Raw genomic sequence first — 72,089 nt, 5'->3', positions numbered from 1 at the left:
TACTAGATTTTTCGCATAAACTGAAGTTTTTGATGTTTTTTTTATTCATAATCTGCACTCTAGTTTTAATCCAGTCTAAGCGATAAAGAGCTTGTTTGGCCTTGTCAGGATTTTCTATCGTGGCGTACACTCGCCTTCTTGTAGAATTTTTTCAGCATTGTCACAGATATTAGATAAATAACCGTTTTTTCCGCAAGCGGGAATACTTGCTGATATCTACATACACAGATTTATCCAGAGTTATCAAATGTAGGTGCTAAGCAGCCAATATTTTCCATTGAAATTGGAATTTAAGGGAATGTAGACCTAATTCATATCTTAGCCTTGAGATTGATAAAGACTGCAGCAGGGACAAGATTTTTTTTCTAAAATCGACCTTCATATAGATCCCATTTGATGTCCCGAGCATAGGGAGTACATTCCATCCCGTATAGAAATGATGGAACAATTTTCCTGTTATAATATTTTATAAGTGGTAGCAAATCAAATCTGCAGTAGGTCCATATGAGTTTCTTTAACTGACACATATATTGTTGTGTTTTACTCTCAAGTTCAGTTGTTAAATCTTGAAATTAATGATTCGTTTTGAGAGTCAGACCTAGATATTTTACTTTTTTAAATAATGGTGGGATTTGCCCTGCTTCCCTACATTGGTGTTTACAGAGTTTATTGGTAGATTTCCCAAACATAATTATGATTGATTTTAAAGAGTTAATTAGTAAATCATTTTCTTTGGCCTATAAATCCATTGCAGATATAAGATGTTTTAGCCCCAGTAGAGAGTTATCAATAAGGGCAATATCATCTGCATAGGCCAATAAATGTATCTTAGTATTTCCAATTGATAGAAATGCAAAAGTGAAATTCTTTAAGAATGGATCCAAGTCTGCAAGGTATAAGTTAAAAAGTAAAGCGGCAAGGATGCATCCTTGCCTGACACAATTATCTGTAGATATTCCTGTTGAAAGGTCACCTTGTAAGTTTATTCTTACTCTGATTGATGTTTTATCATGTAGGACAATGATTATTTGTAGCAGACCGCCAGGGATTTGCCATCATTTTAACCTATGCCATAGTTTTGACCTATCAACTAGGTCGAAGGCCTTTGATGAGTCAATGAGTGTGATATATGTTGGCAATGATTGCTTTGTCTGGCTTTGAGCCTGTAAGATGTTAAGAGCGAAATAGGATTTTGTGACTGCAGACCCATTTTTGTAAGTCTTGGAAAACAATACAGGAAATTATTTTGCTTTCACAATCCATCGAGGCGATCGGGCGATAGTTGACTGGGTCTAATCTATCGCCTTTTTTAAAAATGGCATTGTAATTGCCTGTCTCCAGGAGGGTGGAATTGCTTTGCACAGCACGATCTTCTCAAAGAGTTGTGACAAAACATTAGATCATGTGGCAGGATCTAAATGGAACATTTGATCAGTTAGTCCATTTGGGCCGGCAGCTCGAGTTTTAGAAGCTGAGATAATTAAATTCAAAATCTCTTCCTCAGCGATGTATAAAGTCCATCTAATATTGTTGTCTATCAAGGATGAGGATGGACTTTGCATTACAATTTGTTCAGTATAATAATGATCCCAACTGGATGCAGGTAATATACACACTTTATGGCTGCTTTGAGATGAAGATAGATTATTTATTAAATCCCAAAGGTTTTGACTGTGATCAGGTAATAATGAGTTTAACATATTGTGCCCATCATTTATGTGTGGTGAATGGCAATGCCCACGTGACCAATGTCTATAAGTGTTTTTTAATTTGATTTTTTCTCGCAAATGGGTATAAAAATTGATATTTTGTGCCTTAAGATCATAAGATTTTTATTGAGTTGTTCCCTATATTTATGGGTGCTCTGATCAAAGGTATGTGTATGAGTTTTCTTTTGAGACGTTTGTTTAGTTTGTGGAGGATTCAGGTCCCATATAATCCATATAAATTCAACAAATAAACCAGGTGCACTTAACAATTCAATTTCATCTCTAGAGCCATTCAAAACCAAATTACGCAATTTTGTGTTCAGTTTTAAGCCTCTATTTGTAAAGCCAACACTATGATTCCCATGTGGATTTACTTGCAACTTGGGAGCATAGATATCATTGCTTACAGAATATCCTAATGAAAAAGCAGCCTGTAGTGCACTGTGATCGCTTTGAGTCCAAGGCATTACTCTAAAGCATTTGCACTGCTCAAATAACTCAGGGGATACTACTAAGTAGTCTATATGGAAGAGCTGTTCCCGTTTGACCATGTAGGAGCAAATTGACAGCCAGAATCAATATTTCCATTTACAATATTCGGATTCCAGTTTGTAAACAACTGTTTCCACAATGCACCTGTAATGTTGTTGTTAGTAGATTTGGATGAAGGTGTTGCCATTGATGAACAACAGGCATTAAAGTCTCCACATATAATTAACAAATCATTTGGGAATCGTATATTTAGCTCAGCCAAATTTAGGGATAAATCTTCTAAAAATATTGGCAAAGATATTAGCACAGGATTCCAATAAACATTTATCACCTGCACTGCTTTCGATAATGTACCCCATCTTATTGTGCCATGTATGGCAAGAATATCTATAATATTCTCAGCTATACATTGAATGCCATGGCACATTATGTTACGAATTGCAATCAATAAACCGCCAGATGGGTGCCCCATATTAGAACTGGTTGCATATTGAGAGATTGTAGTGAAACCACCCAAGTATATATCGTAACAAGATCAAACTCTGTGAATATAGATTAAGAAATGTCCATGTACTGGAATGAGGAAGGTCCTCTAGTTTTCCAATATAAAAGCTTGATTAGATAATTAGTCTAGAGAGTAACATCAGAAACATTCAACCATTGAAAGACTTGTAACATAATTTCAGGAAGAATAGACAGTTTTCTTTTCCAGTATGTACTGCACTAATTCCATTCGATCGAATTGTTTCCAGTTCCAGTATTTGTTGATCACATACAGCAGATCTCACAAGAGTAAGGGCAGAGTCTGTTTGTGCTTCAGGGGTGGATGGATTTCTCAGCAGAGCAATTGTTGTATGGACTTCAACTCCTATATTTTTGAGGTCAGTGGAACAAGCAATCAATGCTTCAGCACCTTCATTTGTTCTCAGAATTAGTTCTGCAATGTTGGTTAATTTGTCATATGGAAAAGATAGTCTATCTATATCATTAGATGAAAATAGATAAAGGTCCAGCATTCTTTTTGTGTACAAAAGAATATTACTGCAATTCAGTGATTTCTTGTCTTTGTTTTGTTTGTTTCAACCGCAGTTTTGGAGCGGCAAAGGGTTTATTAGTTGGAAAGGTTGCACGAGTATTGTCTATGTTGATCTCAGACCTTACTGAAGATGTTATCTTTCCATTTATTTCCTCAAGCTTTTTAAGTTTAGATATTTGACTGTCGCCAGAGTTGGACTGTGTACTGGTATCCATTGGTTTTGTATTGCTTTTTTGGAAAATAATTTGAGCCATTTTCAGTACTTTAGCTAATGACATATCATTTTGTGCACTAGGATTGAGCTGTATGCTGGTGCTTGTTGAATTCTTAATGTTTGCCTTGAAGAAAATTGCAGCTCATTTCAGAACTTTTGGCTGTGTTTTTTTTCAAATTGCATAAGCTTGTCAGTTTGTGACCCCACATCTGTCTTTTTTGATGTTCCCATGAGCGATGATAATTCAAGGACAGTAAGTGGAATATTTGGAGTAGAGCAGTAACTTTTCCAGAGTCAGATTTGGCTCCTTTGGAGGACTTATTTATTTTCGGATTTACTTTGGTTACATTTTCTAGCACCTTAAAAAAGTTCCTTTTACTAGTTTTCTTTTGTTTCCTATTTTGTTAATTTTTTAAAGAATAATGTAGGTCAGCGGCCTCATTGATTTTTAATTGGGGGTTCTTTTTTCATTTTCTCCTAGATTTGTTTACTTTTATTGGTGTTTTATCACACTCATCTGCTTCGTCCAATGGAATAGGTATAACTATAATGTTGTCTTCTTGCACTTGCAGATTATTATTTGCGATTGGTATATTGATCTCAGTGTTTAAAGAGATACTTCCTGGACATGCTAGTTGGTACAGATTTGGATCTACTTCATCTGCAATTTGGGCCAATCTCATGTATTCCTCTAGTGTTGATGCAGACAGTGTCATCACTTGCGTATTTTTCTTTAATAGCTGAACTCAGTTGTTCTGTATGAAGGTAATCCACTGCTTTTTGTGCATCGAGAATCGTTTTAATATCAGACCACATCAGCTCTTGATTATTTTTGAGCATACACAATTCTTCATTGAGGATTTTAGTGGAGTTTGGGTTTTTTCATTCTGTGACATCTGGCCTACAAACTCTTCAAAGTAAGCGTGCATTGCATTATTTACTCCAGTTAATGTAGAATTGCAGCTACTCACTTCTTTGGTGATCTCCATGATGATACCTGCGTAGGTATGTTCATCTTATTTCAAAGATTTGAAGACTTTGACTAATGAGTTTAATACAAAACTCAATGTGGATAAAGTCGAATCTTGGGCTCTCAAGGAGCTCATATTTGGGGGATTCTCGTTAGGGGTATTATTCACAGCATAAGCATACAATGGTCTCAATAACATGACTTATTTTGGTTGAGGACTTGTTAAGATCGTTACTGGTAATACAGCAAGCTCCTTATTTTTCTGTACATGTCTTCTATCATTTTCATTAAAATCAAATGATTGGACAAGGTTATTATAAGATATATTGTTGGAAATTTTGCATATAAGTGGAACGTTTGAATCTTTATTTCTTTTGTGGTTAGAACAGACATGACTTTCCGCCCATGAAATAGTTTCTGGATTGCTCAAGCTACGAGATCTGGTCTGTTTCTTTTGTACTGTCTTGTTTATGTGACGTTTCATTGTTGTAGTTAGAAACAGTAAAGTCCAAGTTGTGGGTTAAAATATCTTTCACCAAATGAAGAGTGGAGTTAGATGGCATAGTTTGATCTATGCTGAGTAGTACTTTTAGAGATTCAGTCAGGACATTCGTCATCAGATTGTCGTCCATTATAATAGTCTCTATTTGATTACATGTTGCTCCATTTTCTAGATTGTCACCTTTCATGGAAATTGGAGAACTGTGGTTCACTATTAGTTGGTGATTCGCTTCCGTTGCCCTTAAATCATCCTTAAAGATTGAGCTTCTGAGATCAGACATTTTATGACTAGATGAGGCTATACTCTGTTTTTCGTATCAGCATTTATAAGGATTCACTCTAATTTGTGAACAACACAGAGTCTGGATTTATTTAATCGATCACACAAATCTGTGTCATAGGAGGCCAATAGTATAAAGGCCAATTGCTGCACAATTGTACACACTGGGTTCAAAGGCAATAAAAGCCCACAATCACCTGAGTGATGTATTGTGGATGTAGTAGTACGAGAGGCTGCAGCTCAAATATAGCTCTCTGGGTTCAAAGGCCATGAAAGCCCACAGTCACCTCAGCGATATTTTATGGGTGTTCTAGTACGAGAGTTCAGCAGCACAAAAGTGTAGCTAAAAGGTTTTTTTTTAAAATTATTATTAACAAGAGGTTCAGAGACATTCAATTTAACTCAATATAACACTGGGCAATGAAAGCCCACAGTCGCATGGGTGATATACAATAATATACTGTCCGTTTTTTCCCCACACTTGTGCAAAATCGGATGTGATTCGATGTAAAACAGCGTCACGATGTAATCAATATTTCTTGGCAGGTATCTTTGCGATTTATTCTAAATGTCTGAGCATTCAAGAAATTAACATTCCGCTGCTTGCATTTGCAGTTGCGTTGTTTGCTGATGTTACACTCTTAAAATGAAGACACAGGAAACACAAGAACAAGATAATCCAAGGACCGCTTTTTTTCCCCCGCGTTTCTTAATCTCGTGAACACACTATAAATATACGAGTGCAACAGTCTGCAACATTACGACTCTAAAAATGAACACGTGAACACGTAGATGATGCGGTCCACAGTTATTGAAGAAATGAAAAAAAAAAAGTATTTTCCTTATGCCGTCTGGATTCGTAAGCGTCGGAAAGATCTACAGTATTATTGTTTGTAATATTGTTGACCGCTGGTAAAGAAGAGGAACGTGAACATACAAATCCGATTACAGGGTGATTATAAGAACAAAAGATTCAGTTACATTTTTCTTTCTGGTTGTGATTATGCACTATAATATGAAAGCTTTTTATTTGTATATTACCCGCACTTTAGCTTTGGCTTCATAAGCATATAGATCACATTAAGATTATAAATTAAAGTGAGAGAAACTCACTACGACTTACTTCTAGTGCAGGCTTCCTCTGCCGCTCTCTGCAGAACATACCAGAACACTTTCAAAACGCTTCGCGGTGGGAAGTGGCTTTTGTTGTAGGCGCCCCTCTCTTGAAAGATCATGGCCTGATAACCCGTTCGGTGTTTTTTTTTTCCCACATTGAGAGTCCGCAGCCATCGCTTTTTATTTTTTTAAAACTTTGTGACGGTTACAGCATATCAAAACATTGTACATATAATTGTATGCATGGCAGAGGATTACATAACGATGACGCTGACCTGTAGTCGGTTAATGCATATCATACAGGCGTGTCCGGTTCTAGCTCCACCCCCGCTACCTCGTGGGTGTCGTTAGGTTGCGGTGGAGTGGGGCCCGTATGTCCTTTGGCCTACACGTGGAAGACACTCTGTTAACATAACTCTCTTCACATTTGTACACGAATACCACGTCCTTAAGCCACGCCTGAGGTGTGGGGGCCACCCACTGTTTCCAGCACCTAAGTATGTTCCGTTTGGCCACTGCGCCTGCCACTGCGAAGAGTCTGCATGACTTAACTGATACTTTTCCTATATCTCCGAGCAGATACTTCAGTTAGGTAGCCGGGAAGTGCATATCAAGTATGTTACTGAGGATGGTGGCCACCTCCCCCCAGAAGTGCCGGATTGGGGGGCACTCCCAGTACATATGTCTAGAGTTATCCTCTGCGGTGTTACATTTAGGGCAGAGTGCTGGCTTGGAGTGGTCAAATATGGCCAACTTACTGGGGGTTATGTGTAGGTGATTCAACGTTTTGAACTGTACCAGCCTAAAGTTATCGCAGCTAGAGATAGATTTGATGTAGTGGCAGTATTTAGCCCATTGCAAATCTTCTATAGTTATGTTCAAGTCCCTTTCCCATTTTACTTTCATTGTGTTTTGGGAGGGAGTGTGTGATTGTATCGTGTCATATATCGTGGAGATGCTGCCTTAGAATCCCTCCTGTGACATGATGCTAATCAGGAATGGGTGTGGGAATGATGGCCATTTGTTTCCACATGCTGCTCTCAGGCGATGGTATTCTAGTATTGTAGTGACACGAACCCCGACCTTCCCCTGAACCTCCTCTAGCCGTATAAACTTCCCATCATGGAAATAGGTTCCCCCAGTCGCATTTCCTTCTGTGCGTCCCAGCCTTTTTGTAGCATCGTGTTCAATGTAGGTGGTAAGTCAGGGTGGTGCCAGAGGGGGGAGGAGGGCCAATATGGTTCTGTGCATCATACTCTGCGAAATAATGCTTCCCAGCCATCGCTTTTTGCTCACTGAACTTTTCACAAAGGAGGAATATCCATTTGCAAATCAGTCTTTGTCCCGCCCACAAGGGCAGTGCAGAACCGAAATGCCAGGCAAACCTCCTTTGAACAAGAGTACCAACAGCAACCCCAGACACGTGTTTCAGCCTTGTTGGGCCTCATCAGTGAGGTGGATCTGTGCCTGAGCACAGGGGGCAAGGCATCCACGTCTGGGTTCCCCCATGTAACTTAGGGTGACTCTCAAAGTGGGAAAAACCCACAGAATAGGTTATCATGCCATGTTCTTTCTAGAGAGGCGTGCCTGCTACCTTTTTTGTATTTCTTTAAGGAACTTGGGGTTGGTCACCCTAGGTTACCTGTGGGACCCCAGAAATGGACCCCTTCCTCACTATGCTCAGAGAGGTACAGCTCCACCTCACTGATGATGCCCAATAAGGCTGAAACACGTGCCTGAGGTTGCTGTTGGTACTGTTTTCCAAAGGAGGCTTGCCTGGCATTTTGGTGCTAGACTGTCCTTTGTGGGCGGAACAAAGACTGATATGCAAATGGATATTCCTCCTTGTTACAAGTACAGTGAGCAAAAAGAATGGCTGCGGACTCTCAAGGTTGGAAAAAAACCACAGAACAGGTAATCATGCCATGTTCTTTCTAGAGAGGTGTGCATGCTACCTTTTTGTCTTTCTTCCTCATCTTGTACAGACTTACAAGCATCTTCCTTCCTTTTGCTCTCTTCTGGACTGTCATCACTAATTTAAGCAGGGAGTTCATATGTTGTGTTACGATACCCTGCCGCTGCTTTTAATTACTTTAAAGGATACACTCCTATCTCTTCTGTATCTACGCTCTTAATTTTGGGGAAAGTAAGAGGAGCTGAGGGCTCAATGCCCTCCCATTTATGCTGTTTAAGAATACACTCCTTTGGTGGTGGGCCCTCCTTCTCCTCTTGGTACATTTTCCAAAGTTCTAAAACTGCCAGTCTTTTCTCTCATTTCTTTCCTGTGTATGGCGCGTGCACATATTTAGTCATGTGTTATAATACTGCTTTCAACAATTATCGCCCTTGTGGCCATGGCATGAACATTTGATCTGATGTGCCCTTTACACATTCTGCGCTGTAATCTTTGAGCTTGGGTGCATGTAGTTTGGGAGTGTTTTGCAAATGTGCGTAAGAGGGGTGTCCTCCATAATGACAATTCACAATTGACTGTCGATACTTAGCAGATCGTTACTAAACTCTCAAATCTTAAGGCTTAGTCATCCAACACTTTTAATTTCAAAACAACATATGTGAACAAGCATCATCAATTGCTGCTCAATCCTCTATTGTTTCAGCAATTTTCTCTTCTGATTGGCGCCAAATCGTTTACTACACCTTTACTTCAAACAACCTTCACAACTTATTATCTCTCAAAACTTCACACAACAAATAATGCTCAGAATAATGCCAAAATACACATTAAGAACCCCCATGATCACGTTACCTTCTTTTATAACTGTTTATAATAAGAGGTATAATTCCCACGCCCTCTAATCGTATTACCATATACAGAGTTTAAGATGTCACCTTTCACAGTCCCGTTCGTATTCTCTCTCTTAATATTCCAATTGGAATTTGAGACGTCTTCTTCTATCTCCCTTGAATTAGGATTATTTAGGCGTTCCTTTATCTTCCCAAAATGTTGTGTTACTTAAAAATGTCACAATCCCGCCACTTTATATTGCCATTTCCCTTAGTCTACTTATATCCGTTAATCAACTTGAGGGCTTCAGTATCGGCACCTCCTCAAATCCGACCGCTTCGCCTTCCGTCCGCAGAGTTCCTGTGGAAACTGAGCAGGAAGTTCTTCAAAGAGGGACCTGCCCACCATCTCGATTCTTCTTGGAAGTGTATTTCTATCGGCCACTCTCCACAGGAAACTCCACGATCTTCCAGCTAATGGCAGAGGATGCCTGATCATCTGAAACTCTGCAGCCAAACTCGTTTGGATCTGAAACCATCCACACTGCTACCACGTGAGCTTATGGCCCTTTGGAACATGCATATGGCAATGGTTGGTATTACACCAGAATAATTCTGAGTCCAAATAACTGGACAAAATCAAGAAGATGGCAATTAGTGTTTTATAAAATAATTGGCTAAAAGAGGGAGGTTACAACAAACATCAACGGAAGCACGGTGAGTCTCTCAATGATCTCCACAATAAATACAATTCTTATACTCAAATATGTGTCTGAGTGATGTCATACTATGTGGCAATAATGAAAAACCTGTCAAGGGTCGGGATTGGTTAATGGAAACATCTAGATATACATTTATTTAAGAGCTAGGATTGTTATTGGCTTTCCAATATCAGGTAGACAACGTATGCCTACCTTTCAAAACATGTAATTTCGGAAACATTAGATATACAGTTTCTCATTGGTCTTACAAGCTAGAAGGTCCTTTGCTATACAGACTGATACAATTGGTTGGCATGCTTATGCCATGTCTGGAACATTCAATTCAGTTAACAGCATGTAAGCCCAGACACTGGTGCACGGATAAAGGGTATGAAGCTACCTCACCAACCAATTAGCATAACATCTCTCATAACCGATGCCTTCTGCCATGAAATTGTCTTTGTACTTGGCCTTGCAGAGTATTCTTGTCTATGGGGATGCATGGGAGTGAGGGCACTCTGTTTTGTGTCTGGAACTCCAAGTTCAAACTCTATTTCAATCATTTGGTCAAGTGACAGGAGAGCACAATTTAGTCCGTATTGCAGTTTTTAAATTCTCTAAATGTATTAAAACTTGGCATTCTTTGTGTTATTTCTTGCACCTTAATGTTAGAAGATTCATCCTCCGCACACTCGTTCTTCTTCAGAGTACATAGCTTACCTCAATTTCTAGGATCTTGAATTTAAGCCAGACAGTTTTCCACACAGCTCCATGGCCCTATAATTCTGCTGCGACACAGTTCTTCCATTCCTACTTCATGGTTTCAGGCTTAGTTAATTCATGATGCCAATGTCCAGTTTCTGCACGATGGTGGCTTCACCTGTATTCTATTCACTACTCATAGCTAGCTTCTATGATGAGTTTATCTACCTTGCGTTTCAGCGTCTGTACATTCATTGAACATTTGCTTTCTGCAGCACTTTGTTAACATGTAATCTTCTTCTTTTACACGTGAGAGTTCATTAGATCCCTTACTTCGTCATTTGTGTTTTAGGATCCATATATTGTCATCAGTCAGTATTTCAGGACGTTGTGCAGAGTTTCTTCTGACATCATCAGTTCATTTACTTAGTTCCTTCTCATATTTATACTTCCTGCAGGTTGTCATCACTTCCGGGGTACATTCGATAAGGTTGTCTCCATGGTTATCTCCTTCCAAACACTTGTTCTGGTATTGGTACGATAGCTGGTGTCAAGCAAGGCACGGTCTCATGTCTCCAATACGGGGGAGATAAGGGGGCGGGATCTCCTGCCGATGTATACAGCTGCTCCTCCAGTACAAAAAAAGAATATATTTTAGGAAAACCTGTCAATGGAGGCTACACTGGTACAGGCCAGTACACCCACATAATAACATGTATCATCTTGGATACTTCCATAATAGCTTTACCAAAATTCAATGATACTGTAGGAAAACATATCCATGCTGCCTAAACCAACTCGTAGCAGTGGCCTTCCTTTTGAAAGCATTCATCATGTTTATTTTGATGATATTGCTAATAAACAAAATATCACTTTAAGAAAGCCTGACCATACTGGCTGCAACATGTAGGCTTGTATGGCCAACTAGTTACAATCATCATGTTGTCCTTGCCTATAAATCCAGTGAAAATTGCAATGATATTGCAAAATAAAAATATTTCCTGGCTGTGCAAGTGTAAACCAGTATGCATAATGGCTGCATGTAGGCTGGTATAACCATGTAAAAACACTCAAGTTTGTTTTGACCATAATGTCAGCTAATAATAAATTGCACTGTAAAAAATCACATCAATACTTGGTGCACCAATCTAGGCCTCTATCCCGCTCATAAGCATACTCATGTTTAATGGCAGTCAAACAATGCTACTGCAAGAAAACCTTTATATACTGGCTGCACCATTGTAGGCCAATATGGCCATGTGAGAACACTCATCATGTTGGCTTTGCCCATCATGGCAGTAAAAAATACAATGCTGCTGCATGAAACAAATCCATACTTGCTACTCCAATGTAGACCAGTATTGCTATATAAACCCACTCATTCTTTTGGCTTCGACAATGGTGCCAGTAAGAAATGCAATGCTACTATAATAAAATGTGTCCATGCTGGCTGCACCAATGTAGGCCATTATCCACTCTCATAATAGCACTCATCATGTTCCCTGTGCCCATAATGCCAGATAAACAAAGAGCATGCATCTGTGGGAAAACCTTTTGATACTGGTAGCACCAATGTAGGCCAGTAGGGGCACATACAGCACATGTGTATTACCCTGCAATGTCAGTAAAGAATGCCATGCCACTGTATGAAACCTCATCCATACTGCCTGGATAAATATAGGCCATCTGTAAGTAAGAACAGTCATTATGTTGGATTTGGCTTTAACACCAGTAACAATGTTAAGCCTACTGTGATAAACCATGTCCATGATGGTTGCAGCAATTTTGAACCCTCTCACCCCTATACGAGAACACTTGTCATGTTGGTTTTGCCCATAATGTCAGTAAAAAGTAAAAATAGGCCACTCTAAAAAATGCAATGTCCATGCTGGTTGCTGATGCACTAATGCAGCCCCCACGCCCCCCTTCTGAGGTTTGATCCCTGGTTGGTCTGCATATATGCACCTACACACCAAAACATTCCCACATCTTAACATGCTCACTCCCATACAACGTGCACTCTATCTCTTTCACATGCACACCCATACAACAAACACTACCTCCCATTCACATGTGGACTACTCTCTCCTTCACACTCTCAGCCAACCATACACACTGACAGCTCATTCACACACTCATCCATACATTATAACATACACATTGACTTCCCTCTCATTCACATGCCAACATACACACATACAGACATACATATACAAAGTGTTTTCTTACCTGCTGTAGCTCTGGACTTCAAACACTGCCTCACAATGGAATGGCCCATGGATCCTAGGCACCATGTGAACAGGAACCAGGGAAGAGAGGCTCACCATTTCCAGAGGCCTGGTTCTATCAAGGCTTGACTACTGCAACAGCCTCTTTTTCTACCTCCCTGCCTCTGCTCTGCGCCCTCCGCAACTCATCCAGAACAGAACCGCAAGACCCTAAAACCCAGGGACCTCATCTCTCCTGCACTGAAATAGCTCCAATGGCTCCATATGGCTGCAAGGATCAAGTTCAAGACCCTCTACATTGTCCACAAGGCTTTCTAGGACCTGGGACTCACCTATCTTCACCGATGCCTGCCAAAATACTGTCCCTCTCAAACCCTCTGCTCATCTACCTCCAGCCTTCTGCGAGTGAGCCAGTTCTCTAAGTAGATATTTGGAGGAAGATCTTTATACTCAGCAGGGGCCTCCCTCTGGAATAGCCTCCCTGCCATCCTCTGTCTTGAGCCTGATCTCCTTAAGCTCCAGAAGCTCATTAAGACATTCCTTTTCTCCTCTTCTTTCTCTCTCCTCCTACCCTGCTAACCTCTCTCTTCTGCTCTATCCTTCTCTCCTTCCTGTTCCGCACAACATGCCGACTGGCCCCCGGGAGTACCTCAGAGTTTCACAGGTCCCCGACACCCTCGCCAATCCCCGAGAACTTGCCTCACGGCCTGCACTTACCTCATCTCTACTGCACACAGTCAATTACCCATTGGGAATGGCATCTCTCAGCACTTATCCAGTTTCTGACCATCTGGGGCATCTTACCCCCCCCCCCTGTGCTTTCACTCCTCCCCCTCCCCTCTCCTATACTGTCGCTGCACTTGCACAATCTGAACATACCATGCCCTGAAGATCATCTATCTTTTTCCCTGTCTCCCCCTCTGCATGGTGGCGCCTGTATGCTCTTAAAAAAGTGCAGAATCATTGTCAGACCTATTTGTAGTTATCTACACTTTCAACTGTATTACATGCAGTAAATCTGCCTGGGCATACATATACAAAGGGCAGATTGGTTATCATTCAGACACTCAAGGGCTCTGAGTGACTATTGTTTTTTCTCCCCCGTTCTCTCCCTCCTTGAGCCCCTTGAAACACTTGCCTTGTGTATAGGAGCTTTACAAATACACATTGCCATACCACACCAGGGAGAATTTACTGTTTCCAGAAATATGTGGTGGAGCCATCGCTCAACCATCCAATTCTCTGTGTCCCTCAGAATGTGCTGGAATATGCAGGAGTAATCCCTATGCTCATTTGTCCATGCAGCATCTCAGCCTGCATCCCCAATGAGCCAGAAAAGGCTGGGGAATAAAGGCCCCACATGTGGACTGCCCATTGGACATGCACACTGGGGTACTATAATGTCAAATGGGAACAATATGTCCCTACACAGTGAAAGCTGTCTGAGAGTGCATCCTCAGCTTCTTAGCACAGGTGAGGAAGTGTGCAGTGTTTTTTTGTTTTTTTTTAATTGGGGTGGCCTTGCTCCTCCAAAATGGGTGGCACATCAGTGGATGAGCCACCTGTGAGTGTAACTGAATGTCAGTGAGTTTCGATGTCTGTGAAATCCTACCTAATTTACCTAATTATCTTGCAGGATCAGTCCCAGTAGTCTGAGGGTTCTGAGCTATGAATATTCATGTGCTAGCATATCAGAACGTGTATTCAATTAACAAAGCTCTTGTACTATATAAGAAATGCATAAGGTTTTTTTTGTGAAAAGTGATGTCTTCGGACTCTGCCTACTCAAATGAAAATGTAGCAAATCATTTGGTATCTTTTTGGACAGTATGCTTGAGAGCTCTAGTATCAATATGTAAATAGCTACTATGCTATCATCAAAAAGTGTTGTATTTGTGATTAAGCCTGCATTTCTTGTGCCCATTATTTCTTAATGATACATTGACAGTGGTACAGTCTGTCAAAAATAGGTTGACCCACATTAGCACCCCTACCCCTTTTTAGACAACTGTTTTCTACTGTTGATGAAAAGGTGAATGGCTGTTTCTTGCAAAAGTTGCAATTCAGCATCTAAAACTTTGTTTGTAAGACAATCCAAATTCCACTTCCCAACTCGTAACCACTTTTTTCTATTCGCGATTGATATATCAGAGTACATGTAAATGAATGTGCTGATGTGTTGTGGTCTGAATGATTTCCGTTAGAACTTTTAGCTTTAGATATATGGTGTCTGGGGTGCTTTCTCTTATTTAAAGGGTTGTCAAAAGGAGTCTCAAGAGGAACTGCCAGGATTTTCCTGACTTAAATATGTACTATTCTTATAGGCATCACAAGGTTTCACTCAGGTACTATATAAGTGTCATGTCTTGGTTGATGATGCAGGGTGAGGTCATTGTAATCTTGTAACTATTTCGACATGTGGTGAATGCATTTATGCGAACATCTAAAGCTGCAACATGCAGTTATGTCTACAAATAATTCTTGCCAAACTGTGACAAAATAGGGACATGCTGACCTCAAACAACTGAGCATCCGCACCATTTCTCTATGTCCCTTGAAAGATCAGATTCATTTTCCATGCTCATGGTATGGCCTTGATGTAAATTTGAAGCTGCCTCGCCAAAGGGTAAATTCCCCATAATTCTGTTTACTCTATTGCTTACATCTCTCCTTTTTGTACACCGTTAAATACCTTTTTAATACTTATAATTCTATCTCTCTTAAACACCTCTTTGTTACTTATAACGTTGGAAAGTGTGTTATTTGTTATTTGCATCAGTGTCTATGTATTCAAAGAAAACAATATAAGGAAAATAGTGATATCATCTCTGAATTTTATATGAAAATGACTCTGTACCAATGTGTCAACTCGTGTTTCGACTCCTAGCGTTTTTCGAGCAATATTATTTCCTTATTAACCAAGGGAGGAGTCATTATTGCAGGATAATGACCCACTACCAAGTTATTGCCCAAGACAAAGCCGAGGGCCATAAATTCGGGAAGACTTATTATCCCAAGAAATAAGGACTCCTCCCGAAGTCATTAAGGCTATTAGCACATTGTGGTATTCATAATACATGTTTCGTAGTTTTGGTGATGAAGTCAAACATTACTATCATAGTAGGTAAAGTAAATAGAAAAAACAGAGTTAGTAAATTAAATGTGTCTTTTGTAGTGTTTAAATAACAATGGTTTCTCTATAACCTTTCATTTGCAAACTTGTTTATGCTGGTGTCGGTATAGCATGAGCAATCATTAGGTGTCATTTTAAAGTAAACGGTTTATTTATAAGAAAGTGAAAGAATAGTCCCACGTTTTAGCTTACTATCTGTTGTGTCTAATAGAATATTGCCAGAGGCAAAACATCTTCCCAGAGAGAAAGTTGTTGTTGAAAGAAAACTTGGTTGTAAATTGCATTGTGCTTTCCCTATCTGCATTTGAATTCAGAACGTTCAGAATGCAGTCAATACCAGTAGTTATTGACTGCTCTATGAACATTCTGATTGGCTGAGAGGAGGTCAATAACAATCTCCATGGGCTAATATTCAATTGATCATAGAATTTGTTATTACTGATAAAATCATTGTCCAGCCTATGAATTTATTTTACAAATTGTTGCATTGCATGCAAACTTTATTAAAAAAAAACCTCTTATCTAATGTTATAAATCAGGTACATGTTACATGTTGTAATTGCTTGCGCCCCTTAATCGTTCTTACTCTAGTGGTTCTCATTTACCATTAGTTCATTCGAAGGGGTTAAATATGAACATTTGTGTAATTCTTGATTAATATATTCATGTTTGTTTTTTTTTTTTATCCAAGCATTATTGTGCCATTAATCTTCAAAAATGTATGGTTACGCCTCGAACAGTGAGGTATTCAATTCCATGAGTTTTAGTTCAGTTCCATGTTTTCTCGATATTTGTGATGTTTTACATCCATTATGTGACCATCTAGAAAGGTCTCCATAATTTTTACTACTTCGTCACTGACCAGAGAATTTATAATTGACATGAACATCAGGTATATAGTCAGGTGAGTGTGCTAATGAAATTCAGGGTCACCAATTATTTGCCGTTCCTTCTGAGAATGATTTGGCCACAGTCCTGGTGTCCTGTTCCTGTGAGGGTGGCTGTTATGCTCGCCTGGTCTCTGCAGAGGCATTGGGGCATGGTTGCAGCCCTCCCTGAACTTGAATCACCCCTTTCAGGCCTCTCCCTCAGTAGAAAAGCTGTGAGCGGTGGTACGTGGTGATACTGCTCCTGCGTGGAGATAACAGTGTGCGAGTGTGCCCATCTGTGATTGTTGTACCTCTCAAATCCTTCACCTCAAAGTACGGTTTCTGTGAGCATATGCCGGCCTATAAAGCTCACCTGTGAATTATGGACGATAAGCTCTCCGTCCTGCTACTTCTGGCAGGGGTGCGTCGAAAGGGATCTAGTTCCTTCACTGATCCCTGATAAGGATTAGTTCAGTTCAGCTGTGACTATGCTTCTCCTTATGATTGGTAAGTCTTTCTTGAGCTCTTGTGATGCTGTTCATTCTGTTTAATGTCTTTATATGTTGCTCCTATTTGTGCCCGCAATAATGTCTCTCTTCTGTTTTCTTCCATTAGATCGAAATGCGGCCTCAATGCAGCTGTGAGACGCGAGACGCGGCCGGATGGAAGATGGATGCTACCCAATGTTCGACAGCAGGTAAGTGATGGTTTAAGGAAAGCGCAAACGATGGCGAAGGGCAACCTTAAACTGACTGTTTCTTCGATGTCTAACCTTGTCTTCTGTTTTTCCTTGCAGGCGCTGCTGTCGACGAGCATGTTGTGTTGCAGTGCCAAGATGAAGATTTCAGCATTTCGGAAAGTGTAAAGATGAATACTTGGTTCGCCGAAGAGATGTACAGGTAAGAACAGATTCCCCCTGTTGGTAAGTATGCTGGCAGGAAGCAGGAGGTCTAGGAAGCAGGATCTTCAAAGGTAAGTCCGACCTCAGGCGTCGGTGAGCGTTACGCTGCTTGCAAGTGCAGAATAACGCAAAGCGTCTGTCTTGAGGATCGGGGCAGCTTATATAGCTGAGATCGTGGGCACACCCATTAGGGCCGGCTTACCAGCCACACCCTGCCACTCCTAGAGAGTGAGCATGTGTAAAGGTAATCCATTAGCAGCCATGTCCAAGAATACACTTGGGGCTGCTTAATGGATGGAATGTTCAAGGTTAATGCATCCTGCTTATTGGATGGAATGTTCAAGGTTAATGCATCTGAAGTGTTATGTTTGGTGTTTAATGGATGTTCTTTACTTTTGTTCATGAGCCTGTTGCCAAAGGTAAAAAAGAGAGAGCAATCCGATAGGGATAGCCGCGTCCCCTGCACACTGTCTAGCAGGCCGAATGGCCTAATGGAGTTAATAATCCGAAGATTATTTTGAATGTTTATGAATTTCTTTATATTCAAAATACAGAAGATTTAGGAAAAACACATTCAATAGACAATTAGTGATCATCAACAGTAAATTCTGTTATTTATTTGTGTTTTCAAGTGCCCAACGCGTTTCGAGTCGAAAAAACTCTTCATCAGGGGCGACATATTCATCAAAAAATTTCTATAAAAGGAAAATTATATACAATATATTAGTGCTTTAGATAGACTTAATAGTGAACAAAATATAACAACAAAATCACATTTGTTATGAAGACAGTAATTAGCTAAACATTTTTGCTGTATTGGTGGGTAACACATTCTATTGAAAAAAAGCCCAACATTACCCCAGTCTTTCCACATTCACCAAGTTAGTGTGATTATGCCACATGTGTGTCTATATAAATTGTGGGTAGCTGACCCTATATACTTGGGGCTGCTTAATGGATGGAATGTTCAAGGTTAATGCATCTGAAGTGTTATGTTTGGTGTTTAATGGATGTTCTTTACTTTTGTTCATGAGCCTGTTGCCAAAGGTGCCAGGACAGTGTCCACCCAGGTCTCCTGTGCATGCGACTCCTGCATGCTTGTGCCCCTGTCTTCATGACTATGACAGTGGCACAACATCTGGATGAACACCAGGGTTCTCCTTGACTCTAAGTAATCTTCAATTCAAATGAATAATTTGTATTCAAATACATTCATTAATCATATAGACAATATAACACATAGAAATAAGACACATATAAAATTGAATAGCAGATTATGATAGGACATAATAAAAACATGGGCATACATTCGTTCATGAGATTAATTTCAACAGCATTTTCCTTGTTATTGGTTAAGCAGCTATTATGTATCACTCAAGGCTTCCACAAATAGCATAATTGAATCAACACTACTGGGCATTGCTCAAATCTATGCACTATTAAGGAAAACATGATATACTTAGTTCTAGGAGGTAACCAGTAACAAAAGGTGTTTCTTCTCTTTTCAACAATACCTCATATGTTGTCATCCTGAGACTGTAAAGTTTTAATGTTCAACCACGCCACAGATTGAGCTTTAGACAGATCAATATACACAAAGACTGAATTTGACTCTAACCAGATGGACTAAAATGTTCTGGAACCGTAAGCATACCTTCTCGGATCCTCATCACCATGTCCTGTGGTGACATCATCATCATTGTTTTTTAATGAAATGGTACAGCATATGTTTGTATATTTTACACATCTTTGAAGTCATACTTCTCAAGAAATGAGTGGTTATGACCAGTCTAGGCTTTTGAATGTTTTAATTGAAAGAGGATAAATGTTTGGCTCGAATATGCATGAGCGACCAAGCACATCAAGGCATTCTAAACCTACCAGGGGGGTCCATGGGGTTCCTCCGCTCAGAAAACTCAAAATATAATGTTTTGAAATGATGCATATCCAAGCACACTTTTTGTGAAAAATTTGGTAAAAAGCCACAAAGTTTGAAATCAGTTTAGGATGGTAGCATGTGAGAAAATGTAATCAATGCAAATCACCAACAGTGGGCAGGAGCTTTTTCCAAAACATTTTCATCATGGCTTTGCCCACAATATACGCAGTACAAAAAACATTATCATGCTTTCTGTGCCCATGCATATCCAAGCAGACTGCGCCTATATGTGCAATTGTTACCAAATACAAAGGGACTCCTCTTGGCTTTGCCAAATATAAAATGACACAGTAAGTCTGGCTTCCCCAATGAAAAACACTCTAACAATGCAATAACATGCATTATGTTTGTGTTACCCTTCATTACCAGGAAAAACCATGCCACATACAAAGTTCAGCTAGATTGGCTGAACCAAAGTAGGGCACTACATACTAGCAATCATTGTGCACGTGTTATCCTTGATGCCCAGTATAAATGCCATGCCACAGTAAGAACAGTATACCTATACTGGCTTCACACAAGTATGCCAGTCTATCTACATGAAATCATTCATGTTTGCTTTACCCTTGATGCCTAAAAAAAGATGATGTCATAGAAAGCACATATTGCTCAACTCGATGCACAAAGGTATGCTTGTATAGCACTTATCATGTTTGTTTTACCATTGATCCCCAATAAAAAATGTCATCTCACATAAGAAAGGATAGCTAGACTGGATGCACCAAAGCATGCCAGTCTAGCTATGTTATACCATCCATCGTGTTTGCTTTACCTTTGATGCCCAGTATGAATGCCATGACAGCACTTGCACCCAACCCAAATTAGAGACCCGCCACCCCTCATACACTCAGCAGAGGGCAGGCACACAACATGCAATCTCATTCACCTGATGATTCTTACATTCAGACAGCATACACTCACTTATTGACTTGCACATTCCTACAACACTTCAAAAACCCCTTGCATGCACACATATATAAAAACAAAGATTTACACATTCACAAATAGACACATTCCCAAACATGCATACATAAAAACACATTACACAAAATAAAAAGATGCATACACAGACATGATATTCTCCGTGAATGTGAGGATTTCACCAGAGGTGACCAGTTAAATGCTGATTTTCACAGCATAGAAAAAAATCAGCGCATGCGGCACACGCTACGGACTGGAAGGAAAAGCCACACAGGACTAATTCCTATGGTAATTTGCGTGTGCCCTAACAAGTAATAAACACTTCCATTTCAAGTTAAAGACACTGGATTTGTCAGGCATCCGATGTAATTCCTCCATTTTTCCTGTGATTAATGGGAAGTTTTAATCAGCGCTCTGCTGTGGAAAAAAAAGGATGAAATCGAAATTGTTTTTTAATACAATATAACCAACGCCAGAAAAAGCAGTTCTTGTGGGCTCTTGCTGGGTGGCTGTGGTACAAACAGCCTCCGGATGCTCGTGCCAGAAGCAGTCTGTTAATTTCAATTTTAGTTTCTGCGGCTGAACATTATTTGGCCTGAATGTGAACAACCGACTGCAATGGTGCAATAATTTGCTTCACTTTAATCAGCGGATTTCTTTTAAAATAAATCCCAGCCGAGGCACTGTGGAGTGCTTCTCACATATAATTATGCATGTTCAACTGACGCGGGGAGCTTTTCTCTGACATGGCTGCCGAAGATTGCATGCATTCGCATGGGTGTGTTTATAAAAATGTGAGGCAGAAAATGTCAAACTGGATGTGCTGGAATAAAGCCTCGAGGAACGCCGTCCAACTGGGTTGATTTTAATCAAAGGTCAAGGACAGTGTGACCTCTCAGATTTCCTTCTAGATGGAAATGCCACAGCCACAGGCAGCAACATGAGACTTGTACATTGAGCTGTTTAATGATTATGCGGGAGTTGCAATACACATTCTTACTAGTAATTAATTGAACTGGAGATAATTCCACTTGCTAGTCCGCCACAATTAGTGAATGCAGCTCATTTGTCAGATATTAAAATGCAGCCATCTCACTTGTTTGTGTTACTGCAGATTGTGCTATAGCTGAAATGTATTTTTATCACAAATGTTTGAACAATAATAACAGTTTACAAAAGCTCAGGGTGCAAAATGCCAAAAGGTGCACCCTCAAAACATGTCGGCCGCTGCATCTTCTATTACCATGGCTTCTATTGACACGGCTGCTGTGTATGGCTTCTGTAGGAAAGGAATAAGTAAAAACTCCCCTTTCTGAAGGCTGTTACATCCTGCTGTGCCATTACGGCGGATGATTATGGAATTCATAATCAAGTGGTTTGACATCGGGGCAGGTGCATGTGGCAGTTTCTCTGGCATGTATTTCACTTTTTCCAGTTTTCGTATTCTGTGATATGAGAGGGAACATATTTTATTGAATTCAATATTATTATATATTTTTTATTATTTACAAAATGTTGACTTTTGCAAGAAGTAAGTTCGTAAGATAAAGGAGAGAAGAAAACGAAGCGAAATAAAAGAAATGAAGAAGAAGAAGCAGAAAACAGATGCAAAGGATCGTAACATTTCTAAAAATAGATCTCTATCAGTTAATACTGGCTGGATTTGCAGTCTCTGTTGCCAATTTCAATGCGGCTTCTAGTATCTTAACTGCCGCCGTTGACCATTTTGTTTTTTCACCGGCCACCAGACGGCACCACCAGGTGTCCTCCTCACGAAGTGTGGCATCATACATTAAGGGTACCAAGAAAGCTTGCCTCAAGTGAGCTGTTTTAGCACAATTCAATAGTAAATGTCTTACGGTTTCCACCGATTCAGCCTCTGCACATAGCCTGCAGATTTTTGGAGGTACTTCAGAGCGGATAGCTCTGATTTCTTGAATTGGCATTTGATTTAATCTCATTTTCATAACAGTTTTTTGCAGTCTCTTATTAGGGAATTTTATGCAATAATTCAGTGGTAGTCTCAACTTATTTGTCGTTGGTGGTAAATGGCATAGTAGTTTGTTGGCCGTTGCTATTTCACATGTTTGAATCCAATCTTCTTGAGCTATTTTGCTTTTTATCTTTTCAGGATTTTGCAATAGATCGTCAAGCGTGCAGGCCAAATCTGTAAGCTTCTTTATGAGCTTCTGTTCCCACCTGTTCAAAGCTTCACATCGTCCTTGGCTGAGTTCCACCTGGATCATTTTGTAGATCGACAGTGTGTCGGGCGCGATGATTTTCTGAATTAAATATAAAATGCTGATCCTTGGGGACAGTGCAGGGGGTACAATATGGACTCATGTGGGCCATAGACAACATGCACTCATAGTTTGGTAGCTTTCAACTATAGTGTATATTCCAAGTCATAGGCGAGAAAACTCGAGCTTCCCTCTCATTGTTTAGCTGTCGCTCAGATACGTAGCAGAGAGCTATCTATAATTCAATATGTTAGGCTACAGTAAAAAATATTCAGACATATAACAAAATGGTGGATTTTTTTATCGAAATGTATTAGTTGCTTGGGTATATGCTTACCAGACTGAGGGAGTGAGGCACAGGCAGGAGGAACAGTGTAGATGTGGTGCCAGACGGAAAAAAGAGACTGGCAATGTAATTACTAGGCTGTGTTCCGTTGTGATTTGTTCTTTCTGGTTCCTAGGAGTTCAGCGAAAAACAATCACAGTTATACATTTTTTTAAACTGTTCAGTTTCTTATATGTTCAAATATAGGCCTATGGTAACACACGTTTAAGACGTGTGAACTGCATCTCCAAGTTGATGCTCCATCGGATAGTTACATTTTACAACTAAAGTGCATGGTATCTGTGACCAATTGGATTCTGTTCTGCAGGAGCACAATGATGATTAGGGGCGAAATTACCACTCAACCCTCATAGTTTTGCAAAAGTAAAACAGACCCTGATAACAGATATACCTTTTGTGGTAACGTGGGCCGAGGGAAAGCAAAGCTCTTAGCAACCCAAACAGCAAAGAATAATGGTCCAAAATACAGGGAATGTCCAAACAAGGTTGTATATAAACAGATATATTGTAATAACACACACCATCTGCAAAATAACCAAATAGAAACAGACTACACAAAACTCACCCCTCTGGAAAGAACAGAGAATAAGCAAAGGTAGTACAATCCAGCACTCTAATGAATCAGAGGCATAAGGCAAGTAAAATCCACAATGTTCTTTTAAAAGGATATGCTTCTTGGATGCAAACATGTAATTAGTGGCCGAACCAGTCTCTAGGATCCAGAACTGAACCAAGGGGCAGTTAATTGTCAAAAGTACCTTTTTGCAGTTCTTGGCAGTTCGACGGGGTGGATCCTGGCTTTGAGCAGTGATGTGAGTGGATCACGCTCACTTCGGGTACGTTGGATTGTTTGTGCCCAAGCAACAAGCAGGCGTTGAGCATGTTCAAATGTGGTAGCTCTGCATGGTCCCTAGGCAGTGTTTGGCGAAGCAGGTCGGGTGCTCACCAGGACCTGTTTGAAGAAGAGCCAAGTCGAGTCGAGTTGAAATCACTGGGAAGGGTCGACGTGTGATGCTCCAGGGGTTTGAGTCAGTGGACAGCCATGATTTGAATAAATGATACTGTTGCTCCATCCAGTTTGCGGTTTGGCGAATTGCAGTTCAAAGGCGAGTCAGGCCAAGTCGTGCTGTAACCCCTGGTTCGGGCATGCAAGTGACTCTCCAGCGGTACGTATTGGGTCTCGCGTTGGTCAGTCAAATCAAACCCAGCATGTGACAGGCTTAGCAAGGGCACAATGCAGCGTCAAGCTGGTTTGAGATGCAGGCAATGCAGTTCAAATGGTCAGAGGCATGCCACAGGAAGCACTGCCGGGGTCCCTCTGTTTTGGTGAGCGACAAATGTGGTTTGACAACATTTTGACCAGTTTGGTCCAGCAGAACATGGATCCTTAGCTGATCTGGTCTCCAGATGCCGTGAGACCCATTCCATTCCATGGGCTCTAGGACATTATGAGTCCTTCCGGGGTGTGCTCTCCCAGACCTAGGAGATTTTGGTGCAGAATGGCAGGTCATGGTCGACAGCAAGTGTCACCCCCAATGGGAGTGGGTCCAGGGCAGCACTCTCCTCTGCCTTGGACTGTTCCTATTCCCCCTCAGTGGTTGAGGACTTTGGAAAGTACAACTCTCCCAAAAAAGGTCCAGTGAATACTTCTCAGGTGTTGTTCCAGAGTGAATCAAACAATTGGTATTGGGACCTTATTTTAAAGTTAGACGTTCAGAGGTGACTGGACTAACGCTAGCTGGCCTTAGTGGTCCAGTCCCTGTTCTTAAAAGAACAGACATCACACACACAGTGCTTTGCTCAAGATGATGTGTAGGGGACAGGAAGGAAAGAGAAAAGCCAAATGGTGGAAGTCTTCTTCCACTGTACAGAGCCCACATCACTACCTTAACCCCTCCCCTTCCTTTCTCACTGAGATCAAATGCCTTTAGAATTGCAGAATCCTGGTGTGAGACAACTATCTTTGAATGGGTGATTTCGAGGGCATCCAAGTGTTTTGGCAGTTGGCAGGTCACTTTGCTCCGTTGCTCTCAACTTTGTGAAGCATGACTTTACAAGAGATCCTTGTAATTCACTGAGCATATTCAGCCACAACCGACTAGGCTCACCTGGGAGCTCTTCACTTGGCTACCTCAGTCTAACCTGCTCTGACCCACATAACCAATCCTGCTGGGTGATAGCGCGTGCCAATTTGAGTGCAACCAAGAGTTTTGGCATTTGGGCAGTTTGGCGGTAAGGCGGCCTTTGACTATACTACCTTTTGCAACGACAAGTAAATACAGTACTAAGTATAAAGTGACTATCCTCCAACGTAGACATACTTATATTTGCAATTTGAATTGCTATCTATAGGCATTTTCGTTTACATGGAGGACCGTCAAAGTGGCAAAGGGATGCTGCTGCATCTGTTGATAAACTTGGACCCCATTTCTGATTATGAAATGCTTCAGGCTATTTGTCTTCCCCTCCCTCCTTATCTGGGGGACAACCCTTTGCAAGACCAATTGTCACTAATGCTCTCACCTCTGCTCCATTCACTGGGAGAAGAAACGTCCCCAATTTATGATACATTTGGAGATTTGATATCCTGCAACAAAGCCCATCACCCGCCCTTACTAACATCAAGAAATAGAAATATTATGGATTACTACTCTGTGTTCTCTCAATTTTAAGAACTGAGTTAGTTTCCGCTAATCACGAGGCAGTTCTGTTCAGAGAAACTTTCCAAGTTGAACCACATTCCCATGAACTATTAGAGCTCCCAGTCGAGGTCCACATGCATATTGAACAAAGCAAAGCCAGCTTTACAATGGACACCCCACCGGATTTATCTTCCAAGCAGCCTTTGAATGTTGATTCCTCCTTTCTCTCAACTCCAGAACAGCACTTACAGCTAATAATATGGACAGTTTACAGACAGATATACTAACCAAAATAAATCAAGTTTCATGGGCACTGGTTTCTCTCTATGAGGGACTACAAACTGAAACCAGGAATCAATCGGTTTTGTTGGAATCTCTTTTGTTTGAATTTGACAACATCAATGTCCTCAAAAACCTGAAAAAATGTCTGTTTAATCAAAAACAATAATTGCTACATTCAGATTTTCTAGATACAGATGGCATGCCCAGTAAAGCTGGTAGTTTTGCTCACCTGTTAGTGGAACCCAAGAACACCATTAACACTACTATCAATGCACTGAATACGCTGGTTGCATCATCATCCAACGTAGTCAATCAGGCCAATGGTAGGAGCTTGCCACCTGCTCCCTATGGCATTGGGATTGCAAATGGTTTATTTGTTTATTGTTACATCACTCATGGAACTACGCAAATGAAAGCAAATCATAGTGAAAGAAGAGGGATTGTGTAGGAGTAGTTCCTGTGGAGCCACAACCGAATCCAGGTACAAGCAGTGGACAGATTAAAAGGGGTGGTTAACAATCCAGGAAAACCAAAAATATGCCGTTTAACAGGCAGAATGAGTAAGCTACTAAAATAATTTGAATTGATTTTTAAAACAGACTCTCAGATCAGGTAATCAATCATTTGTTGGCCGATGCCTTCATTTGATTCTAGGATTTGTGAGGATAAGCAGACAACTCCTACCTCAACCTTGTTCATCTTGGGATACTCAAAGTTTACAGCTACACTAACTGAGAAGCATGTGACTAAAACTGTTTGCCTTGTTCCAGCTCAGTGTATGAGTCCTTTTCTTCCCTGTATTAATGAAGCAATTCACACTGAGAATGTTGGACCTCATCTCTTCTCTGTGGAAGATTATAGATCTAGTTTTTCACCTCTGAGATTAATTGGAACAAGAAGAAGGGAAATGAGCACACCTGGAAATCTCAATTAGAGATACATAGTGCTCAAATAGATACAAATAAATAGATAGATACAAGTGTTCAAAGGGTAGAGAACCTCCTAAGGAGGAGAAACACCAGCGCTATCCAAAAGGTTCAGTAATCAGTAAGATTACGGGAACAGGAATTGCAAGAGTCCTCTCATTTCGCCGGTGATTTGCACTTAGAGGATGAATTTAAAGTATGTCTAGAAAGTGTTTTATATAACAACAAACACATAGTTTTAAACTGTGCAAACATACTCCGGTTATTGACTGCAATACCAACTCTTAGTACAATCTCTACGCGAGACATTAACAGAATATTTTTCTTTAACCCATTTAGAATGGGCTAAATGGAGTTTGTATTTAGATCCAAAATGGTGCTAGATATTGTTATGAGCAAACTCAGTACCATTTGCACATTTGGCTTTGGCATTACACCCTCTAAAGACAGGGGAAATTGTCAGGCGCAATGAGCAATGGTGGTCCACTGAACTTTTCGCCCATGGACATTTTGGTCACCTTGGCTCATGTACAAGGTTCAGAGCGCATGGTGCAGACAAGCAAAAGTAATATCACCTCAGAGGTACAATCTAGTGATTGGTCATGGATTGTGGGTGCCTTAAATGGGAACATATTAGATTCTGCTCCGCACTGTCCCTAACATCAGTTCTTATTTAACGTCCTTCCTATCTTGGAATACTTGCAGCCACACCCACTGATTTTCCAACTCAGTATTTGGTGCTTTTTCTAAGTCTAAATCCATCACAGGAAACTTGGTTAATTGAATTTCCAGTCATTGATGGTTATGATTATAATTATCAGCCTGCAAAAATGGGTACTCAGGGTGGACGGCCATCGGGAGTATTGTTGATCCTAGTCAAATACAGTTTGCCATACTGAATTATTGAGAGCATAAATCTTACATTTGGCTTTATAGAAACTCACGTTAGATTCTCTACTGCCAGTGACCTTGATATCTTGGTCATTAATATATACTGGCACTCAGGTTGAGGTCATTTAAATGTCTTTACCAACCTCATTTTGGACAGAATTAATGAGTGTCTGGAAAAATGGGAAGGTGGATCGATCCTTCTCTCGGGTAATCTTAATGCCTCAAGCATACACGTGGATTTGACAATCGCTGCAATCTCCAGACTTAAAGGGAAGGAGTATTTTGGTTATGTGTGGACAAAATTGCTAGTTTGTATGTGCCTAGTAATGCTGAATGGTGCTTTGGCAGGTGATACACCAATTAATTTTACTTGGTACCGTTGATCTCTTACTTCAACCATAGATTACATCTTTACTAGTAACATTCTGTTTGAGAAACATAAGCTTTTATCCATCTTCCCTACAGAATTCAGTGATCACTGTATTCTGAATGCTGAATTTGAAATGGGTGGGTGCTTCAGACAAGAATCTGCCCAAATGGGCATAGGTATTGGTCTTAATGAACCTGGAAACAGGCTCAGATGGAATCCAGTTACGGTGCAACAAATAAACTCAAGCATTTTACAAATTAACTTTAAACCACTATGCCAAAACAGCTGAATGACCCTTTCTTGGTTGATAACTTTGTACAATCTGTAGGTGATTTAGTAAACAACTGCTTGTTTAGTACCAGTGCGGCTGTAAGGGGGTTGAGGTTGAACCATGTCCACCTTCATGACGTTAAGGTGGCAAAAAAATAGAAAATATTATAACCCAAATAAGAATGATCAGGAGAACTCCAACTTTATCATTGAAATCTAGAAAGGTGTCTATTAATAAAGTTAAGCAGACATATAGAAATTGGTTGAAGTTCAATCGAGCCAAAGAAAAGTGGAAACAATGTTACAAGACTTATCTAACAAAAATATTCAGGCATTATGGCACCTCGTAAATGACCCGGGGAAACGCACGTTTGGGACGGGAGGCCAAACCTATTCCTGAAGAAACATGGGTATCTCATTATACTAACACACTTGCTTTTTTGGAGGAAGGAGAGTCTCGTGACACCACCGATTTGGTTGATACCGCTTGGAAGACGCCAGTCTCTTCCTCCTCTATTGGGGAGATTATACACTGCATTAGCGTTTCCAGGGAATCCGGGCCCAACAAATTGTCTAATTGGTATTTAAGGGCATTCCGAATGCGTGGGCAGAGATAGTGACCATTATTTTAGAACATATTTCTATGATGCAACAGTTCCCCTCTACTTGGTCAACCACGTATGTTGTGCCTGTCTTCAAAAAGGTGAGTAGATCAAACCCCACCCATCACAATCCTAGATGCTGACAGCAAGGTCTTTGCAGCCTTGCTGTTGGAGCAACTAGATGATTGTCAATCATCTGGGGGCAGAATTTCAAATGACAGACTCGATTCTGCAAATTCATGAGCACCTCCCTAAATGGTTTTATATTGAAGTGGACAATGAGTTTGGATGCAGAGATACGACTATGTTTTTTTGGCAAGCATTGAGCTGTCGGCTATATTTGATCCAGTCAACAGATCTCTTCTTTGGGCTAAATTGCATAGATGGGGTGTCGCGGATGGGTTGTTACGACTCATAATTGGCCTTTATGATGGCTCAAACATTCAAATACGTTTGAACCAACAATACTTGCTTACTCGTCAGATCAAAACCTCTAGACGGGTTAGGCAATGTTGCGTGTTAGCTCCCTATCTTAGATGGAGGCCTGAAATGGCATCAATTGAGTTGGTTGACCATTTTACCTAGTTGGGATTTCCCATTCAAATGAAACCACTAAAGCAGCTTACTAAAGAACAGATCAGAATACGTATGACCACCTTGTTAAACCCGTTATGCCGAATTGATGCTAAATATGATAACTATACATTGCTCCCTGAACTAATATTCTTTGAAGGTAAGATCATTCCCAAAATCCTTTATGGGATAGAACTTATGGAAATGTGGGTTTTAGAATACTTATCTGTTGTTTAGGGAATAACGTGGTTGAAGACCCTGCAGGTTCCAAACAGCATGCACATTTCTGCCATCAGGTATGATCCTGGAACCTAATCATTAAAAGCCAGGGCATGCTGGAAGTATTAAAGTTTGCATTGCAAAATCCCTCAACAATTCTTTGTTTGCTGCTCTAAAAAACTATTCTGGAAATGAAGAGGGGTATATGTATTAATATTTTTCAGTCCTATTGTTTGGCACTGCTTACGATGATTGGGTCATCTACTTCAGATCTTGTCACCAACCCATGTAAAGTAAATTGGTTGCTATACCAACATGACTGTTAGATTCCTATAGATCCTTAAGCCACCTGAATTCGGACCATAAAAAAGTGGGGATTTTAGCACCATTTCTATCAATATATCCAGACAGGCAGATAAGAAGAAACTTCCTACATTTCAATTGAAATCTTACACTAACTAAGGACGTATTGATGTGATATGGACTACTGGCCCCAGATCAATGCGGTTGTTGATTCTGTAAGGAGGAACAGTATAAGGAAACATTAAATCATCTTGTAATAACCTGTGAGGCAATTAGAGGGAAAAGATGGAATAACTTAAAAAAATATGGTAAATTGTTATCTTCTTGTGATAATCAAACAATGTGGCATTGTTGTTTGTCAAGCAAAACCACTCCAATGGTATTAGCTGTTACATGCTTTTAGGACTATCTTCAATTTGAATAGTCTTTAGTAACAGTATAACACATTTAATCTAGTAATTGTTCACTGCAGTTGGTTAGATAAAATTATTATATTCTTGACTGATACAATTGCATTTATTGCCATAGGATTTAAGGATTCCTCTCATCTGGAAGAGACATGCTCAATTGTAAGAAGCACCTTATGTTGTATTTGGGCAAAACTGAATGTCAAGTAGAATTTCCATATTACTTTGTTATTACCAGTAACAGGCAAATTAATTGCACAACGCACTTTAGTCCGTTCTAGGGGCAAAGGGACCATTACTATTTATGCTGAATGGGTCTTGGTACTTTTCCTTTTTTTTTAATAACTAAGGCTGATCAGTTTAAAGTATGGATTATATTAATGACTACGCTTCCAATATTCATGGTTGAAATTAATTTAGATGAATAAGAGATGAATAAGTGAGCTTTCTTAAACTATATTTTTCATTGAGACAGTCGAGATTGGGGATGTACGGACGGAATTCTCTCTACTTTTACTAGTGGATGTTATGATATATCTGAGTGTTGCTAAGGAATTAATGTGATTTAATTGTTTTAAATGATTGTACATTGCTTTATATCTTTATTTTTCATGATTTAAATGAATGGTATGTGATTGAATGAATTGTTTATTGTTACAATTAAAAAAAGAAAAATGGGTGTGCTCCTTTGATGCTTGGGACCAGGGCAGCTGTCTGGTGGGCTGCTGTCTCTGGCCCATGCTGATACCTACCCTCACAAAGATATCAAAGTAGAGGCCTGGCAATTCAGATTCATGTCCTGTCATTTGGCAGGCTTAGCCCATCTGGCCAGAATACACATCACCTTCTACAGCCGAGCTGGCTCACAGGAGCTGACACATGTGTGATTTGACAGCAATGATCATAGGTTCTATCATGTACCATGCCTAATGTCAGGCATAACTTTATTTTAGAGTTTCACCTGCCATCATCATGGGCTACTTCTGTTTATCATAGTTTTGGTAAAGGGGCATATCTTAAATGCAGTCCCAGTGCTGCAGAGACTTCAAATGTTAACTGGGCAACTCTAAAATATGAAACTGCTCTGTGTCATTGGTAGAGCAGGGACTGCAAATCAGGATTCTGATGCAGCCGGACCCAAATGAACCCTATGCTTTTGGCATGGAGTTTATGAAGGGGACTCTGATTAGCAGAGATGGAACTACCGGCATCTTTTTATTATTTAATACAAATCAGTCATGCTTGGTCTTTCACACCCTTACCAAATGGCAATCTGTTAAAGTATTCTACTAAATCAAAATATTATGGTGCATTGGGGAGAGCCAATCAAAACAATGATGATGACAGATAATTATCGAGAGGAAGATAAATAATATTGAATGTCAACATTTGCAAAGGGGTGTTTAAGAGGAAGAGTGCCTTGATAAAGCTAATGATGTTGGCTTTCATACAGTACAGTGATAGTTTGTTGCAGTTAGAGGTTTTCTGTGTTCTAACGCATGAAGGAAGAGGCAGTGCGTGAGAGGGCAGTAATGGGGACCGAGAGCTGAAGGGGGAGAATGATCATGTCTTTGTAACATAGTCAGCTAAACAAGCAATGACAAAAGCAATAGTTGGTCACCTTTATAATAAACTCAACACCTTATCTAGATATGAACACAAGAGAAAAATAGGCCCAGCTTCACATGAAAACACACAGAAATCATTGACCTTAAATGCCTGCCATTACCATGATAAGCTCAGGTGATCTCGTAAAGGGGCACACATTGCCATCAAGCAAAATGTATTGCCATCATCCCCCGAGATTGTACAAACTTTAGTAGGTATTGGTGTCATATACTCAAGTACACACACTATGTTCCCACGATTCCTATCAAATGAGTGTGTTATCTTTCCATTTTACTTGGATATTTCCATCTTTGATGCATATACTCACATTTCTTTTAAGGTTTTATCATCATATGTCCAGGGTCTCACACACTTGCCAGGTTTTGTCATCACATTCTTACACCTTCCCTTTATTTGCCAGGTAGTGACATTATATGGCCAGATTCCCCACCCCTTTGCTAGACTTTGTGCCTCATTCCGAGTGGGGCAGTAAGGGATACTGGGCACCTTACTGCCCTACTACGAGTTCCCTTAGCGGGTCCCTCCTTTAACGCCTGGTCTGACCAGGCATTATGGACGGGTCCCGTTAAGGGAATTCAGAGCCAATAACGGTACCGCAAGTTGCGGTACCGTTATTGGCACCTTCCCCATTCCCATTGAGCCCTATGGGGGTTCAAATGAGAATGGGGAATGGCTTTTTCAATGGGGACTTACCGGTCCCGCAAAGGTCGGACTACACCGGTAAGTCCCCATTGAACCATACCGGTGCCGGACCCGTTATTGGTGGCAGTCATGGCACAAATAGCGCCATGACTACCTCCAAACTCGGAATGAGGCCCATTATCATAAAAACAGTTACATCCTATGCTAGGAATCACACCCATAGATTCATGTACTATCATATGGTGGCAGAAACTGCCAGGATACACTGAAATAGTTACATGATATGGCACGTGTTACCATCAGATTTCCCGGAATTCCGGTCTTGATCTGTCATATACTTAGGAGCACACACCATGTCCCAGCTCTTGTAATTGAATGCCCAGACATTCCCGTCTTCTGACATATTTTGTCTTCAACTGTCCAGGGACTCCCATCATTTTCCATGTAATGTAATAATATGCTCAAGTATGCAATCATACGTCAGGCATTTCCATCATTAGGTTCCTTTTGCCACATACCGACATAATATCCACACATGGTCAGGAAGCTGGTGAGATAGCTCAGTGAGTGAATAGAATTACATCAGAGATTAGTGTGCAACAAATTCTCCCATGAATGGTTCAGCCCTTTATTCTTCAAGGTCGATACATTAAACACACATAATTGGGTAATAATAAACCGTAATATTACATCACTTAGGAGGTGACATCCAGTATCAAATTGTGTTAAAAGCATTGTATGTATCCTATTTACTAGGCTTTAAAAACGTATGCCTAACATGCCACGACAGGATCCGTAATGGGAAACAAAACGTGTAACCATATTTCTCCTATTCTAAGGCAGCTGCACTGGAGTCCCCTGACAGGCAGAATACTCTGTAGGACTACCGGCATCACCTGTAAGGAAACCACTGACACACCTGCATACCTAGCTGCAAAATTCTGTATCTCAGGTGCGTCAGTGTGCTCCAGGAGCCAGGCCATTGCAAAACCGGCATATCAAGGAAATAAACCAGGAACCAGGCTTCTCTTGCCAAGTCCATGCCCGCTGGAACACTATTCCGGTGTCAATCTTCACCAAGCCAATGCTCGTGCAGTTTGACAAGAAATGCCCGACCTTACTCTTCAGGCAATACCACGTGGCACCCCGGCTACTTGCATTCACACACCATATCCTAACTCCACAGCTGGAACATCATGTGCCACTTATTGTAACCCTTCCTTATCGCATGTGTTATCCTCAGGTACAAGTGCAATGCGTCATGGCTTCCTAACTAGATAGACTTGCACTACATAAAACCCAAATAATAGAAATACCAAAATAAAATACCATTAATGTAAAGCCAGTATTTATGTACTGAAATATTAGTACATGGCAATAGTTCTTTATTTGTTTCATGTAGTGAACTCTCATTATTTTTTTTTTTTTTTTATTTGTTATAGTTGATCAATCGACTTTTCAAATAATCATAATATAAAACAATATACATACATTAATGGTATCTACATATAACATGATCAGAATTTAAAAAACGAGAAAAACGAAAACCAGCATCATGAGTCATTCATGTGATCTAAGATGGTCACCAACATACATTATTTAATTACAAAAGGGGGGGCTGAAATGCATGAGTTGCTACCCTCTCAAAAGCATTCAGACTCTAATTAATTAATGACCAAAACCTTGTCTACAACATGGAGTGGGGTAATACTAGATCTAAAAATTGCACAATTGCTATCTGAATTGTCAATCTCTGATTTGAGAACAATAAGTTCCAGATATGTTCCTCAGTCATCCACTCTTGTATTACACATTTTTCTCCAAAACATATTTCTCTCATGACTTTCAATGAACTACACCCCACTATGAAGTGCCGTAGAGATTCTCTTTGACAATAATTCTGCACTTGTGGTATAAGCTTCCTTCTACATAATATGTCCCTCGTATCATATTGGTTCAACCTAAATTTTAAATATTTACGACGGAACACATGAGAAGGACATTTCACCAAGTAATTAGCCATTATGCCATATCTCTTGGACCCAAATGACCCAATATCAAAATCCTTTAATTTGGAGCACTTCTCCATGTTACCAATCCAGTCATATTGAAACATTTTTACTTTTGCACGATCCGGATTAGTCAACAGCAGTTCAATCGTCACTGATGCATCTGCAGCCATATTTAGCATATGATTGCGCCAATTTCTCGAAAAGTGATTCTTGGATGTGAATACGTTTTTGGCTAAATTATTTAGAAAGGACGGTTTACCCACACTATCTAGCAATTTTCGAGCCAAAGCGCATTGCTTCCATGTCACATTTGCGTATAAAGACACTAGTCCCAGCTCAAATCGCAATAGGGCCATGGGTGTCCCCCCTGGTAATTGTAACATTGATTTCCAGTACCTCGCCTCTATGCAGTCCCAAAATGTACGCTCTTGAGGTGCTGCGGCTTCTAAACCATATAGAAGTATCGGAATCACTTTCGATTTATAGAAAGCGACAATGTGTTTCAATGAGAACTTTCCGTATTTTCGCACAAGGATCTTGGACTTGGTTCGCTGAGCAAACTGTCCCTAGATTTTTTGTGCTGAATTGAGACTCCTAAGTACTTATATTGTTGTATCACGGAAAGCTCACAATTTTGCAGTGACCACTTAAAATGACGCTGGTTAGACCGGTTGCTGTTGCACGCCAAAATCTTCACAGTGTTAATGATTAGATTATTTGCTATCGCATATGATCCCAATTGATTCAACATATTCTGTAAACCCATCGGTGTTTGGCATAACAAAACTAAGTCATCAGCGTAAAGTAGATATGCAATCTTTTGGGACCCCAGACGTGGTGGATCTCCTATGCAATTTACCAACGAGGGCCCTAAGTCAAGTATAAAAGAATTAAACAGGAAGGACCCTCTGTGTTAAAATTTGAGGTGACAATTTGCCATCCATATTTACTTTGACTCTCAGAGAAGTGTTCGTGTGCAATAGCTTTATTAAATTTAACATTGACAAAGGGCATTGATGCTGCCATAATTTTTTCAGCATCAAAGCTCTATCAATCGAATCAAAAGCTGACTTGAAGTCAATGAAGCCCAAGTATAGAGGTATATTTTTTTCCAATTGACTCGATTGAATCATTGACAGTGACAAAATATTGGGGATTGTGCCCATGCCCTTCACGAATCCGGACTGAAAAGGATATTTCATGTGATTCGCATCAGACCATTCATTCAGATGTCTGAGAATCAGTCTGCTAAATATTTTCCCAGGAGCATCCAATAGTGATATTGGACGATAGCTCACAGGGGATTGCCGATTGCCCTTCTTATATATCGGAATAGTGATGGCATCAGTCCAGGACTTTGGTAAACTTTGGTTACTGTTAATCGCTGTGAATATGTGGCACAACAACGACCCCCAAATTTCGGGATTTTTTTTTCATAACATAGTATGAGATACCATCAGGACCGGTGGCTCGCGAATTACTCGAAGACTTTATCAATTCGATTATTTCGCTCTGCTCAAAGTTTAGGTAAAAACCCGGATTCACGTATGGTGGTAGTGTTTGTGAAAGACTTCCGCGGAGTGCATATAACCGCTCAAAATATTCACACCACTGATGTACTTCCACTACCGAAGTTTGTATGTCCAACTGGTGACCTTTGTTGGCCTGATTTAAAGCTGCCCACATTTTAGCAATGTTTTTCTCAGCTAATATGGATAGCATACCAGCGCCATCTCTATGATACATGCTGGCCTTATGCCCCTTGACCCAGTTCCCATATGACATCCGCAATTTTTGGGTGAGGATTCCTCTAAGAGGAAAGGGATGCACTGCAAGACTTCTAATCTCAGCTCGTAATGCCTTTTTCTTAGTGTGTATGTCTCTATCAAAAATGTCTAGATGTTGCCTATCTGTCCGATACCCAGGTCTCTGTTGACCAAAGGTTTGCATTAGATTACTGTAAACTAAACCTGCTTTTGATTCATTAGTGCTATCAGCCAAGTTAGAGTTGCACAGTAATTTGTTAAAATGAATCAGGGCATTCTCCGTCCATCATAGTCTGTTCCCGCCCCCGTTAACAACTAAGTAACCACCCCTCACAGCATTTGGCTGACCAATGCTCGACGTTGGGGTCCGCCACTCGGCGCACAGCATGTTATGATCACTCAACGAGTTCGGGGTAACCTGAAAAGTCTGCATCATCGCCCACAGTGCAGTATTTACATAAACAAAGTCAATGATCGATGAGGTGGACCCTCTGTGCCACGTAGGTGCTGGTGGTATGTCGGTGATGAAAGCACCATTTAAAACATGAAAGCCTCGCATCGACATCAAACCTTTCCAACGTGCCAGCCTCGGATTGTGGCGCTTGCCATCATTTTCAAGACACATTAGATTCAAATCTCCGGCCAAAATGCAGTAAACAACTTCTTTGTCCTCAGATACCATGTCAAGTAAAGTGTTTAGATCTCTAAAAAACCTTTCAATTGTAATGTCCACTGGATGCCAATATATGTTGATTATGGCATAAACTTTGTTCTCAATAACAGCTCTCACCATTAGCATATAACCATTTGGCATAGCCCATACTCTCGAGGACATACCAAGTCTCACTTTTATCGCTACCATGAGACCCGCAGAGGGTCTCTCAATGGCTGACTTCCGGGCAGGATTTAAGTGGACTTCATAGTTAGCCCATACCAATGGAGTTGCTAACCATGTTTCCTGTAAAAGTACCAAATCAAACTTGTCTAGAGAGTTATCATTGTTATTTTAAAGGTGTTTAAACCCCCGAGTATTCCTGCTTACCAATGATACCACATCTTGAGCAACAGCCTGCCCTAGCTACTGCTAATTTGAGTTCCCATTGCAAGCACATAGCTCCCTAGGCCCACACTGTTGATTTGAACCTTCTTTACCTCTCACTTGGGGCTTGTCTATGGAAGCAGGACAAGTGACATTCCCGGTGGTTGACTCAGCACTCACACTCTCATCGACACTTAACAAGAAACCCAAATCATATAAGGAGCTTCTCGCCATCCAAATTATATTTTGTACCACCCTAGATTGCAACCACATTCGTACTGCATTTAAATTGTTATTGGATGTAAACTCCACCAATTTCAAGTCAGCTGATACAACATCCTCCAATGCCTGAACGTCTGAGAAGATGGCTAGAATTGCCCTTCTATTGAGATCATATCGTATAGCGGGCGCCGGACGGCATTGCAAGGTTAAAGAGCACAGAGCCGGACGCATACTTGTTTTGCCTTTCTTCTGATTCTGTTTTTCAGATAGGGCGGCAACCGGCGGGATCAACACATTAGTTTTGGCTTTGTTTCCCGAAGTGCCAAGCGCATCCCTAATTAATAGCAGAATTCTCTCCGAGAGGTCAGGGGACGCGCCTAACTGACCATGCATGCTCGAATCAACTGAGCCGCCCTCCTGTGCTTTTGACAGCTTCCTATTGCCAGACTCTTCATGTTCCAGGTTAGGTTTATTCACTCGATCAGGGGCCAAGCTAAGGCTGCCCTGCAGAGTTTCTGGCTTTTACTTACAAGGGAGACGGCTACTGCTCACATCCAACACACTTAGGGTATCTGCCACCACAGGCTGGGGGACAACTTTTGGAGTGGCTAATACATGTCCCTCCATATAAGCGTCCACCGCTTTTCTTATTTCCGCTCTGTACTGCAAATCAACATTGAATTTATCTACCGTGGAGCCAGATTTACCCTTTTTTGCTATAGACTTGGATGTGCAGCTAGAATTAGCCAAAGTTGTATTATCTGGGGTGGCTCTAGATAGTTCTTCCACAAGAGCATCCAAAGGAGGATGGAAAGTCACCGTGACATCACTGGAGTCGCTTGTTCTCTTTTTCATTTTGACTTGATTTAATAATGTATATTTTTTCTTAATTGCTTGAGATATACTTATATTTTTGTTCTTGGGCGGAATTGAAATGGCCTTCAAAAAGCGTTTGGTCTGTGCTTTACCAGGATGTTTGGACGACAATTGGTTTTTAGACATTTTCGACATTTCATCTTTGTTTCTAGGAATTGTGTTTCCATCTTTTTTCCCCTTGAAACCACCAGGTTGCCTACCTAATACAACTGATGTTTCCACAACCCTTGCGGGTCACCCCTGAGGTACCACAAACATTGAATAAACTTTACAAGATGATTCGAGTGCTACTGGCTGAGGCCCTTTTTGCATACAATTTGTACGGGACGAATTTTGAGTGTCATAAATTACATTATCATAACATGGTAAAACACTCCTGCACTCATCGCTAGCCACCACACCCCGGCAAGAGCACGAGCCAGGCCGGGAGTCTGCCATCAATTCAGTCTGACATGCTACTGAGGTGTTAACAACTTTTTTTTACCTGTGAATGTGCAAACGTGCATTCCCTCAAAAGCTCACTCTGATCAAGTACTTTTTGTTCCAACAGCCGATACAGATTATTCAAAGACTGCACCGCTATATTTAACGCTTGTAAGGAAATGTCTGATTGCGTAATGGGGGGGTAAAAAGAGGAGGCGTATTGGTGCCCACAGTGTTGGTGCAGATGGTGTGTGCACAGGGGTCACTACATACATCCTCTATGTCAGCAGAACTATCCGCAGATTCAGAGAACATCATGGGGGTGCTAGACAAATTATCGGACAAACATTTATCTAAATTGATGACTGCCGCATCTCCCACCGACCTCATTAAGATAGAGGTAGAAGCAGATACCATGCCAGCCTGCATAGGAAGTTCTAATAATGCAGTGTCCGAGATCGAACTGGCAAGCATACACACAGTCGAGACCTGCACTGGTACTGCGCCCACCGGCAGGGTTGAGACAGTGGCAGTGGACGTTCTACAGGCAAGGTGAGATTTTGCTACGCTGAAACTCTCACGCCCCACCACTGCCCCTCGACCTGCTAGCATAACATCATCTTCCTTTTTTTGTTCCTTTTTTTCTGATCCTCTAAAAGCGGACCACGAGCCCTTACAAAAGGACCGAATATCCGCATTAGGAAATGGGCTCTTGTAAACAGTCTCTCTCACCGGAATGAGGCAATCCAGGTGCTTTAACTGTAGCTTACCGGTTGAGTTCAGCCTCGAGGGCCCTGATTGCACACCCAACAGCATGCCGGTTTTTAGTGAGTTAAGCTTCGTGCCCTTGATTAAACAATGCCGCTCGATAAGCACCCCACTGGAGCCCTCTCCGCCACTCGCCGACTCGGCGAAGAGGCAAAGAGGTGCTTCCAAGGTGCTTCGACTGGTGCGTGCGCGCTGGTGCGAGCGATTTCTGGGTTTTGAAGCCTCGCCCTCCTATGGGCGTGGTTTAGGACCAACACTGAAGATTTAACATGTTGTTCACATTGTAATCAGTAGCCCAATCAGTCCACAAACGCTGAAGGAAAAGAAATAACGTTTAGTGCTGCGTCAAAATGTAAAATGTCAGTGAATAGACGCTTGATCTCCGAAGCGCCGTTTAAAGTACCATAAGAATCCCAGGACAGTTGAAGAGCAGGAGGTGCAAAGAGGTGCTTCCAAGGTGCTTCGACTGGTGCGCGACTGGTGCAAACTCTCATTATATCCTATTAAATGGCTGAGCTAAAAATAAAAGTATACATTAAAAGTTAAAGGAGTGTCACAGAAGTCTCTGTACCTAAGAAATCAGCTCAGATCCCTACTAAAATTGTAAGTATATAGTATTATATTTGGTAAAGGATTTTCCTGTATTTTTGATGTATGTCGTATTATATCCTATTGTTACCAATTATTATTGTTATCCTTTGGATCTGAATAAAAATCTATAAAATAAAAAAAAAAAGAAATACTGGCAATAAACATAAACAAAACATTGAAAGGAGGGAGAGCATCAGTTATGAGACTCAAACTCAGCACTTATATCTGCTGACTCTCATGCATGTGCATTGTAGCCTGCAGTCAACCTATGCTGGGGCTGTGTTCTGTGCCTCAGCACCTATGTGCTTGCGAATAGTGCCTTAGCATGCAAAGGGTTGTCTATTCAACATTGTTGCTTCAGAGGCATAGTCATATATCTTAAATCCTATTTCTAAAAATTGAAATGAGTGCGGAAGATCCAAACAAGTTGGTCTCTACAGTGTATTATTCCAGTAAAAGTTGATAGTGTTAAATTAAAATGTGAACACATTGATCAATGCCAGTTCACGTAAAAAACAGCTACACAGAATTAGAATACCCAGAGTTCCATCTACTAGAAAGGAAAACATATATCATGTAGTAAAAACAACCAGTCAAAGCTAAAAACAAAAAAAGAAACAAAAACACAACATTTGTTAACATGTCAACAGTAATCACTCAAAATATCACATCAAGGTTCTAAGGTGAATGTCTCGGTTTATTTAGAGGTCTTAATACCAGCATTCTTTTACCAGGACCAGAAGTGATTGCAAAGGATAGGAGACTAACTCCAATTTATCAAGTTAAAGGATAACATTGGATTATAACAACACAACATTAAAAAGTGGGAAAGTCATTAGAAAAGACATTAAACCTCACACCATAACGAACACATCTATACATTTTGATTGAGCCCAGGCTTAATGTTCGGGAAAAAGGAAAAGACAATAGCAATATGCACATCAAAAAAGTGGAGTCTGAATGCATTTACAAGAAAATATAAAGGACTCGATTCATGGAAAACAGTGCATTTTTCCTGCAAGGCCTGCATGCTGAGAACGACTGTGCGCGAGCTATGGCGCAGACAATAAATGCACCCCACACATATTTATGGATCCAAAGACGCGTGTCTAGCCGCCACGCAAGTAAAAACAAGCTGCTTGAGGAATGCCCACAACACGCCCCGACGCACACCAAAAAGCAAACAAAATCCCAAACCAGGTGCAACTGTCCACGTCCATCCCTGACCCACCATCCATTACCCTTGATAGAAGGCACGCCTTCCCTCACAAGCCCAGGCTCACCTTTGTAAAAACTTGGGCCTCTCTCATAAGTGGAGGCAGTACCCCAGTGAAATCATATGGCTCACCTTGCTAGCATAGGCTGCACACCAGTGGAAATGCGTGCCTCACCTTGCAAGCCCAGGCTGCACCTCTGCAAAAACACATGCTTTCCCTCACAAGCCAAGGCTGCACCCCTGCAAGAAAATGCGCCTTTCCTCACCCCTGGGATAACGTGGGGCCTCCCTCTCAAGCCCAGGCTGCACCCCTGCGAAAACGCTGGCCTCCCTCGTAAGTGGAGACCGCACCCCAGAGTAAACGCATACCTCACCTTGCAAGCCCAGGCTGCAAACCTGCAAAAATGCGTGCCTTCCCTCGCAAACCCAGGCTGCACCCCTGCAAGAATGCACAGATTCCTCGCAAGTCCTAGGTAAGCCGCACGCATTGCTTTCCATGAATTGACAAACAGGGATTTGTGCGCAATTTCAAGCGCAAGTCTCTTTTTTTCTCCACTAAATATTCCATGAATCACTCCCTAAAAAATGTATAAATTCATATTGAAAAACACCAGGCAGGTAAATAAATCAAATATCTCTTATCAACTCATTAGATGCCTATTTTCTGTTATTCTAGTTACTGGAAACATGTTTTTTCTTTATCATTAGTAATTGGTTTGTCACTAATCCTAGTGTAGAAAACAGTAAGCACTCTCTTTAATTACCATCCAGGAAAGCATGTAAGTGCAGGGTGGGAAATGGTGCACCAGCGTGTGTATTGGCCAGAGCAACCATCTGCAATCTACGTGCCTCAAGTCACACGCGGTTATTAAACCCAGTGCCCTGCTTACTGTGCCGACAGCAGAGCAGTTACAGGATGTTGGCGATTCTATCGCCTTTCACACATGCGAGAGGGGACAAATGAATAGCAGCTGGTCACACAATGTCCAGTGTGCAAAGCAGTTGTCAGAATTGTTTGGGATGAATAGGCACATCTGGTATGTACTGTACAGTAGGATTGTCCCCAGAATAATAGACAACAGAGTGAACACAACATTGTCAACACGAGTATGAGTAAACCTTAAAATAAAGCCACAATCACGTTTAGAGAGAACATTGTGTGAGTTTAAATAAAGACAGATGAGCTAAAATATTTACTACAAAATGTGCATGATGTGAAAATAGCATTGGAGAAAATGCAGTTTCAAACTTCTGTGAAAGACCCACAACAAAAATCCAGTAAGTGTAAATCGTTTGACTAGATGGGACCAAATTGGTAACTTTGGGATGTGTATTTGGTCGGCTGAAGTCGTTTCCATAGGCTACCAATACCTGTTGAAACTGTGATTTCGGTTTTAAGTAGCTTCCGAACGTGCAAACAAAACAACGTCGGCAAGATTATGATTTATTTTTATAAATGCATGTTTCAAAAAGAAATGGGTGCTCTTTCACATTCCACAAACATAAAATGTACAAATAATTGGGCAAAAATAAAACATCCATTTTGAAAAGCATATATCAGGCAAAAATGCTGATCTGTGACTTTCACCTCCGAAGAGCAAACATATTTTGAATCCACTGTTGTAAAAACATCATTTCGTTCAAGGAAATACACCCTTTCATATATGGCTAAAAAACGTTAGGCTAAACCATACACATCGGACACCAGCCTATCATCCGGTACCTAGCCAAGAACATTTAATTCGGAGTAAGAGTCAATCCTCGGCTACTCTCAGTGTTTGGAATCTGAAATACTGCATTTAACCTACAGTGCAGCAGTATTCGTTTCCTCTACTGCATAGATCGTTGCTAAAAAGAGTAGGACATCAGATGACAACATTAAGTGGCCATTAAAGTTAAAGTTTTGTTTTTGCTTGTAGGCAGGTGCATTTACATGGCTTCCTATTCTGTAATATCTTTTTGCATGGTGGAATTAAACATAAAGAGCAATGGAAGTTAAAGGTGTAATGGGGCAGATGAATATGCAAGTAATACCCACCGCCCCTACTCAGATGAGTATGCAAGTACCACCTCCTATCCCCACCCCTCGGCAGTATTGTGCAGGTGAGAACGATACCAGCTGAGACAGCCCTATGGCACCAAGAGTGTAAGGGGTGAAAGACGAAACTAAGTCCATGAAGATGTTGTTATGAATAGAATGGATGGTGTGACCAGTAGGGTGACAGGTAGCTTTTACTATATATATAAAGAGTTAGTGAATAACTAGATGGCTTCACGCAGACACACAAAGTACACATAGCAGACACAAGTACATATAGATATGAAGAGCACATAGACACAAAGAATACTTTCACATAGACTTGAAGTACATATGCATGCAAACATGAAGAATATTTGCACATAGTCACGAAGAACATACACACGAATAAGTGGAGCCCCTAAAACCATTCATATGGTAGAGATGCTGAGCACGGCATGGCAAAAATGAACCAAGGCACAGCCATTTTCCTAAACGCATAGGCTGCTGCAGATTTAAAAATTAGCAAGGCCTCAGAACCCAAGTTGCTGAATTTACAAAAAGACATTTATTCTAGAAACTCGTACCAAGCTAAGATAGTAGCTCACAGCTAGAGCCAAGGTAAGAAATTAGGAAGGGAGTAGTGGATGTACTGAACTCAGGCATGAGATAACAGTTCCCAGGGTGAGACGCAGTACACCCCCCAGTTAATCAATTTGAATAAGAGCACAATCAACCATTGATGTCCAGGTGCTTGAGATCAGTAAGTCAGAATATTTAATAAAAAGTAACTGAATAGTGTCTCCAGTGGGAATAAAGAAAACAACATGCACATTAGAATTTGCTAAACCCTAAATAGATAGTAGGAAATCTACTCTCAAACACAGTACCCTAGCACATGATCCAGATACAAGAAAAACTGGCTATTCATTCTGAGTCAAACACAGATAGGACACATGCAGAACTCCCTCAGCATGCACACTGACACCAGATGGCACACAAGGCTAACCTCAAAGGATAGGGAAGGCATCATCGTCTCAGGATGACAAGGAGTATTCTTTAATTGAAAGTATGGCAGACCATGGAGGTCTCTTCCCCTACTTGTGTCTCGTGCATATCTTGACGCCTTGTCAGAGTGTCCAAGGTTGGAAAGATAGATGCTAAACAATAATAAATCCCCTTGACACACTGCCTAAGATAATGTCGAGCAATTAACTGTCCTTATAATTATGTGTTAGAAAGAGTACCTGTAGTAGGATATGTCCAGGTGAAACCATCAGATCGGTATTCACCAAAAGAGTAACTAAACCCTGAACATCCTATATGTAGTTTCAGTTACTAACTAACCTCGCCTGCTCATAGGTTCTGCAAAATTATATTGATGACACAATTCTGATACAAAACTTGTTGAAATCCTTGGAAATGTCAGTGCTATGAGTGCTATGAGATTAAATGCTTGTATGCTGTCCCAGCTTCGATTCTTTGTGTGAATTAAGCTGGGTTTTGACATGCACTTGCTCTTCCATCATTGAGCAATATTTTGACTAATTATGTGATGCTGGGTGCACCATAACAAAGGTATGCAATAGTGATGAGGGATAATGAGGATAAAAGCCATCTCTCATGACTGCTCACCTCTCCAGCTGGGTGCCCTAACCTCTAGTCAACCAATGTTCTGTCTGTTAATGCCACTGAGTGATTATGTGCCTGAGAACAGTGTGCACATATTGGATTGTCGACAGAGCCTGCATGTCCAGGCATGATGACCCTACTAATGACTAGGAGACAGATTGGGGGTAATTCATAGAATTTAGCGCAAAAGCAGTGCACACGGGCAGCGCAGAGGGGGAGCATGCACCAGCGTGCACGAGCTGCGTGCGCCAAAACCCATTTTCACGCACAGCGTATTCATGGATACTTACATCCATACCCAGCCGTGGCACAGAGTGGTGCAGCGACCCTGGGGCAGCGCCAGTACTGCCCCCAACCCCGCCCCATGAGCCAAAAACATCACACAAATCCCTTACATGGCGCAAAGGCCAGTAGTCCAGCAAACAGCCCCCCAACCACGAAAACACGCTAAAAACGTCACATAGCCCTCACACGCCAGCAAAATCGTGTGTAAAACTCCCCGTGCACCCCTTGGATTACACGTACCCCGTTCGCGCCAGTGAAATCGCATGTAAAACTCCCTGCACACCCCGCGGATTATGCGTACCACGCTCGCACCAGCGAAATCACATGTAAAAAACTCCCTGTGCACCCCAGGTAAATGCGTACCCCACTTGCGCCAGCAAAATCATGCGTAAAACTCCCTGCACACCCCTCGGATTACGCATACCCCGCTTGCACCAGTAAAACTGCGTGTAAAACTACTCTTGCACCCCTCGTATTATGCGTGCCCTGCTCGCACCAGCAAAATCGCGTGTAAAACTCCCTGTGCACCCCTCGGATTACGCATAACCTGCTCGCGCCAGCAAAATTACCTGTAAAATCCCAGCGCACCCCTGGAATACGCGTTCCCTGCTTGCGCCAGCGAAATCGCCTGTAAAACTCCCCACGCACCCCTGGAATACGCATACCCTGCTCACGCCAGCGAAATTGCATGTAAAACTCCCTGCGCACTGCTCGGATTACGCGTAACCTGCTCGCGCCAGCAAAATCACGTGTAAAACTCCCCACGTACCCCTCGGATTATGTGTACTCCGCTCGTGCCAGCGAAATCGCATGTAAAACTCCCCACGCACCCCTCGGATTACACATACCCCGCTCGCGCCAGTGAAATCGCATGTAAACTCCCGCGCACCCCTGGAATACGCGTACCCCGCTCGGGCCAGCGAAATCACATGTAAAACTCCCCGCTCTCCCCTCGCATTACACGTACCCCGTTTGCGCCAGCCCAACCGTGTGTACCATCATCCACCCACCCTATGCCCCGCAGGCAGCCCATCCACCCTCCCCATGCCCCGCAGGCAGCCCATCCACCCTGACAATGCCCCGCAGGCAGCCCATCCACCCTCCCCATGACCTGCAGGCAGCCCATCCACCCGCCCCATGCCCCGCAGGCAGCCCATCCACCCTGACCATGCCCCGTAGGCAGCCCATCCACTCTCACCATGCCCCACAGGCAGCCCATCCACCCTCCCATGCCCCGCAGGCAGCCCATCCACCCTGACCATGCCCCACAGGCAACCCATCCACCCTGACCATGCCCTGCAGGCAGCCCATCCACCCTCCCCATGCCCTGCAGGCAGCCCATCCACCCTCCTCCCCATGCCCCGCAGGCAGCCCATCCACCCTGACCATGCCCCACAGGCAGCCCATCCACTCTGACCATGCCCCACAGGCAGCCCATCCACCCTCCCCATGCCCTTCAGGCAGCCCATCCACCCTGCCCATGCCCCTCAGACAACCCATCCAATCTGACCATGCCCCACAGGCAACCCATCCACCCTGACCATGCCCTGCAGGCATCCCATACACCCACCCTATGCCCCGCAGGCAGCCCATCCACCCTGACCATGCCCCGCAGGCAGGCCACATGGCACCATGCACTTTGGAGCTCCGACTCATGTCACCCCATCCCCCCATAGACGGGCACCTGCCAGCAGGCCCCAACTCATGCCCTCCCCCAATTGACAGGCAACTGCCAGCAGGCCCAGACCCATGTCCCCCCAACCCACCCCCCATTGACGGTCACCTGCCAGCAGGCCCTGACTCATGTCCTGACACCCACCCCCCATTAACGGGCACCTGCGAGCAGGCCCCGACTCATGTCCCCCCCACTTACCCCCATTGACAGACACCTGCCAGCAGGCCCCGACTCATGTCCTCCCCCCAATTGACAGGCACCTGCCAGCAGGCCCCGACTCATGTCCCCACACCCACCCCCCAATTGACAAGCACCTGCCAGCAGGACCCGACTCATGTCCCCCTCTAACACCACATCATAATTATACAGACCCGTGGCCCTAATGCCAACCCAAATCCCACACCCCAACCCCCCAGTACAAATACCCAACAATCCACTGCACCCACTCCCTACTAAATTACCCATTCCATGATAGTCTGAAAAGAACCAGTATGCCCATCAACAAATCTCCTACAGAGCCACACAGTGGCAACACATGACTGAGCCAATGCTCATGGAGACATGCACAAAAGAAATCATAGTAGACCACACCAAGAATGAAGAATAATGAAATGTATTAAAAATTTCTGCTGCCGCCATCACGACTGCCTCCGGGTAGATGGCAACACCCGGGGCTGTCGTGCAGGTGCCCTGCTTGTATGTGCCTGCACATCGTCCGTTGCCAGGGGTCCAGTTGCTGGGGTGACCACCTGTGCTGGAGCTCCAACTCCCGACTGTGGCATGGAAGGGATCTCCACCAGCTGGCTGCGTTGGTTGGGGCAGGTCCACAGGGGGCCCTGGTGTCATCTGGGCCAGAAGGCGGAGCGGAGAACGACTGGCGTATTGTGTGCACAGAGGAGGAGAGGGCAGCAAGACAGAGCGACACATGGAGGAAACCCCGACCATGAGCCTTCCCCCCAGGAAGCACGCACGTCATCACAAATGACACGGGTGCACAATGTGATACCAATCAGGACGGACTCAATCTTGTCACGGGTCCCCACATCCGCAGGTAGAGGAGTGCCAGATGATGTGGACCTGCCCCCTACCTGCAGACGGGCCTGGGACGGGGCATCCCTGCTGGTGCATGGTGATGCAGTCACAGTGTCAGGGACAGTGACATGCACATGCCCCTCTGCGGTGACCTATGCTGCCTCCTGCCCCTGGACTGCACCACTTGCACCAGTGGATCCACCCCCACCAGGCCCTATGTGCAGCTTTGAAGCAGCCTCCTCCTGCTTCGTACACACCACCAACCTGGATGGCTCTGTACCGTTTTCCATTGTCACCAGCCCCTGTGGGGGCTCACCCCCCCCTTCCCCTGCAGCCATAGTGGCGGATGCGGCACCAGTCCCCCCGCTCCCGGATGATGGAATTTCCTGGGAGGGTGACTGGGCCTTGCGTCGCCTGCCAGTGGAGCTCCACAGTGCCGTCTCCGCCCTCTTCTTCACTCGCTGCTGTGTAAAGGGAGACATTGAACACAAGCATCAGGGTACAGTACAATAGTCCCCTAGACAGAAAGCAATAGCACATGAGTGGTACTGTCAAACGTCACTTCCATCATGTCCCTCCACAACACATGCGTCAGTGCAGGCAACACACATGCAGGAACAGGCATGGCACATGCAACACACATTTGCACCCATGTCCAAGGCACCGTAGAAACATCCAATGGTGGGCTGAAACGCACATCATGGGACATGCTGATCACATGCACACACATCACCGGAGGGTCATGCATCTGGCCCTGTATACCCTCAGACACAGTGGATACAAGGATGACTAGGCTGTATCAGTGAATCAACACATCGTTACGGACATGTGTCATGCATCCATGGCATTTACCAGTCACTCACACACTACTCAGACACACAGACATGTACACCATGCATGTACATGACAGCAGCACCCACCTCTCACACCCCAAACATGTCCAAGTACAAAAAACAGGCATGTATACATATGTGCATTCCGCATGCTTCTGCGCATGATGCATTGTAACACATACATCATCCATGTGGGTCACGCCTGACTGGACTCACCTGCAGCACCATCATGTCCCTGCACACACACATCCATACATGACCATGTCACACATACAGCCAAGTAGCTAACTACCACCACATTGCAACATGCACAGTTTTAAACGGGAATGCATGGGCACTTACCGCTCGATTTCAGACGGGACTGCATCCTGAGGATCTGGTGGTGAAGCACTGGCGAATTTGCTCCAGGACCCTCATTTGCTGGTTGGTAAGGAGGACCCGATGCCCCACTTCATCCGCTACGTCCAAGAGGTGCTGGGCCTTCTTGAGGGTCCTGGACTTGTAGTCCTCCCAGCGCTTCTGGACGTGTTTGATGTTGCAGGGTGCCACCCCCTCTGCATTGATGGCACCCACCATGTCCTTCCAGATCCTCTTCCGTCCTTCATTGTCGGCGCGCGATGGTGTGAAGAGAGCATCATAATCACCCAGCGAGGCCTAGCACTTTATGTGCCCTTTTTGACCTTTACAACTTGATAGGGGGCCCCTCCCCCTGGTGTAGACCGATGGTTTTGGTCCTCTGCTCTTGCAATTCAATTGACACTCTGATTTGATTGTTCTGTCCCCCCCAAAATACAGCAGGGTAACTTATGTACCTGGCCGTACTACTGGTCTTACAAATTGGGCTATTTTGTGTTACAGAACAATTGAATAACTTGTTGATAGAACCAAAAAAAATCCTGTTTTTTCCTGTTCACTGTGCACAAATATGTTTTTTTGCACCACTGAATGATACTAATCCTCTCACTGTGTGATTTCTGAACAAGCGAGAATTTCCATTGTGTAATTGTTTTTCCAACCATTGGATTTATGTTTCTTTTTCTGTTTAGTAATTAGCCAGCTATGGCTTATGATTTCTTAGTTAATATAAAAAATCAATGAATTGAATTTAATTACAATTAAGAACGAGGGATTTGTGCCTTCTTCTATCACGCTTAATGACCTAATAATGCATGTAAAGGATATTTGGCTTACTATTTTGAAGCACTACCCTGAAAGTTTTAATAGTAGAATTATCTAGACACCCCAGCATTAGGACAGTGTCTGTAATTGAATCTGTGGATCGAGCCTTTTCTGTTTCCCATTGTACTGCAGCCCTTTTTCCTTTCACAGTAGGGGCTCTCCTTTTCGTTAAAAGGTATAAAGTTACAGTTTCACTGTAATAGGGATCTATGACTATTTGTATGACAATTTTTGCAAAACATGGTCTATTGACCAAACCATTTGAGAGAATTTGGATTTGATAAATTCTAATTTCAAGGAGCTGCCTGTGGGCCAGCCTGGGATAGCCGTGGGGGTTCTTCGCTGTCAGGGATCTGTCTTACCTATCCCTACCATTTGCGTCATCCTCTTGTTGCGTGGACCTTCCCCCGCTCGTTCATTTTGATCATGGACCATACATTGAGTTTCTCGGAAGACCAGATCAGGAATATGATACTAGGTCCCTCCATGTTTAATATGCAAGGAGCTAACAAACTAATTGCAACCACCTCCTCAGGTGAGGAACGATTGAAACTGAAGAAAAAATGCTTTTGTACTGAAGTGCATGGGCATTTTTTATGCGAGTACCTTAGAGCAAGCCTGGTACCATTGGGCTTACTGGTTAGGAACGAACCGGCTCTATTTTTGGATGATCCCGAATATATGCTAGGTTTTAGTCAAATCTCCACTAAATGCAGCAGGGAGAATCCACACAAAAATACAGGGGGAATTGAAAAAGGAGGAAGAGAAATTCCTGACCAACACGAGCCTGGAAAATGCCAGAGAAAAACTAAAAGAGATTAACACCACTATGGACCAGTTTATGTCTGAAACACTAGAAAAAAAGCATAAAAAATTGGCCAAGGATATAAAAAACTTTAAGTTGGAAACCATATATCCATATCTGAGCCCGGAATACAAAGAAAATAAAGAGAAAGAAAGGATGCAAAACCAGGCGGCAGCCTACAAACAAAAAAGAAAGTGGGTCTCATTCAGTGATACATCTAGTTCAGGCTCAGATTCGAGCCAGGAAGATCCCAACAATGCCTATGGCCCACAAAGGCCAAATAGGAACATGACTTTCCCGCCATTCTCTCAACCACTGCCTTTTTTAGGCCAATGGGGGCCCCAAGGACCTTACTGGGGCCCCCAACCCAGGCCCATGTTCCAATATCCACCCTGGAGACCCAGCAGAGGGCGACGACGCAACCGCCGCTAGGTCTAACCTCCTCAGAGGAGATACCAGTGTTTAATCTATCAGACACAAGTCCACCAAGACAGAACTTTCTGTCCTTTCTAAAGGACTATCCTATGTTCCTACCAATCCAACTGATTGGTTCGTACTGGATAATGAACTTCAAGGTTTTTTTTAGAACCATACGCCTTAAGAAACATTTTCAGGACTCTGAGTACGATGACCAACCAGAAGACACTGGTTTGCACCCTGAGTCTTCATTTACCCCGAACGATAGTGACATTCCGGATTCAGTAATAACATTTGAAAAATGCATTCGTGAGGAAGTTAGCAAACTACAGAATGATCCTAAGCCAATACGCCACAATCTGTCCAACGCAGAACGTAGGGCACTCAAAGAACTTGAAAAAAACAACACTAAGATCCTTATAAAGAGTGCTGACAAAGGAGGAGGTATTGTTATCCAAAGTACCAGCCAATATAAACTGATGGTGTTAACACTGCTCAATGATGCAACTAACTACAAAAGAATTAAAAAGGATCCAACTGAGGACATCAAAAACATCATCGAAGAGACGACTAGATTCGCTCTCGAACAAGGTTGGATCACGGAAAAAGAATAAAAATATCTTAACACATCAGAGGGTAGAGTACCAGCATTTTATGCCCTCCCAAAAATCCACAAGGACATAAAAAAAAAACCAGGGAGACCCATTGTCTCCGGGTGCGGTTCATTTTGGAACCGATCTGCAAATTTGTAGATCTTTTCCTGAAGCTGTTGAGCCAGACTACAAGAACATACCTCAAGGATACAAAGTTCACCATCAATACATTCGAGAACCTCCCTTTCAATAAGACTACAGACGTACTGGTGACAATGGATATTGCTGCACTCTATTCCAACATTCCACTGGAAGCAGCAATAGAATGCATCAGGGACCACCTCACTAACCATTTGACAGACAAACGGGTTCCAGTCAACTTTATTGCTGAACTCCTGGAACTGGCTCTTACTAAAAACTATTTCACATTTAATGATGACTATTTCATGCAGACCAACGGAACGGCCATGGGAGCTGCCTTCGCTCCAACCTTGGCAGTTATCTTTATGGCGAATTACGAAGAAAGATATGTGTTTGCACAACAGAATCCATACCTTAGCCATATTACCAATTGGTTCAGGTATATAGATGACATCATCTTTATTTGGCATGGGGCAATGACAACACTCAATGACTTTCACGGATGACTGAACCAGCAAACCAGGGAAATCCAATTCACTATGGATTGCAGCCTCGAAAGCATCAACTTCCTAGACCTGAGAATAGAAGTCAATGAAGACAAACGTTCCTGTAATCTATTCAGAAAGGAAACAGATCGCAATACGCTACTGCATTACAGTAGCAATCACCACAGCAATTTACGGAACAATTTGCCTTATGGGCATTTTCTAAGAATACGACGAAACTGTACGGAAATTGGACAATTCAAAGAACATGCAGCAGAATTAGAACAAAGATTGAGGGATAGGGGATACCAGAAGAAATTGGTAAGGAATACTAGCAAAAGAGCATTATACACCCCCCGTGAAGCCCTCATTACTCCCAAAAACAGGAGCACTGACAAAGACAGATTAACATGTGTTACCACCTTTGGACAGAATACCACCAAAGTACAGACCCGAAGGAGCTGCAGGTGAGGTGAGTTTTTTGGAAAAAAAGGCTCCTGGGCCTTGTGTGAGCCCCTCTCACCACCTGAGGCCCCTGCACCGGCCTCGCACCCGCATCCTTCCCAGCCTTTCCGCACTCCCATCCAGCACTCCTCCCGCCTCCCAGCCCGCCCCCGTACCCTGATTGGCCATCTCAAATCGGCCTTTGCTTGGTGTATTCACCAGCTGCACCCGGCTCACTCCACCACCCGAAGGAGCTGCAGGTGAGGTGAGTTTTTTGGAAAAAAAGGCTCCTAGGCCTTGTGTGAGCCCCTCTCACCACCTGAGGCCCCTGCACTGGCCTTGCACCCGCTTCCTTCCCAGCCTTTCCGCACTCCCATCCAGCACTCCTCCTGCTCCCAGCCCGCCCCCGGACCCTTATTGGCCATCTCGAATCGGCCTTTGCCTGGTGTATTCACCAGCTGCACCCGGCTCACTCCGCCACCCGAAGGAGCTGCAGGTGAGGTGAGTTTTTTGGAAAAAAAGGCTCCTGGGCCTTGTGTGAGCCCCTCTCACCACCTGAGGCCCCTGCACCGGCCTCTCACCCGCTTCCTTCCCGGCCTTTCCGCACTCCCATCCAGCACTCCTCCCGCCTCCCAGCCCGCCCCCGGACCCTGATTGGCCATCTCAAATCGGTCTTTGCCTGGTGTATTCACCAGCTGCACCCGGCTCACTCTGCCACCCGAAGGAGCTGCAGGTGAGGTGAGTTTTTTGGAAAAAAAGGCTCCTGGGCCTTGTGTGAGCCCCTCTCACCACCTGAGGCCCCTGCACCGGCCTCGCATCCGCTTCCTTCCCGGCCTTTCCGCACTCCCATCCAGCACTCCTTCCGCCTGCCAGCCCGCCCCGGACCCTGATTGGCCATCTCAAATCGGCCTTTACCTGGTGTATTCACCAGCTGCACCCGGCTCACTCCGCCACCCGAAGGAGTGGCAGGTGAGGTGAGGTTCCCCAGTCCTCCCGCCCTCCCTCCCTCCCATTGGTGCATCCACACTTCATCACCGGTCCTCCCAGGACAGCCCTCTGCCCGGCAGCCTCCAGCGGCGAAGGGCCCCGAGGCCAAGGGCGACTCCAACAGAGGCGACTCCAGGAAGTGTCAGCAGGTGTCCGCAGGGGAAGCCAACCCAGTGGCCAGCCGTCAACCAGCAACTACAAGGACCAGTAAGGTAGGGGGGCTGGGGTTGGGAGAGGTACAGCTCTACCCTAGATGCCTGGCCCCGTTGCCCCAAAAGGCATTGATAACAGGGCCGCTGTACCCAAACTGCATTGTCTGTACTCCAAACTGCATTGATAGGCCTCTCTCCCACTATACAGATGTCTCAATCTTAGCAAGGCTGCCGTGCCCAAATTGCATTGTCTGTTCTCCAAACTGCACTGATAGCAGGGCCGCCGTACCCAAACTGCATTGTCTGTTCTCCAAACTGCATTGATAGGCCTCTCTCCCACTATACAGGTGTCTCAAACTTAGCAGGGCCGCCGTGCCCAAATTGCATTGGGCCTCATTACGACCCTGGCGGTAAGGGGTTTACGCCAGCGTTAGCTTCGCCGACCCCTTACCGCCAATTACGAGGTCCCTTAGCGCCATGGAGGTTTTGACACCTGCTTTTAGCAGGTGTTAAAATCCATGGCGCTAAGGGACCATGGAGTTAATTACGCCACCGTAATTTACGGTGGCATAATTAACGCCTTCCCCACTCCCATTATGCCCTATGGGGCAAAATGGGAATGGGGAAGGGAAAATGGGAAAATGGGGATTTACCGCCCCGCCAAGGTTGGAATGGGGAGGTAAATCCGCCAACCACCATGGCGTAAACGTAGTTTACGCCATGGTGGTAAAGTCACGGCCCAGGCGGTAACTTACCGCCTGGATCGTAATGAGGCCCATTGTCTGTTCTCCAAACTGCACTGATAGCAGGGCCGCCGTACCCAAACTGCATTGTCTGTTCTCCAAACTGCATTGATAGGCCTCTCTCCCACTATACAGGTGTCTCAAACTTAGCAGGGCCGCCGTGCCCAAATTGCATTGTCTGTTCTCCAAACTGCACTGATAGCAGGGCCGCCGTACCCAAACTGCATGGTCTGTTCTCCAAACTGCATTGATAGGCCTCTCTCCCACTATACAGGTGTCTCAAACTTAGCAGGGCCGCTGTGCCCAAATTGCATTGTCTGTTTTCCAAACTGCACTGATAGCAGGGCCGTCGTACCCAAACTGTATTGTCTGTTCTCCAAACTGCATTGATAGGCCTCTCTCCCACTATACAGGTGCCTCAAACTTAGCAGGGCCGCCGTGCCCAAATTGCATTGTCTGTTCTCCAAACTGCACTGATAGCAGGACCGCCGTACCCAAACTGCATTGTCTGTTCTCCAACTGCATTGATAGGCCTCTCTCCCACTATATAGGTGTCTCAAACTTAGCAGGGCCGCCGTGCCCAAATTGCATTGTCTGTTCTCCAAACTGCATTGATAGCAGGGCCGCCGTGCCCAAATTGCATTGTCTGATCTCCAAACTGCACTGAGAGCAGGGCCTCTGTGCCCAAATTGCACTGTGTGATATTAGACTGCATAGTACGATATTCAGATTGCACTGCTAGACCTCTCTCCCACTATACAGGTCTCTCAAATCTAGCTGGGGTTCTGTCCCCAATTGCACCTGTGATATTAGACTGCATAGTACGATATTTAGATTGCAGTGATAGGCCTCTCTCCCACGATACAGGTCTCTCGTGTAGTAGGGTTCCGTCTCCATATTACATTGCATCATATTCAGACTGCATTAATAGACCTGTCTCTCAAACCGAGCAGGGCTTTGATACCCTGACGACATCAAGGAAGTAAGCCCTAGCTACGCCCCTCAAAGTCATTCCAGGGCCAGCACGTGCCCAGCCCCTAAACATACATGGTTAGCTCACCACAGTGAACCACGCTCAGGGAGACGGAGACTAAAGAGAGCCACTGTTAAAACCCAACTACATAACTATACAACCCTTAACTCCACCCTTATACCCCGACCGAGACAACAACAAGACTAAAACAACTCGGAATCGTACAATGCCGCGCAAACGACCCACCCAGAGGGAAAGAAAAGAAGAAAGAACAAACACTCCGAAACTGCAACTAAGAACCGCAACAACAGAACACACCCCCACAGACAAGTTCGAAAATCGGACCAACACTGAAAGAAGAGACAAATCCCTTTACCTAACTCCATACCTCGCTGAGACCTGCTCACCAGATCGAACCAACTACATTGAACAACCTACCAAAATCACGAAGAAGAAGGACGAACCCCACCAGACACAACAAGCACACAACTGAAGCAATAACACCTTACATCACCAAAGCAAGAAGAACCCCCAACCCACAACCACATCCCCTGGAAGACGAACCAGATGAAAACAAAAACCCTAGACTAAACCTAGAAGAACTACTCGAGGACGCCGACAACCTGAAACCTGCTCCTGAACAAGATCAGAAAACGACCCTAACAAAAAAAGCCAAACCAAACTACACCTCTAAACTCCACTGCAATCTAATAAATGCAAGATCCATGTCAAAACACTCTAGAGAGATCTTCGACCTACTCGACGACAACGGCATTGACATCCTCTTCATCACAGAAACTTGACTGGATGACAACTACAAAATCACACTCCAAAGCTGCCTTCTAGCAAACTTTATATGCCTTCAAATAAACAGGAAAAACAAAAAAGGGGGAGGCATCGCAATAGCATTTAAAGAGTAGCTAAAAATAAGAACAGACAAACCACTCAACATCCTCAACTGCGAGTCCATGGTCATACACCTAACAGCTAGCCCAAAAACCAACGTCACATTCATCCCGGTGAACAGACCCCCAATTTATGATGCATCCTTCGTCGACAACTTCATAGAAGCCATAACCAACATAGCCAATAACCACGAACACCTAATCATACTGGGGGACTTCAACATCTGGTTCGAAGACAGTCATGCCAACTCCCAAAACTCACTGATTGAACAACTCGCCACCATGAAACTACGACAACTAGTAAAAGGGGCAACTCACTCGGCAGGACACACCCTGGACGCAATATTTGCCGAGGAAAAACTCATCACCACGGCACCGCCAATACAAATACTGTGGAGCGACCATCTCATCATCCCATTCGTAATCACTCTGCCTACTCAAGTCTACATCCAACCTCCTAAACTCACAACCACCACAAAAAGAAACTGGAAAGACGTCAAAAAGGCAGCCTATTCGAACAACTGGAGTTAACCAAGCCCTCAACAACAGAACTAGACCTAGCTGACCTAGACGGGAAAGCTGAGATATTACACAAATGGATTGCAGATACAATTGACAAGATGGCCCCATAAAAAACATTCACACCATCAAAAAAGAGAGCAATGGCAAAATGGTTTACCCCACTACTAAGCACCATGAAAAAAGAAAACAAAAAGATGGAAACGGAATGGAGCAAAGATTACAACCCAGACAAAAAACCACTGTTCCAGAAGCAAATTCGCGCATACAAGAAGGAAATTCAAAAGGCAAAGAGAAGGCATTATGATGACAGAATCACAAATGCCACCAACACACAAAAAGAAATGTTCTGCATCATTAAAGAAATAAGAAACCCACCAGGCTGTGACAACACCCCAACCCCCTCGGAGAAACTATGCAACAACCTTGCAGACCACTTCAAAAAGAAAATCAATGACATCCGACAAACCATCCAACAGAGGCCAACCAGCAGCGACATACAACCAAACAAACCTAACTCAGAACCGTAGCACAAACTCAATAACCTCCCTGAAATATCAGCAGAGGCATTCGCAATGCTGGTAAAACACAGCAAGAAAGCGGGCTCACCGATGGATGCCTGTCTCCCGTACATCTACAAATCAATCCACACACAAGGAACGCCAGCAGAATACTTCAGAAACCTTCTAAATCTATCACTGGCAACAGGAACCGTACCAAGGATCTTCAAATCGGCTTACATCAAACCACTTCTGAAAAACACAAGCGGGGACGTAGATGATCTCTCCAACTACAGACCAATCTCCAACATCCCCTACCCAGCCAAACTCCTCGAAACCTACGTATACAAACTAACCCAAGAATACGTTGAAGAACACCACCTGCTAGACCAAGCTCAAGTCGGCTTCAGACCCACAACAGGTACAGAAACAGCACTACTATCCATATGGGATGACCTAAAAACAAACGCAGACTCCAACACAACATCTGCCCTTATTCTGCTCGACCTCTCCGCAGCCTTCGACACAGTTAGCCATGACACCCTAACCAAAAGACTAGAAGACATAGGCATAACAGACAAAGCGCTACACTGGACTAAATCATTCCTAGCAGACAGAACTGAAACCGTTTGGATCAAACCCTTCAAATCCATCCCACGAGTCAACGACTGCGGAGTACCACAAGGATCCTCACTATCACCACTGTACTTCAACATCTACCAAACCCCAGTAATCAGAATCTTCAAGAACATTAAATGCTACAACTACGCAGATGACACTCAAATCATCTACAAGATCAAAGACACCCAAGCCGATCATTCAAACTTAACCGACTGTCTAAAAGAAGTCTTCAACTGGATGAATGCCAACAACCTGAAAATCAACCCAGGAAAAACAGAAATCATGATCATATCCAAAGACCAAGAGAAGGAAACCGCCATCCCGTGGCCAACAGAAATGGGATCTGCACCATCACCATCTAAGGTAGTAAAAAATCTGGGAGTCCGTATGGACAACACCCTAAACTTAGAACCGCAAATAAACGTAACAGTCAAAAAATGCTTCTTCCTCCTCCACACGGCAAGAAAAATACTACCTTTCCTCTCCTTCACACACAAAACACTCACTATCGTCGGCCTCATCATGTCAAGTATCGACTATGCAAACAGCCTCTACCTCGGTATACCGGAATACCTATTGAAGAAGCTACAACGGATCCAAAACACAGCAGCCAGACTACTCCTCAAACTATCCAGAAGAGACCACATCACCCCGGTGCTAAAAACACTACACTGGCTCCCAGTAAAACACTGTATCATCTTCAAAACAATGTGCATAACGCACAGGGCCATTTGCGGACAAGGAGCAGAATTCCTACAAAAGAAAATAACATAACAATCTACAAGCCAATGAGACCGCTCAGGTCAACCAACGAAATCCGACTGGAACAAAAACCTTACATCAAGAAAAAACTCGGAGGCACCGCCTTCTACCACTTAGCCGCGAAAAACCTGGCTCTTCAACACCATAGACTAAAACTGAAACAACAATAAATCAAATGACTCAACAGGCAAGGACATTGATAAGCCCCTAGAACTGACAGCAGTACTCTGAGCACCAGTAGGGCTGACGCTGGACACAGGGGTCCACCTGCGAGACCCAGGGAGACAGAAGCAACAACTCCAGCCAATCCTTATCATCCCCCACCGCCCGTACAGCCACAACTAGGTACCACAGGGTTGTGGAACGGACGAGATACCACCAATCACCACACAATCGGAAGTATTGACACTAGCAGGTGCGCTAGTCATGTGGGTTTGGGTGAGGAGCATGCAAAGTTATTGAGGGAGCGGACAGAGGGGACAGCTAAATGCTCAAGCGGCCTCGAATGCAAAAACGGGCACGTACCTCCTGAGGCACAGGGTGTGCAAGCACCCCGTCAGGTAAGATTACACAAGCCCAACTGGTCAATCCAGGATAGAGATACCAACTAACCAATACCACTAACAATTTCCTTCTCTGCACACACCTCTCAAACTCCAAACCAAACACAACCACAAACCTCCAGCACAACAAACCGCACAAACTTCACTACACTGCAACAACAAAACAAAGAACACACATAGACTCGCACATCAGCACACGACGACTACCGGCCGCATACACCCCAGGCCCAGCTGACGGAACCACCGGGCTGAGGCTGCCAACAGCACATCACTGCAATCTTGCACTTTTCCAGCCTCCACCCACTAACCCACCTCTCCCTCCCTCTTTCAGAGCCGCCAGTGCGCCAAGGGACCACTCCGGTGGTGATAGTGCGCGGTACAAATGTCCTTTAACATTAACATTAACATTAACAATTTGCCTTATGGGCAATTTCTAAGAGTACGACGAAACTGTACGGAAATTGGACAATTCAAAGAACATGCAGCGGAATTAGAACAAAGATTAAGGGCTAGGGGATACCAGAAGAAATTGGTAAGGAATACTAGCAAAAGAGCATTATACACCCCCCGTGAAGCCCTCCTTACTCCAAAAACAGGAGCACTGACAAAGACAGATTAACATGTGTTACCACCTTTGGACAGAATACCACCAAAGTACAGCAGATTATAAAGAAATGTTGGCCATTAATACAGTGGAGTTTGCCCAATGAAGCACCACCCAGAATGGCACTTAAACGTGCTAGGAATTTAAAGGAGCATCTAACTCATGCACGCTTAAAGAAAACCACTAGGACAACACTTTGGGACTTGAGGGATCTCTCGGGCCACCACCCATGCGGCCAATGTGTAGCGTGTAAATTAACCAAGAAGGTTAAAACATTTAAGATTGGTAACAAAGATTGGGCACTCAGACATTTTTCGAATTGCAAAACCATGAATGCAATCTACTAGATTGAATGTCCCTGGGGCCTACGGTATGTGGGACAGACCCAAAGACCGGTCAAGAAAAGGATAAATGAGCACCACTCACGTATCCGCTGTAAGACACAGAATGCCCCATTGGTCCCCCACTTTCTTGAATACCACCATAGTCCAGATGACATGACTTGGTGGGTGACCGATAAGCTGGAGAGTAATACCAACATCAAAAACGCTCTCAAACATAAGGAAGCATGGTGGATTTCTAAGCTCCAGACTCTAACCCACGGCCTGAATGAGGCCAAGGTCACTTGGGAATAAAGAGAGTCCCTCAACACCGCTGAGGGCGCATGCTCGGAGGAACATACCTAGGACTGCACCTGAGAGGGACACTCCAGCAGCCTCCTGCATGTTTTCAGCCACTCACAGCCTCCTCCTTGGCGGCCGCGATTGCATTAGCGGTGTCATAACAACGCTACAGCCACCTGTGCTTTATGCATGCGCCGGACTATTTCCCACTAGTCCCCAGTGCATGCGCACCCAATCATTCACTGGTACAACTCCCTCACGGCGGTAGGAAATCTGTAGCCACAACGGAGCATGAAGAAAGATTTGGAATTAGCGATTCCATCACAGGTAAGCACTTGTGTGCACTAGAGGCTCGCTTTAAAAGCCTTATTCCTAGCTGGCTGACCTTCCCCTCCCGACTGGGGACCTATCCATTAGGACTCCCCTCTAAGGTAGTACGGGTTCTGAGGTTTCTCTGTACCGATGTGACACACTAACACAATGCTCTAATGGCGCTTTTCTCTGTGTTTCTCTATTTGCATTTTTTTGAGTTTAACCCCGTAAGGTGACCCTTCTTACTACACAAGGGACCACTAAACACCCTCCCTTGTAGGTGTACCCACCTTGTACCAGCCGAACCACTCTGCACGTGGATGCCAGGTTCCTAAAGTGAGACAGGATCCCACTCTGCCGCGGCGAAGTCCAGCGGCTCTCAACCACAGGTTGGCCGCTCCTCCCCTTTTTAACAATTCAGATTATGACTGTTTGTGTTGGTATTACAATATCAATATCTTTTACTCAGATTGCATGCTTAGGCAGCAATACTTTATCATGTTAGCATTTTTGCTTTTTAAACAGGTATTGAGGCCTTATTTAAGTTCTCATTCTTTACCTTTTCTTTTCTTATTTTCCTTTTGTTCTTCCCCTACATCATACAGAGATTTCCAAACCGGAGGCCCAGACAAAGGTGTTCCATTCTCCAGTCGAAACGCCCCAAGGCCTAGCACTTTATGTGCCCTTTTTGACCTTTACAACTTGATAGGGGGCCCCTCCCCCTGGCGTAGACCGATGGTTTTGGTCCTCTGCTCTTGCAATTCAATTGACACTCTGATTTGATTGTTCTGTCCCCCCCAAAATACAGCTGGGTAACTTATGTACCTGGCCGTAGTAGTGGTCTTACAAATTGGGCTATTTCGTGTTACAGAACAATTGACCTTTACAACTTGATAGGGGGCCCCTCCCCCTGGCATAGACCGATGGTTTTGGTCCTCTGCTGTTGCAATTCAATTGACACTCTGATTTGATTGTTCTGTCCCCCCCAAAATACAGCTGGGTAACGTATGTACCTGGCCGTACTAGTGGTCTTACAAATTGGGCTATTTTGTGTTACAAAACAATTGAATAACTTGTTTATAGAACCGAAAAAAATCCTGTTTTTTCCTGTTCACTATGCACAAATATGTTTTTTTGCACCAGGAAATGATACTAACCCTCTCACTGTGTGAATTCTGAACAAGCGAGAGTTTCCATTGTGTAATTGTTTTTCCAACCATTGGATTTATGTTTCTTTTTCTGTTTAGTAATTAGCCAGCTATGGCTTATGATTTCTTGGTTAATATAACAAATCAATAAATCAAATTTAATTACAATTAAGAATGAGGGATTTGTGCCTTCTTTTATCACGCTTGATGACCTAATAATGCATGTAAAGGATATTTGGCTTACTATTTTGAAGCACTACCCTGAAAGTTTTTATAATAGAATTATCTAGACACCCCAGCATTAGGACAGTGTCTGTAAGTGAATCTGTGGATGGAGCCTTTTCTGTTTCCTGTTCACTAGCGTGTGTGCATTGCGTGTGTTTCCCAGCAGTACTTCCTATGTTACGCCTACATTTCCACGCGTTGTTCCCCATTCCCCGTGGTCCGCCCCCTTTTTAGGTGTGTGCACGAGAAGTTGTGCCCTTTCCCCGTTCCTGGCACGCACGCGTTTGGAAAGCTGCAGTGACGTGTAAGGTTAGTGCGGATTTGGCGCACATCCCGGGAAAAACACGCACAGGGCCTTCCATGAATCACACGTGTGTGATTGACACACGTGCGCTAGCTTTTTCACGCTTGCACCACAAATTTCAGCACACATTTATTCCATGAATTACCCCCATAGTGTCAAAATAATAGATCGTCTCACACAGGGTTATACCGGCCGCATCTCAGGGAGGTTTGCTTTCAAAATAGTGTTGCTAAGGGTGGACGATGAAGCAGCATTGGGTGACATGTACAATGCCCTCTCAAGTTCACTTTGCTTTTCTAGGCTTACTATAAACACCATGGGCCTCATTACACGGATGGTGGTAAGGGTTTACCGGTACCGGTAAGGGTACCAGTGCTGGTAAACCCTCACCGCCTTACTACGAGGTCCCTTTGTGGGACCCTACCTTAACGGCTGGTTTTACCAGCCGTTAAGGACGGGACCCGCAAAGGGACCTTGGAGGTAATTATGGTACCGCAATTTGCAGTACCGTAATTACTGCCTTCCCCATTCCCATCGAGCCCTATGGGGGCAAAAATGGGAATGGGGAAGTGCCATGGTGAATGGGGAATTACCGCCCCCACACACCTTGGAATAGGGCGGTAATTCCGCCATTCACCTTGGCGGACTCAGTAAAATACCGGCTGCAACCATGGCGCTAACAGCGCCATGGTTACCGCTGTCCGTGTAATGAGCCCCCATATCTTCTACATAATGCACAAATGCTCTTTACTGAATTAACCTCATAGCTTTTACCCAATTAACTTGTGTCTTGTCTCAACCAGTGTTCATTTCCATCCACTCTATTCTCAACAAATTGAGTTCCACTATGGATAAGGACATTTGTTTTGCTACCTAAGAGGGTATATCACAGAGTTTATATCACCTGTTCCATTTATTATTTGAAGAGTATGTTCATTTTCTCTTCACTTGTATCTTGTTACTCAAAGTTCATTGAAAGGTTGTCCTGATTCGTACATTTCCATTGTTATTGGCTTCTTAAGGATCCTTTCTTTTTCGGGCCTTTCAAAGTCAGACGCAAAAAAATGTCATGCTTTTTGTAATACCCTGACTAGAAATCATAGTCTTTTTGTAGTCAAGGAGAACAAGTCCTCTATATCATCTGGCTATATAACTAGAGAGAATCTGTAGTTTGAGGACTGGTGAGGCTCATCCTGCTGTGGGTATTGTGGGGCTATTTGATTAAAAGTAATTCTGGGTAATCAGGTCAGGTTGTGAGACACGATAATCATATCATTGAAATGCCCTGCCAGTGAAGATTTTATGTATAGGGTCGCCCTCTCCACTATACTATTTTAGAGACTTGATCCAACATGATTCCTGACCCAAGAACAAAAGGGATATGGTTGTTGAACTAGTATGGTAATGCGTGGAAGTGGTCAACGGTAGGGGGTTGTGGGGGTGCTCCACTCATAACAGGAGGGTGGTTGGTGTGTGAAGTGGTCCAGCAAGCCACGGGGGCCTGTTGGGACTCAGCCGAATACAAGAAAGGGAAGGGAGGGAGTTCAGGCACAGTCAGGTGTTTTCCCCACAGCACCAAAGCTGGACACGGCAAACCGGTCTTCAGTGTAAATGGATTGCCCCCGTACAACCATTGATATATGTCCATCCATATTTGGTGGGTCAGCTTTTATCCACTAAATACTGCAACCAGTTCACATTTAAAATCAATTATCTAAGTGTAGACCTCTATTAGGTTATTTGTGTATGTGTGTGTCTTTGATATTGTTGCTTTATTTTTTAACCTGCATTGATCATTTGACTGTGCCTGCACTGCCCTTCTGGTGACTGGCCTTCTGCCTAGTGTGCTACCAAACAAGGGAAAGGGTGATGTAGGAAACCTTTGTTCACTGTTTGTGCATTCGGTGAGCAATGTGTTGCAGTGCTCATCTGCTCCGTTCCACTATGCCTCTGCTGTAACCTGGTCAATCCATTAACGACTTGTTGGCCTACTTTTCCACGTCTGGTTGGAAAGAAATGTTTGCACCATATGAATGTGTGCACCTGTGTCCATAAACAATTTACCATAACAATGAACTTATATTGGGCATTTCATGCACACACACTTCCAGATACATACACTCTAGCCTTAGAACATTCTCCCATATTGGTTAAAAACATCAGCGTTTGGCAGCATCAGGAAGAGATGACCGAGGAGGTCCACTTGTTTATGTGAGCTACGGTAACTTTACTCCTACAAAATGCACATCCTTTCCAGAGGTAGATTACACGGTGCAGCCTTTCCACAGATCTACAAGTTCATTTCTTAGGGGCAACCAGTTCATGAGATGAAGTCGCCAAATATCATTAAAATGATAAGAAAGAAGTGTAAAAAGTAATAAACACATGTAATATTGAGGCAAGGTGTTCTTCCGAATGTTCTCGCTCCCTAATGATCTAACAGGTTACTGATCTCGGATGCTACAGAGGGCGTAAATTAACACGTTAGCAGCTGGCCAGCGCTATTACAGATGAATATGCAACATTCAGCTCTGTTATCCTTATAAGGTGAGAGATGAGAACGAATTTTAGATTAGTACCATGTGTATTGTATCACTATGTCATGCTTACTTAAAATCTTTCCCTTACTTTCTAGCCAATTTTCAAGAACACTGTTTAAATCACTGTCTAATGTTCACTTCCATAGTTACCCTTGCTTACAATACATTGTAAACTGAACCTTGAATATATTGGCCTCTCTTATTGCACAAAACTGAACAAAATATTAAATGGTTGACTTCATTTTGATACTTTGACTTAAACTCTATAAATAGAAGGTTAAACACTCACACACATAAACGGCAAAGAGTGCAACCCCCACAAGTCAAACTTTACTTTATAATTACACAGAGGGTATACCACTTGGCGATGGCATTAAACACCTCTTCTAGAAAAAACGCACCTCCTTCATGAAACACAAATCATCAGAGGCTTTAAGAAAACTCCAAACAATTCAGTCTTGGTAAATAGCAGACAGATTCCATTTGAATGCATTCCAAAATGATGTCCCCCCCCAAACCTACATGCAGGCAGGGTTTTATATCTATGAAAGTGGAGTATAAAACTCAGGAGCACAGGGGATTTGAATATAATATAAAGATTGGGCCAACTAGACCAGAGATGACAAATAACTATTATTCATATCATAATAGCTTTCTGTTTATTGTACAAATGCATATGTCATATAAAAAGTATATTTACAATGTTTGTATTCATTAGTCAGCTCCACAAACCAACTGCAATACATCCCTTCACAAACCAATCATTCACAACTCATTCATACATCATCATGTTTACAAAAAATTAGAAAAAAGTGATGTTCTGTTTAGATCACAGTAATAGGTCAAACAGTTATATAATTAAGGACTCAGTTATTTCACAATGTGCCCCTCTGTTGGTATTCAGGGGCTTTAGAAAACCATTGTCAACATGTTTCAGTTGAGTTTTCTTAACGAGGATGAAACAGTCCCCTCGTGTCGTGACTTAATATTCAACCTTCTTCAGGACAGGAGGGCAATCGCCAATTCTGCATTGCCTCTTGGTGAAAAACCATAGGTGGAGGGTGTGTGTGGCAAGAGAGCCTTAGATCTACAAATGAAAAAATGAATGGCGTTGTCATCTCTGTATTTACTCAAAAATTAATTTACTTAATGTTCAAATACAGTTTTCTTAATTTACTGTATGACACCTGCTCACCTCCTCTGAAACTTTCAGGGGCTGGCGAACTGGTAAGGTGGAGTAGATCCTGTCGTGCATGCTCCCAGAAGTGGCGCTTCACGTAATATATGCCCTATAGTGAGAAAAGACATGTATATTTTTTTTTTAACTGTGGAGTTTTTTTTTTAAAAGACTGACTAAACAGTGGGGACCCAATAAAGTGATTCTACAATAGCGGGTTGGTACTCACTGTTTTTTTGAAGAAGAGGAAAACTTTTTTCTTATTTGTCTCTTGTGGCCCAGTTTAATAACAGGGCGAATTAATTCATGCGAGCAGCCGCATATTTGAAAATGCCTGCAGAGGAGAAAACAAAGCATGTATAACGTGCATTAGCTGCTGTGACTTGGTAGTGCAGCAACCCATCCGTACTAAGACGTATAGAGTACATTAGCACATTATGGTTACAGGTAAAACCGAAAACCCCCTGAAATTCAACAGTTATAGTAAGCTAAGCAACCATAACTCGTGCACTGCAAGGACTAACACCCATGACGTCAAAGATGCCATCACAAATCTCATTCATGACATCACTGATGACATCACGTGTGCATTTACTTTTAATAGGAAGCCTCCACAAGGGATTGTTATTGTAATGGTGGCAGAAAACGATCAAAGATTATTGGAAGAACTATCATGAGATAAGTAGGTAATGGAGGAATGCATTGCTATACACACCATTGTATTACACACTTCTTCACTGTACATGAAGGAACTCATATGCAAACGTCGCCATTGTCTTCCCCAAGCCTCATGGAAGTGCAACCTTCAAAATCTTTCCCTGTTCCATAGTGAAATCATGCATGCATTCGTTTTAGAGTGTCAGGTACTGTAACACTCATCTGGTATCCACGGGGACGTCACTCAGCCTGTTCTGACCTGTTACGACCTCAAACCCAGGATTGGTAGAGTTTAACTCCCTATTGTCTCTGTGTGCTTGAACCCCTTCTTCCCCGGGGTCCAACCCTTCCCTTTGATCCAAAGCTCACCTTGTTTTCTTGGAAAGTGTGCTCTCCGTCCTGCTTTCAGCGCAGGGGCACGTTGATTGATGTAGGTTTGTTGCTGCCTAGTTACTTCACTGGCAAGAGTCTGACAGGTAAGTATAATGAGTCTTTTCAACAGTTCTCTAACTTTGTTCCTTTCCTTCCTTAGATGATGGCCGGGGATGGCGACGTGCTGCTGAGATGAGTAGCGCTGAAGGTGAGTGAGAGTGCGATGCGCGATTTGACCCTTTCGTATGTGTATTGAACTGAATTATTTTTCTGTGTCTTTTAGGTGCTGCAACATTTTCAGCGTGGGTGCCGGTTATGAAGAATAAATGCGGTGAGTAAGCACAGTATGCAGCATCTCTAGATGTTTCCACGCTAACCTGGAGTGTCTTTTGCCTCTTGCAGATGGATGAGAAGTTCCGGAGACAGAGTTCCCCCAGAGCTGCTGGGATTCAGGTAAGCGTTTGAAGCTCGTACAGTCTTTAAAAATAAGCGAAGATTTTCCGAATGCTTACTTATGCCTTTTTTCTGTTCTTTTCCCTTTTCCTTAGGAAGCGGCATGCCGGGATGGGAATGACACCGCCGAAGATGCCCGCAGAACAGAAAAAGCGATGAATGATGGGCAGAAGCACCGCAAGGTAAGGCTGTTCCTAACGGTGTTCTTGTTCTTGCAGGAGCTGAGCGCAGAAGAAAGATGCAGGCCTACTGGAGACCAATCCGAACACGGTGAGTGTCACGCTGCAGGTGTAGAAAATACAAAGCATGTTTCTCAGCCTGGGTATGGCTTAAATAGTCTCTGGGTATCCCAGGTGTCTCTGGGCTGAACCACACCCAAAAGACTAGACTGCACATGCAGTTCTGGGGACCGGAATATGTGGGGGCATCCATCTTGTCCCCATCAATGCACTACAAATCCAATCCCCAATGTTATCCTATGGGAGTGAGTGAGTCTGGTGCCACACGCGCCAAGTCTGACTCCAAGTGGGTTTTTGGAGGGATGGAGAGGCCCTTGAGGGCCATGTAGGTGATCGTGGCCTGGCTCCAGCCTGACATCTTGGAGGGCTGGGGACATGAGGGGCAGGAATCATGACAGGTACTGTGAAACATGTAAGAAGTAGCTACCATTTCTGCACAGAAACCATAAAGACACCACAATACATACAAACATGACTATATACAAGGGAATTAAAGTAAGCTAAAAGGGAACAGTATTACCAGAAACTGTTCATAACATAACCCATTATCTGTATGTACAGAAACCAGTGCTGTGTTTTACGCGTTCCTCTTCCCCTATATGTATATGTATCACATATGTATCACATGATGTGAGTGAACCCTAAGGAAAGTAGTGTAAGAGCATATGAGAAGGGTGCTGTACACAAATAGTGAAGAAAAGCACCTGCCCTACATATGGTAGTGAACAAAACAGAGGGAGCCACACATGCAATGTCATCAGTGATGTCATGAATTAGATTTGTGATTGCATCTTTGATGTCATTGGTGTTAGTCCTTCCAGTGCACACTGGTGGCACGAGTTATGGTTGCTTAGCTTACCATAATTGTTGATTTCTTTTTTTTTGGTTTTAGCTGTAACCATAATGTCCCTGTAACAATGTGTTTCCATTGAATTTCATAGGTTTTTGCTAGTGCAACTTAACCATAACATCTCTTTAACAAGGTTTTGTGTTAGTGAATTTCATAGGTTTTTAGTAGGGCACTGTAAGCATAACGTTGCTTTACAGTAGTTTGTTCAGTAAAAAGAAACATTTTTTAGTAACATATTTAGACTTCAACTGGTTGGCATATGTGCAATTACATGGCAAGTATCCATAGGTCTCCATTAGTGTGCGCATGTCCGCATATTGAAATGCACTTTTAAGTAGTTGTGGAAGCACACGTGTTTACGTTCCACACCTAGACCCATGCATAGGTAATGCATTGTATGCTAATAACACCGCCCCTGTCGCCAACCCTACATATTCATGCAGTAGGCTACCACATTTAAAGTATTGCTGTCCACTTCGTGGGAGGTTCTGCAAACTTAGAAATGTGTGACTAAAGTACTCCTAACTCTAAACGGCCACTGCTAAACAAAGAACAGCAACCTGCACTGTGACGTGGGCATGTTAAATGTGGCATTACTTCGAATTATCTGCTGCCTCCCTTTCCATGACCCTTGAAAGTGATACATTGTGTGCACACTGAGCAGTGAGACGGAAAGTAAGAACAGGTCACCTGCCGGTTAGACAGTTGAAGAAAAGATGTAACTGCAAGTGGGACAGTTTGTAATAAGGCTGCAAAATTGCAAAGCTAGTGCACTTTTTACTTTACTTTATTACATTTGTACTGCGCAGCCATAGACCCCTGGGTGTGAGGGCACGGACAAGCACAAACAAAGACATAGAACAGTCACAAGCTGTCTAAGGAGAGCCAAGAAGACAGAATGAGGAAAAACAGAAAGAAAAATACTAGTTCAAAAGGAATGTTTTTAGTCCCTTCTTGAAAATGCTCAGGGACGATGAGCATCTCAGATGGGTTGGAAGGTTATTCCAGAGCCTAGGGGCCACAAGAAAAAAGGCACCCGATTGCGCTTCTTAGTTTTGGATCTGGGCTAGAAGAGGAGATTTTGGTTATTAGAGCGCAAGTTTCTATGACAGGGTTTTTCTCCAATATACCTTTGTAAGTAAGGGGGCATAGTGTCCATACGGCATTTAAAGGTGATGACCAGAAGTCTGAAGGAGATACGAGTCTCTACAGGAGGCCAATGCAATGCTTGTCGTGCTTCGGTCACATGGGACTGATATGAGAGACCAGCTACAATTTTTTCCGCTACATTCTGGACTACCAGAAGTCGGCTAATGGTGGCTTTGCTAGATCCTGCCAACAAACTGCAACAGTAATCTAATTTAGTGCCTATGATGGCTCGTGCTATTTACACAGCATTCTGTTAAGAGAAGAAAGGTCTCAAGTGAGCCAGCAGTTTAATGTAGTAGGAGGAGGATGCAACTGTGCTGGCCACATATGGCTTCATATTAAGCGACTGATCCAGAACCACTCCCAGGATTTTTACTTTAGGGAGGGTGGGGATTTAACCGTCCCCCAACTGAAAGTGCTTATATGCTGAATCGATTTTTGCTAGGATGCCCTCAGAGCCCACTACCATGAGTTCAGTCTTACCCCGGTTGAGTACAATATTGTTTTGCATCATCCAATGTTCAATGATGGAAAATATACGGTTGAGTTCACTTTCATCCCGGTCATGCTGACCCGTGAGTGGGATGACACATTGTGTGTCATCTGCATAGTTTGAGAAAAGTATCCCCTTTTGAGTGAGATAGGCAAAGAAAGGGGCCATAAAGATATTATAAATACAGGATGAGAGGCTTCCACATGCACATAGTAGTGCATGTAAAGGCAATGAAGGAAACAGCAAAATATGCAGAATGCAAACAAGCTTAGTGTTGGTTGGAAAAGCCCTGTATGTGCATGGGTTGCACAGAATAAATAACTTTGTGACATAGGTAAAGAATCTGTGGTTGGCATTGTTGTAAACATTCTTGTATTCCACAATGTATGTATATCCGCAAATGGTACCACTAACAGTAATGGCGTAGCATAAAGTGTTTGTACTGCATGTGACAACAACTCAAATTGAAGGACAAAGAAGCAGTGGGCTGGCTACTGCCTTTCAAAGAATGATGTTGGGTACTTTCATGTACAGCATTTGCCATATCTGCTGCGGGCAACAAGAGGGACACTCCTGTACGGCAGCAGAGCTGTAAAACAACCCTTCCAAAGCAAATGCTGCGCTACAAACCCTTACCTGGCAAAGGGCATTGTATTGTACATGTAGTGCAATGCGCTACTGTGCAAAGGGAAGGTACTTGGATGTGCATTGCAATGGTTGCTGCAGGAGCATTACAATGAGTACCGCCTATGTAGGTGATAGCCACCCAATAATTCTGTATCCCGGCACGCCACCTATAATATCTAGGCAGGTGTTGCCCCTTCTGTACCAGACTTTTCCTGGCTTTCCTTCTGTGGCGTGTATAAGAACACAATAATAACTAAAGATGCAAAGAAAGCACCTTTCACAGATAAACAACGGTATTGCTAGTGCATGCATGCAGGGCGGGAGGCGTGGCATTGTGGAGA

The sequence above is a fragment of the Ambystoma mexicanum genome, chromosome 6q (genome assembly GCF_040938575.1).
Source record: "Ambystoma mexicanum isolate Mex_15411 chromosome 6q, UKY_AmexF1_1, whole genome shotgun sequence".
Lineage (NCBI taxonomy): Eukaryota > Metazoa > Chordata > Amphibia > Caudata > Ambystomatidae > Ambystoma > Ambystoma mexicanum.
Note: the sequence above shows the minus strand (reverse complement) of the source record.